Source organism: Triturus cristatus, chromosome 7 (genome assembly GCF_964204655.1).
Source record: "Triturus cristatus chromosome 7, aTriCri1.1, whole genome shotgun sequence".
NCBI lineage: Eukaryota > Metazoa > Chordata > Amphibia > Caudata > Salamandridae > Triturus > Triturus cristatus.
The window spans coordinates 1,750,092,391-1,750,164,479 of record NC_140590.1 but is presented as its reverse complement, the minus strand read 5'-3'; positions in this window follow the sequence as shown (position 1 = coordinate 1,750,164,479).

Here is a 72,089-nt window from a genome sequence, read left to right as displayed (position 1 = left end):
CCCGGAGGCACCCCTTTCTGCCAATATGAATGTCTCTGTGGGTTTTGCAGGAACACCTGTGACCAGCTCTGTCTCTGAACCCCTCCCTCTCGATATTGGCCCTGCAGATGTTGACGCTCCCTTGGTCCTTACTACAGGTTGCAGTGAAAACTTGTTAGGCATGGATTTACTGAAAGCTCTGTATGCGACCATATCATGTAGTCCCCAAGGTGTATCCCTAACAATTTCTCCCACCGCAGCTTCCTATATGTACCTGTCCGGTCCCCTCCCACCAGAGTTGCAGTCTTTACCTTCCTCCCTCTGGGCATCATCAGACACTGATGTAGGGTGTCTCAACATATCCCCTCATGTGGTACGTATCCAGCCAGGTACACTTCTCCCCCGCCACCGGCAGTATCGACTACCCGCGGAAGGAGAAATGGCCCTTTTGACAAAAATATCTGAATTGATGGACAAGGGCGTAGGGAGGACAAGGGAGGAAACACGTGGCAATATCTGTAACAGTCCCATTATTCCTGTTCTTAAAAAGACCAATGGAGATGCTCTCTCCCCTAAAATATACAGATTCGTAATTGACCTAAGAGCCCTTAACAAAATAACAATCTCCCAATATCCTGTTGTCCCCGATATTACAGCCCTCTTAACGATGGTCAACTTCTGACGCCACGCACTTTTCTGTCATAGACCTTGTTGGAAACAGCCCACTCCCACTCCGCAGGGTGGTGGTGGACCTTCCCGACACAATGGGGTAGCTTGGCTCGAGTGGTCAGGACACAGGCGCAGTGCTAAGCATACAATATACCCATACAATAACCATGCGTGCATCCGTTCCAAAAACGACTCTACACCGTAAAAATTATGAAAATATGCTTTCTTTATCTTTCTTCTCTTAGTTGCTGATTGGGAAAATAAATAACAATCACAATATACAAATTCTTAAATAGAGCAGGTCAAATAAATATTGGCTGTTTGATGAAATAAATAGGGGTTATCATAAATAACAGGGCATAAATACAAGTGCAATATATACAGACAATTAAATACTTTGAGGCAATAAATACTGTACCAATAAATATTGTACACCATCCAGTCCTGTGGACCTATAAATATAGTGCAGCAATAAATAGATAAAAATTCAATAAATACAGTATCCCCAATAAATAATTAAAAGTATACAGCAACACTCATATAATCAGATGACTTTTCAATTCTTAAGGGCTGATTTGGCCCAGGCACAGCTTGTAGGGTGTGGAAGGCTTGAGGGGTACTACTCCCTGGCTGAGGCAAAGGCTGAGGCCTAAACTGAGGTAGATCAAAGGGGGGAAATTCCAATGCCCTGGCTTCCCTCTCCACACAACCTCTCTAGGTTAGTCCCAGTTCACCCCAGGCACAGTCAGGTGGGTTTCAGCACCTCCCTAGCCCCTTAGAGTAGTCTCTCAGGTCTCCACAGGGCCTAAGGCGCCCTCTACTCCACTTACTGCCCTTTTTCTGATGTTCCGACGCCGCTGGAGTCGTGTCGACGCCGTGAGGCGGTTCCGGTTCGGTCTCGGCGGCCTCGGCACAATGTCAGTTCTTTGACGACGCCGGTAGGCGGTTCCGGTCCGATGTCGGCGGCCTCGGTTCGACCTCTACCTTCGATTCGACGGCGTCGGGCAGTCTCCACACGATGTCGACTTCGGGCGGCTCCGGTCCGATGGCGCTCTCGGCTCCGATGACCTCGGCCGGCCTGGCCTCGATGTCGACTTCCGGCGACTCCGGGGTGCGATCCTCACCCCCGACCTCCGGTGCTCCTCCTCACAGGTTCCGGGCGACTCCGGAGTGCGATCCTCACTCCCGACCTCCGGTGCTCCTCTACCTCGGTCTCCGACGACTCCGGAGGGCGGACTTCACCCTTCCGATGACGCCGCTCACTCGACCTCGGTTCACTTCCTTCTCGACCCTTGGTATTCCTCTCGACCTCCGTCGGCGCCCTCTTACGACCTCAGGCAGCTCCGGGTACGACGTCTGCTACTTCAGTCAGCGCCGCTTCTCCACCTCGGGCTCCAGGTCTTCAGGCTACTCGACGCCGGACTCCAGGGAAACCAGTTCTCAGGTCAGAATCTTGCTGTTTTCTTGGTTCTAAGGCCTGTTCCTGCTGTCCAGGTCCTTAGGATGGTTTTCTTCTGTCTTCTTCCCACACAGGGCTATAGGCTGGGATCCATCAGTAGGGACAAGTATCAAGGGTGGGTTTATGGACCCCACTCCAGGCACAAGTTTCCACCCCTGCTGCTTCACTCCTTCCTCCTTCACTGTTGTGCTCCTCTCTCTTCACCAGTCAGGTGCCAACTGCCAGCTCCAACTGCCAACTCACTCTCTTATCCTCCCAACATTCTAAACGGTTTCCAACTGTCACACAGTTCTGGAATCTCCTGGAAGGTTCTGGAAGGTGCTGGTAGGTTTCAGTGGATGCTGGTGATGTCACAGGAGGCCACCATTTTGTGCTTCAGGCCCTCAGACAGAAGTTTCAGGGGTAGCTAAAATGGCTCCCTGAATCTGTAGCAACACTACAAAAAGTCTGGTGGTTCCCAAAAAGGAAAAATTCAAACAGGGTTTGAGGCAAAAGTGGGACAAAATAAATAATGATGAGGAGGGACCACCCAAAGGGCTGACAGGTCTAACACGCGTCCCCCCCAGCTGAAAGTGGGGAGAGCTACCCAACCCCTTGGGAGTTCTCATCACTAAGGCGGAAATACCTTGAGAGACCGTCTGCATTGGCGTGGTCCACTCCAGGCCGATGTTCCACCTGAAAGTCCATCCCCTGTAGGGAAATAGACCACCTCAACAACTTGGGATTCTCCCCCTTCATTTGCATCAGCCAGCGAAGGGGTCTGTGGTCGGTCTGAACTAGGAAGTGCGAGCCAAACAGGTATGGCCGCAACTTCTTCAGAGCCCATACCACTGCAAAGGCTTCACGCTCTATTGCACTCCACTTCTGTTCCCTGGGAAGTAGTCTCCTGGATAGGAAGACCACGGGTTGATCCAGACCCTCTTCGTTGAGTTGCGATAACACTGCCCCAATGCCATGTTCTGATGCATCTGTCTGGACAATGAACTTCTTGGAAAAGTCTGGGGCCCTTAAGACCGGGGCCTCGCACATGGCTTTCTTCAATTTCTCAAAGGCTTGCTGACAAGCCTCCGTCCAGACTACCCGTCGAGGTTGTTTCTTGGACGTGAGTTCCGTGAGGGGGGCTACGATGGTACCGTACCCCTTCACGAAGCGGCGGTAGTATCCCGTGAGGCCCAAAAATGCTCGGACCTCAGTCTGCGTCTTGGGGGGTTCCCAGGCCATGATGGCCTCGATCTTCGCCTGGAGGGGCTGCACCGTTCCCCTACCCACCAAGTGTCCAAGGTACACTACCGACCCCTGCCCGATCTGGCACTTGCTGGCCTTGATCGTCAATCCAGCTTGTCTCAGGGCCTGGAGAACAGCTTGCAGGTGACGCAAGTGATCCTCCCAGCTGTTACTGAAGACGGCTATGTCATCCAGATAAGCAGCAGAGAAACTCTCCATTCCGGTGAGGATCTGGTTTACCAGGCGCTGAAACGTGGCAGGTGCGTTCTTGAGCCCAAAGGGCATCACACAGAACTGGTAGTGGCCATTGGGCGTGGAGAAGGCTGACCTTTCCCTTGCTCCATCTGTCAAAGAGATCTGCCAGTACCCTGAAGTAAGGTCAAAGGTACTTAGATATTGGGCAGCTCCCAGCCGGTCAATCAATTCATCCGCCCTAGGGATCGGATGAGCATCAGTCTTTGTCACTGAATTCAGTCCCCGGTAGTCCACACAGAACCTCAGTTCTGGTTGGGCACCCGGTGGTGCAGCTTTTGGTACTAACACCACCGGACTGGACCAGGGGCTGCTAGAAGGTTCAATCACTCCTAGCTCCAGCATCTTAGTGACTTCACTATGAATGCTGGCCTTCACCTTGTCTGACATCCGGTAGATCTTGGACTTCACAGGTGGGCTGTCTCCTGTGTCCACGTCATGGACGCACAGGTGAGTCCTACCCGGGACAAGGGAGAACAACGAAGAGTACTGCCCCAGGACCTGGCGACAGTCCTCCTGCTGTTCAGGAGTTAGAGATGGGGAGAGAATCACTCCCTCCACCGACCCATCCTTTTCCTGAGACGCAAACAGATCAGGGAGAGGCTCGCTTTCCACGTCCTCTCCTCCGTCAGTCACCATCATCAAGATGACTTCGGGCCTCTCATGGTGGGGTTTGAGGCGGTTGGCATGCAGCACCCGCAGGGGCTGACGAGGGGTCTTCAGGTCCACCAAGTAGGTAGCCTTACCCTTCTTCTCCAACACCTCAAAGGGTCCTGACCAGCGATCCTGGAGGGCACTAAGCTCTCCTGGTTCGATCACCCACACCTTCTGGCCAGGCTCCAACTCCACCGGGTGAGCATTGTGGTCATACCACGCCTTCATCACTGCTTGGCTGGCTTCCAAGTTGTCAGAAGCTTGCTTCCACAACTTAGCCATTTGGCTCCGGAAGGCCAGCATGTAGCTCACCACATCCTGGGGAAGCTTTCTGGGAGTTCTTTCCCATCCGTCTCTCACCAGGTTGAGAGGTCCACGTACAGGGTGCCCATACAGAAGCTCGAAGGGGCTGAAGCCCACTCCCTTCTGTGGCACTTCCCTGTAAGAAAAGAGCAAACAGGGTAGGAGGACGTCCCATTTCCTCCGCAGGCTTTCAGGCAGACTTCTGATCATGCCCTTCAAGGTTTTGTTAAACCTTTCCACCAGACCATTGGTCTGGGGGTGGTAAGGAGTTGTGAACCGGTAGGTCACTCCACACTCCTTCCACATTGCCCGCATATATGCTGACATGAAGTTGGTCCCCCTGTCGGACACAACTTCCTTGGGAAAACCCACTCGGGTAAAGATTCCCATCAGGGCCCTAGCCACAACAGGTGCTGTTATGGTCCTCAGAGGTATGGCCTCTGGGTACCGTGTGGCATGATCCACCAGAACCAGGATAAACCTGTGACCAGCTGATGTTGGCGGATCTAACGGACCCACAATGTCGATGCCCACCCTTTCAAAGGGGGTGCTAACGACAGGAAGTGGTTCCAGGGGAGCTTTCAGCTTCACCCCTGTTTTCCCACTGGCTTGGCAAGACACACATGTCCGGCAGTAGGTATCGGACGACACTTTCATCTGAGGCCAATAAAAGTGTGGGACAAGACGGGCGAAGGTCTTGTCTTGCCCCAGGTGTCCTGCCAATGGTATCTCGTGAGCCAACTCCAGAAGGAAGGCTCGATAACGTTGAGGGACTACCAAGGCTCGTGACGATCCGTGTAGGGGTGCCTTGGGTTCACTGTAGAGGAGGCCATCCTCCCAGTAAACACTGTAGTTCCCTTCAACGTTCCCTGCTGCCTGGGCTTCGGCCTGTCGCCTTAGCCCCTCAAGGGTAGGGCACTCCCTCTGGCCCTGGCAGAATTCCTCCCTGGACGGGCCTCCCTCCACGTGCCACTCGGCCGGGATGGGTAGGTCCTCCAGGTTGGTAACGTCCCCCTCCGCAGACTCCTGGTCCACCACCTCCGGTGGCCTATCCGTCCTACGGGGTGGAGACGCCGAGGCAGGCTCCTCCTGTCCTCGGTTCTTCCCTTGACTGGCAGCTGGCTGGGCCTTTGTTCCAGGCTCCAGCCGGAATGAACTCCCTCTTCGGGTAGTCTCGGACCTTGTGCTAACACAGGCCCAGTCAGGTGTACCCAGCATCTCGGTATGAGTCCGGTATTCCACCTCCTTCCAAGCGTTGTGCTCCATATCATTGCCCAGCAGACAATCGACTGGCACGGCAGGGCTTACGGCAACTCGAAGTGAACCTGCAACCCCCCCCCATTCAAAGGGAACCTCGGCCACGGGATAGTGGCCTGTTCTGCCGTCAGCCATCGCGGCTGGGTGGAGTACATCGGGAATTACCTGCTCTGGAGACACCAGCTGGCTACGTACCATAGTCATACTGGCTCCTGTGTCTCTCAGAGCCTCCCCTCTTTGGCCGTTGATGGTGATCCACTGCCCATACTTTGCGGTATTTGCGGGCACCTGGATCTTAGGAACCATCTCCCGTTCTCCCAGGGACACTAAAGTGACACCCGCCCACTCCCTTCCCTTAGTTAAGGGCATCTCCTCCCCGAGCACTGCACTAGCTACTCCGGGGGTCTTTCCTCCAGTGGGAGGGGGTGAGCGTTTCTGACACTTCGGATCTCCTTTATAGTGTCCAACGCCACCGCACTCGTAGCAATGGACAACCCTTGGCTGCTGACTCTGGCCAGGATTAGGGTTTCTGGGTGGGTTAGCCTTAGAGGTGAATCCTGTTCCCTTCCCTTGGAAGTTATTTTGGGGGCCTTTGGAGAACTCCTTTTTCTTTTCCCCTCCCTCTTTCTTCTGGGGGGCGCCCTGTCCGGCCTTTTGAGTATCCCCTCCAGTCCCCCTTGTGGACACCCGGGTACTAGCCCAAATGTCCGCCTCCTCAGCAAGCTTCCGGGGACTGGTCAGCTTGCTATCCACCAGGTGTTGCCGCAGTTCAGGGAAACATTTCTCGAGTAGGTGTTCCTTCAATACTAGGTCAAACAGCTCCTCGTAGTTCCTCACTTCACTGCCCTGAATCCAACCTTCCAGTGCCTTCTTTGCATAGTCCAGGAAGTCCACCCAATTCTGTGTGCCCAGTTTGTGACTACCCCTGAACTTCTGTCTGTACTTTTCCGGAGTTAGTCCAAACTTTCTGATGAGCGCCAGTTTCATGGTGGGGTAGTGGGTTTGCTCATCCTCTTCGAGGGCCAATAAAGCATCCCTACCAGCTGGAGGCATGTACTTATACAATCCCCCTCCCCAATACTTCGCTGGAACCCCATGGGCCCTCAATGAGACCTCATAGGCTGCTAGCCACTTGGCGATGTCGTCACCCGCCCCATAGCTCGCTACAATGTCCTTTGGCAGGTAAGGTTTGGATTCCCTGGTGGACTCTTGGTTTTGGCTGCCACCATTAGGAACAGGTTGTGCCCCGATTCTCAAAATCTGAAGATCTATTTCTTTCAGTCGCAATTCATGGGCCATCCTCTGCTCCTCTTTCTCCTTTTCCAGCCTTGCTAAGTCCCATGTGAGCTGTCTCTTCTCTCTCCGGTCTGCTAACTCCACTTCGGATAAGCCCCCACTAGAGACAGTGCTGCCCTTCCTAGAAAGTGTCCTGGGCCCTGCGGACAGGTTCCCCACCTCAGGTTGGTACATCTCAGCCCCCTCGGGGTCAGGCTCTCCATCCCTGTCTTCCTCCTCAGCCTTGCTTTCCCTGCGTGCCTCCCCCCAAGCCCTTAAGCTGGTTTGAAGTGCACCCTTCTTTGCTCCTGGGGGACAGTACACCCCCTCTCGCTGGCAAAACTCCCTGAGTTGGGCCACGGTGTACGTGTCTAGATTTTCAAGAACAAACTCCATCTTGCCCACTCAGGTTAGAGGACAGGTTTTGTGCAGTAACAATGCAGGGGGGTACCTTTAATAATACCTCCTCCCACCACCAGAGTAAATTTGGAAAAAACAAAAACCCACAATTAGGAAGGCCGCTGTGAGAAAACTCCCGGTGTAGGCCTATGGACTACCCACAGTTATTGTTGAGTATATGTAGGCACAGCTCTATCCCACCACTGAACACCAATTTATGTTGGAAACAGCCCACTCCCACTCCGCAGGGTGGTGGTGGACCTTCCCGACACAATGGGGTAGCTTGGCTCGAGTGGTCAGGACACAGGCGCAGTGCTAAGCATACAATATACCCATACAATAACCATGCGTGCATCCGTTCCAAAAACGACTCTACACCGTAAAAATTATGAAAATATGCTTTCTTTATCTTTCTTCTCTTAGTTGCTGATTGGGAAAATAAATAACAATCACAATATACAAATTCTTAAATAGAGCAGGTCAAATAAATATTGGCTGTTTGATGAAATAAATAGGGGTGATCATAAATAACAGGGCATAAATACAAGTGCAATATATACAGACAATTAAATACTTTGAGGCAATAAATACTGTACCAATAAATATTGTACACCATCCAGTCCTGTGGACCTATAAATATAGTGCAGCAATAAATAGATAAAAATTCAATAAATACAGTATCCCCAATAAATAATTAAAAGTATACAGCAACACTCATATAATCAGATGACTTTTCAATTCTTAAGGGCTGATTTGGCCCAGGCACAGCTTGTAGGGTGTGGAAGGCTTGAGGGGTACTACTCCCTGGCTGAGGCAAAGGCTGAGGCCTAAACTGAGGTAGATCAAAGGGGGGAAATTCCAATGCCCTGGCTTCCCTCTCCACACAACCTCTCTAGGTTAGTCCCAGTTCACCCCAGGCACAGTCAGGTGGGTTTCAGCACCTCCCTAGCCCCTTAGAGTAGTCTCTCAGTCTCCACAGGGCCTAAGGCGCCCTCTACTCCACTTACTGCCCTTTTTCTGATGTTCCGACGCCGCTGGAGTCGTGTCGACGCCGTGAGGCGGTTCCGGTTCGGTCTCGGCGGCCTCGGCACAATGTCAGTTCTTTGACGACGCCGGTAGGCGGTTCCGGTCCGATGTCGGCGGCCTCGGTTCGACCTCTACCTTCGATTCGACGGCGTCGGGCAGTCTCCACACGATGTCGACTTCGGGCGGCTCCGGTCCGATGGCGCTCTCGGCTCCGATGACGTCGGCCGGCCTGGCCTCGATGTCGACTTCCGGCGACTCCGGGGTGCGATCCTCACCCCCGACCTCCGGTGCTCCTCCTCACAGGTTCCGGGCGACTCCGGAGTGCGATCCTCACTCCCGACCTCCGGTGCTCCTCTACCTCGGTCTCCGACGACTCCGGAGGGCGGACTTCACCCTTCCGATGACGCCGCTCACTCGACCTCGGTTCACTTCCTTCTCGACCCTTGGTATTCCTCTCGACCTCCGTCGGCGCCCTCTTACGACCTCAGGCAGCTCCGGGTACGACGTCTGCTACTTCAGTCAGCGCCGCTTCTCCACCTCGGGCTCCAGGTCTTCAGGCTACTCGACGCCGGACTCCAGGGAAACCAGTTCTCAGGTCAGAATCTTGCTGTTTTCTTGGTTCTAAGGCCTGTTCCTGCTGTCCAGGTCCTTAGGATGGTTTTCTTCTGTCTTCTTCCCACACAGGGCTATAGGCTGGGATCCATCAGTAGGGACAAGTATCAAGGGTGGGTTTATGGACCCCACTCCAGGCACAAGTTTCCACCCCTGCTGCTTCACTCCTTCCTCCTTCACTGTTGTGCTCCTCTCTCTTCACCAGTCAGGTGCCAACTGCCAGCTCCAACTGCCAACTCACTCTCTTATCCTCCCAACATTCTAAACGGTTTCCAACTGTCACACAGTTCTGGAATCTCCTGGAAGGTTCTGGAAGGTGCTGGTAGGTTTCAGTGGATGCTGGTGATGTCACAGGAGGCCACCATTTTGTGCTTCAGGCCCTCAGACAGAAGTTTCAGGGGTAGCTAAAATGGCTCCCTGAATCTGTAGCAACACTACAAAAAGTCTGGTGGTTCCCAAAAAGGAAAAATTCAAACAGGGTTTGAGGCAAAAGTGGGACAAAATAAATAATGATGAGGAGGGACCACCCAAAGGGCTGACAGGTCTAACACGCGTCCCCCCCAGCTGAAAGTGGGGAGAGCTACCCAACCCCTTGGGAGTTCTCATCACTAAGGCGGAAATACCTTGAGAGACCGTCTGCATTGGCGTGGTCCACTCCAGGCCGATGTTCCACCTGAAAGTCCATCCCCTGTAGGGAAATAGACCACCTCAACAACTTGGGATTCTCCCCCTTCATTTGCATCAGCCAGCGAAGGGGTCTGTGGTCGGTCTGAACTAGGAAGTGCGAGCCAAACAGGTATGGCCGCAACTTCTTCAGAGCCCATACCACTGCAAAGGCTTCACGCTCTATTGCACTCCACTTCTGTTCCCTGGGAAGTAGTCTCCTGGATAGGAAGACCACGGGTTGATCCAGACCCTCTTCGTTGAGTTGCGATAACACTGCCCCAATGCCATGTTCTGATGCATCTGTCTGGACAATGAACTTCTTGGAAAAGTCTGGGGCCCTTAAGACCGGGGCCTCGCACATGGCTTTCTTCAATTTCTCAAAGGCTTGCTGACAAGCCTCCGTCCAGACTACCCGTCGAGGTTGTTTGTTGGACGTGAGTTCCGTGAGGGGGGCTACGATGGTACCGTACCCCTTCACGAAGCGGCGGTAGTATCCCGTGAGGCCCAAAAATGCTCGGACCTCAGTCTGCGTCTTGGGGGGTTCCCAGGCCATGATGGCCTCGATCTTCGCCTGGAGGGGCTGCACCGTTCCCCTACCCACCAAGTGTCCAAGGTACACTACCGACCCCTGCCCGATCTGGCACTTGCTGGCCTTGATCGTCAATCCAGCTTGTCTCAGGGCCTGGAGAACAGCTTGCAGGTGACGCAAGTGATCCTCCCAGCTGTTACTGAAGACGGCTATGTCATCCAGATAAGCAGCAGAGAAACTCTCCATTCCGGTGAGGATCTGGTTTACCAGGCGCTGAAACGTGGCAGGTGCGTTCTTGAGCCCAAAGGGCATCACACAGAACTGGTAGTGGCCATTGGGCGTGGAGAAGGCTGACCTTTCCCTTGCTCCATCTGTCAAAGAGATCTGCCAGTACCCTGAAGTAAGGTCAAAGGTACTTAGATATTGGGCAGCTCCCAGCCGGTCAATCAATTCATCCGCCCTAGGGATCGGATGAGCATCAGTCTTTGTCACTGAATTCAGTCCCCGGTAGTCCACACAGAACCTCAGTTCTGGTTGGGCACCCGGTGGTGCAGCTTTTGGTACTAACACCACCGGACTGGACCAGGGGCTGCTAGAAGGTTCAATCACTCCTAGCTCCAGCATCTTAGTGACTTCACTATGAATGCTGGCCTTCACCTTGTCTGACATCCGGTAGATCTTGGACTTCACAGGTGGGCTGTCTCCTGTGTCCACGTCATGGACGCACAGGTGAGTCCTACCCGGGACAAGGGAGAACAACGAAGAGTACTGCCCCAGGACCTGGCGACAGTCCTCCTGCTGTTCAGGAGTTAGAGATGGGGAGAGAATCACTCCCTCCACCGACCCATCCTTTTCCTGAGACGCAAACAGATCAGGGAGAGGCTCGCTTTCCACGTCCTCTCCTCCGTCAGTCACCATCATCAAGATGACTTCGGGCCTCTCATGGTGGGGTTTGAGGCGGTTGGCATGCAGCACCCGCAGGGGCTGACGAGGGGTCTTCAGGTCCACCAAGTAGGTAGCCTTACCCTTCTTCTCCAACACCTCAAAGGGTCCTGACCAGCGATCCTGGAGGGCACTAAGCTCTCCTGGTTCGATCACCCACACCTTCTGGCCAGGCTCCAACTCCACCGGGTGAGCATTGTGGTCATACCACGCCTTCATCACTGCTTGGCTGGCTTCCAAGTTGTCAGAAGCTTGCTTCCACAACTTAGCCATTTGGCTCCGGAAGGCCAGCATGTAGCTCACCACATCCTGGGGAAGCTTTCTGGGAGTTCTTTCCCATCCGTCTCTCACCAGGTTGAGAGGTCCACGTACAGGGTGCCCATACAGAAGCTCGAAGGGGCTGAAGCCCACTCCCTTCTGTGGCACTTCCCTGTAAGAAAAGAGCAAACAGGGTAGGAGGACGTCCCATTTCCTCCGCAGGCTTTCAGGCAGACTTCTGATCATGCCCTTCAAGGTTTTGTTAAACCTTTCCACCAGACCATTGGTCTGGGGGTGGTAAGGAGTTGTGAACCGGTAGGTCACTCCACACTCCTTCCACATTGCCCGCATATATGCTGACATGAAGTTGGTCCCCCTGTCGGACACAACTTCCTTGGGAAAACCCACTCGGGTAAAGATTCCCATCAGGGCCCTAGCCACAACAGGTGCTGTTATGGTCCTCAGAGGTATGGCCTCTGGGTACCGTGTGGCATGATCCACCAGAACCAGGATAAACCTGTGACCAGCTGATGTTGGCGGATCTAACGGACCCACAATGTCGATGCCCACCCTTTCAAAGGGGGTGCTAACGACAGGAAGTGGTTCCAGGGGAGCTTTCAGCTTCACCCCTGTTTTCCCACTGGCTTGGCAAGACACACATGTCCGGCAGTAGGTATCGGACGACACTTTCATCTGAGGCCAATAAAAGTGTGGGACAAGACGGGCGAAGGTCTTGTCTTGCCCCAGGTGTCCTGTCAATGGTATCTCGTGAGCCAACTCCAGAAGGAAGGCTCGATAACGTTGAGGGACTACCAAGGCTCGTGACGATCCGTGTAGGGGTGCCTTGGGTTCACTGTAGAGGAGGCCATCCTCCCAGTAAACACTGTAGTTCCCTTCAACGTTCCCTGCTGCCTGGGCTTCGGCCTGTCGCCTTAGCCCCTCAAGGGTAGGGCACTCCCTCTGGCCCTGGCAGAATTCCTCCCTGGACGGGCCTCCCTCCACGTGCCACTCGGCCGGGATGGGTAGGTCCTCCAGGTTGGTAACGTCCCCCTCCGCAGACTCCTGGTCCACCACCTCCGGTGGCCTATCCGTCCTACGGGGTGGAGACGCCGAGGCAGGCTCCTCCTGTCCTCGGTTCTTCCCTTGACTGGCAGCTGGCTGGGCCTTTGTTCCAGGCTCCAGCCGGAATGAACTCCCTCTTCGGGTAGTCTCGGACCTTGTGCTAACACAGGCCCAGTCAGGTGTACCCAGCATCTCGGTATGAGTCCGGTATTCCACCTCCTTCCAAGCGTTGTGCTCCATATCATTGCCCAGCAGACAATCGACTGGCACGGCAGGGCTTACGGCAACTCGAAGTGAACCTGCAACCCCCCCCCATTCAAAGGGAACCTCGGCCACGGGATAGTGGCCTGTTCTGCCGTCAGCCATCGCGGCTGGGTGGAGTACATCGGGAATTACCTGCTCTGGAGACACCAGCTGGCTACGTACCATAGTCATACTGGCTCCTGTGTCTCTCAGAGCCTCCCCTCTTTGGCCGTTGATGGTGATCCACTGCCCATACTTTGCGGTATTTGCGGGCACCTGGATCTTAGGAACCATCTCCCGTTCTCCCAGGGACACTAAAGTGACACCCGCCCACTCCCTTCCCTTAGTTAAGGGCATCTCCTCCCCGAGCACTGCACTAGCTACTCCGGGGGTCTTTCCTCCAGTGGGAGGGGGTGAGCGTTTCTGACACTTCGGATCTCCTTTATAGTGTCCAACGCCACCGCACTCGTAGCAATGGACAACCCTTGGCTGCTGACTCTGGCCAGGATTAGGGTTTCTGGGTGGGTTAGCCTTAGAGGTGAATCCTGTTCCCTTCCCTTGGAAGTTATTTTGGGGGCCTTTGGAGAACTCCTTTTTCTTTTCCCCTCCCTCTTTCTTCTGGGGGGCGCCCTGTCCGGCCTTTTGAGTATCCCCTCCAGTCCCCCTTGTGGACACCCGGGTACTAGCCCAAATGTCCGCCTCCTCAGCAAGCTTCCGGGGACTGGTCAGCTTGCTATCCACCAGGTGTTGCCGCAGTTCAGGGAAACATTTCTCGAGTAGGTGTTCCTTCAATACTAGGTCAAACAGCTCCTCGTAGTTCCTCACTTCACTGCCCTGAATCCAACCTTCCAGTGCCTTCTTTGCATAGTCCAGGAAGTCCACCCAATTCTGTGTGCCCAGTTTGTGACTACCCCTGAACTTCTGTCTGTACTTTTCCGGAGTTAGTCCAAACTTTCTGATGAGCGCCAGTTTCATGGTGGGGTAGTGGGTTTGCTCATCCTCTTCGAGGGCCAATAAAGCATCCCTACCAGCTGGAGGCATGTACTTATACAATCCCCCTCCCCAATACTTCGCTGGAACCCCATGGGCCCTCAATGAGACCTCATAGGCTGCTAGCCACTTGGCGATGTCGTCACCCGCCCCATAGCTCGCTACAATGTCCTTTGGCAGGTAAGGTTTGGATTCCCTGGTGGACTCTTGGTTTTGGCTGCCACCATTAGGAACAGGTTGTGCCCCGATTCTCAAAATCTGAAGATCTATTTCTTTCAGTCGCAATTCATGGGCCATCCTCTGCTCCTCTTTCTCCTTTTCCAGCCTTGCTAAGTCCCATGTGAGCTGTCTCTTCTCTCTCCGGTCTGCTAACTCCACTTCGGATAAGCCCCCACTAGAGACAGTGCTGCCCTTCCTAGAAAGTGTCCTGGGCCCTGCGGACAGGTTCCCCACCTCAGGTTGGTACATCTCAGCCCCCTCGGGGTCAGGCTCTCCATCCCTGTCTTCCTCCTCAGCCTTGCTTTCCCTGCGTGCCTCCCCCCAAGCCCTTAAGCTGGTTTGAAGTGCACCCTTCTTTGCTCCTGGGGGACAGTACACCCCCTCTCGCTGGCAAAACTCCCTGAGTTGGGCCACGGTGTACGTGTCTAGATTTTCAAGAACAAACTCCATCTTGCCCACTCAGGTTAGAGGACAGGTTTTGTGCAGTAACAATGCAGGGGGGTACCTTTAATAATACCTCCTCCCACCACCAGAGTAAATTTGGAAAAAACAAAAACCCACAATTAGGAAGGCCGCTGTGAGAAAACTCCCGGTGTAGGCCTATGGACTACCCACAGTTATTGTTGAGTATATGTAGGCACAGCTCTATCCCACCACTGAACACCAATTTATGTTGGAAACAGCCCACTCCCACTCCGCAGGGTGGTGGTGGACCTTCCCGACACAATGGGGTAGCTTGGCTCGAGTGGTCAGGACACAGGCGCAGTGCTAAGCATACAATATACCCATACAATAACCATGCGTGCATCCGTTCCAAAAACGACTCTACACCGTAAAAATTATGAAAATATGCTTTCTTTATCTTTCTTCTCTTAGTTGCTGATTGGGAAAATAAATAACAATCACAATATACAAATTCTTAAATAGAGCAGGTCAAATAAATATTGGCTGTTTGATGAAATAAATAGGGGTGATCATAAATAACAGGGCATAAATACAAGTGCAATATATACAGACAATTAAATACTTTGAGGCAATAAATACTGTACCAATAAATATTGTACACCATCCAGTCCTGTGGACCTATAAATATAGTGCAGCAATAAATAGATAAAAATTCAATAAATACAGTATCCCCAATAAATAATTAAAAGTATACAGCAACACTCATATAATCAGATGACTTTTCAATTCTTAAGGGCTGATTTGGCCCAGGCACAGCTTGTAGGGTGTGGAAGGCTTGAGGGGTACTACTCCCTGGCTGAGGCAAAGGCTGAGGCCTAAACTGAGGTAGATCAAAGGGGGGAAATTCCAATGCCCTGGCTTCCCTCTCCACACAACCTCTCTAGGTTAGTCCCAGTTCACCCCAGGCACAGTCAGGTGGGTTTCAGCACCTCCCTAGCCCCTTAGAGTAGTCTCTCAGGTCTCCACAGGGCCTAAGGCGCCCTCTACTCCACTTACTGCCCTTTTTCTGATGTTCCGACGCCGCTGGAGTCGTGTCGACGCCGTGAGGCGGTTCCGGTTCGGTCTCGGCGGCCTCGGCACAATGTCAGTTCTTTGACGACGCCGGTAGGCGGTTCCGGTCCGATGTCGGCGGCCTCGGTTCGACCTCTACCTTCGATTCGACGGCGTCGGGCAGTCTCCACACGATGTCGACTTCGGGCGGCTCCGGTCCGATGGCGCTCTCGGCTCCGATGACGTCGGCCGGCCTGGCCTCGATGTCGACTTCCGGCGACTCCGGGGTGCGATCCTCACCCCCGACCTCCGGTGCTCCTCCTCACAGGTTCCGGGCGACTCCGGAGTGCGATCCTCACTCCCGACCTCCGGTGCTCCTCTACCTCGGTCTCCGACGACTCCGGAGGGCGGACTTCACCCTTCCGATGACGCCGCTCACTCGACCTCGGTTCACTTCCTTCTCGACCCTTGGTATTCCTCTCGACCTCCGTCGGCGCCCTCTTACGACCTCAGGCAGCTCCGGGTACGACATCTGCTACTTCAGTCAGCGCCGCTTCTCCACCTCGGGCTCCAGGTCTTCAGGCTACTCGACGCCGGACTCCAGGGAAACCAGTTCTCAGGTCAGAATCTTGCTGTTTTCTTGGTTCTAAGGCCTGTTCCTGCTGTCCAGGTCCTTAGGATGGTTTTCTTCTGTCTTCTTCCCACACAGGGCTATAGGCTGGGATCCATCAGTAGGGACAAGTATCAAGGGTGGGTTTATGGACCCCACTCCAGGCACAAGTTTCCACCCCTGCTGCTTCACTCCTTCCTCCTTCACTGTTGTGCTCCTCTCTCTTCACCAGTCAGGTGCCAACTGCCAGCTCCAACTGCCAACTCACTCTCTTATCCTCCCAACATTCTAAACGGTTTCCAACTGTCACACAGTTCTGGAATCTCCTGGAAGGTTCTGGAAGGTGCTGGTAGGTTTCAGTGGATGCTGGTGATGTCACAGGAGGCCACCATTTTGTGCTTCAGGCCCTCAGACAGAAGTTTCAGGGGTAGCTAAAATGGCTCCCTGAATCTGTAGCAACACTACAAAAAGTCTGGTGGTTCCCAAAAAGGAAAAATTCAAACAGGGTTTGAGGCAAAAGTGGGACAAAATAAATAATGATGAGGAGGGACCACCCAAAGGGCTGACAGGTCTAACACGCGTCCCCCCCAGCTGAAAGTGGGGAGAGCTACCCAACCCCTTGGGAGTTCTCATCACTAAGGCGGAAATACCTTGAGAGACCGTCTGCATTGGCGTGGTCCACTCCAGGCCGATGTTCCACCTGAAAGTCCATCCCCTGTAGGGAAATAGACCACCTCAACAACTTGGGATTCTCCCCCTTCATTTGCATCAGCCAGCGAAGGGGTCTGTGGTCGGTCTGAACTAGGAAGTGCGAGCCAAACAGGTATGGCCGCAACTTCTTCAGAGCCCATACCACTGCAAAGGCTTCACGCTCTATTGCACTCCACTTCTGTTCCCTGGGAAGTAGTCTCCTGGATAGGAAGACCACGGGTTGATCCAGACCCTCTTCGTTGAGTTGCGATAACACTGCCCCAATGCCATGTTCTGATGCATCTGTCTGGACAATGAACTTCTTGGAAAAGTCTGGGGCCCTTAAGACCGGGGCCTCGCACATGGCTTTCTTCAATTTCTCAAAGGCTTGCTGACAAGCCTCCGTCCAGACTACCCGTCGAGGTTGTTTCTTGGACGTGAGTTCCGTGAGGGGGGCTACGATGGTACCGTACCCCTTCACGAAGCGGCGGTAGTATCCCGTGAGGCCCAAAAATGCTCGGACCTCAGTCTGCGTCTTGGGGGGTTCCCAGGCCATGATGGCCTCGATCTTCGCCTGGAGGGGCTGCACCGTTCCCCTACCCACCAAGTGTCCAAGGTACACTACCGACCCCTGCCCGATCTGGCACTTGCTGGCCTTGATCGTCAATCCAGCTTGTCTCAGGGCCTGGAGAACAGCTTGCAGGTGACGCAAGTGATCCTCCCAGCTGTTACTGAAGACGGCTATGTCATCCAGATAAGCAGCAGAGAAACTCTCCATTCCGGTGAGGATCTGGTTTACCAGGCGCTGAAACGTGGCAGGTGCGTTCTTGAGCCCAAAGGGCATCACACAGAACTGGTAGTGGCCATTGGGCGTGGAGAAGGCTGACCTTTCCCTTGCTCCATCTGTCAAAGAGATCTGCCAGTACCCTGAAGTAAGGTCAAAGGTACTTAGATATTGGGCAGCTCCCAGCCGGTCAATCAATTCATCCGCCCTAGGGATCGGATGAGCATCAGTCTTTGTCACTGAATTCAGTCCCCGGTAGTCCACACAGAACCTCAGTTCTGGTTGGGCACCCGGTGGTGCAGCTTTTGGTACTAACACCACCGGACTGGACCAGGGGCTGCTAGAAGGTTCAATCACTCCTAGCTCCAGCATCTTAGTGACTTCACTATGAATGCTGGCCTTCACCTTGTCTGACATCCGGTAGATCTTGGACTTCACAGGTGGGCTGTCTCCTGTGTCCACGTCATGGACGCACAGGTGAGTCCTACCCGGGACAAGGGAGAACAACGAAGAGTACTGCCCCAGGACCTGGCGACAGTCCTCCTGCTGTTCAGGAGTTAGAGATGGGGAGAGAATCACTCCCTCCACCGACCCATCCTTTTCCTGAGACGCAAACAGATCAGGGAGAGGCTCGCTTTCCACGTCCTCTCCTCCGTCAGTCACCATCATCAAGATGACTTCGGGCCTCTCATGGTGGGGTTTGAGGCGGTTGGCATGCAGCACCCGCAGGGGCTGACGAGGGGTCTTCAGGTCCACCAAGTAGGTAGCCTTACCCTTCTTCTCCAACACCTCAAAGGGTCCTGACCAGCGATCCTGGAGGGCACTAAGCTCTCCTGGTTCGATCACCCACACCTTCTGGCCAGGCTCCAACTCCACCGGGTGAGCATTGTGGTCATACCACGCCTTCATCACTGCTTGGCTGGCTTCCAAGTTGTCAGAAGCTTGCTTCCACAACTTAGCCATTTGGCTCCGGAAGGCCAGCATGTAGCTCACCACATCCTGGGGAAGCTTTCTGGGAGTTCTTTCCCATCCGTCTCTCACCAGGTTGAGAGGTCCACGTACAGGGTGCCCATACAGAAGCTCGAAGGGGCTGAAGCCCACTCCCTTCTGTGGCACTTCCCTGTAAGAAAAGAGCAAACAGGGTAGGAGGACGTCCCATTTCCTCCGCAGGCTTTCAGGCAGACTTCTGATCATGCCCTTCAAGGTTTTGTTAAACCTTTCCACCAGACCATTGGTCTGGGGGTGGTAAGGAGTTGTGAACCGGTAGGTCACTCCACACTCCTTCCACATTGCCCGCATATATGCTGACATGAAGTTGGTCCCCCTGTCGGACACAACTTCCTTGGGAAAACCCACTCGGGTAAAGATTCCCATCAGGGCCCTAGCCACAACAGGTGCTGTTATGGTCCTCAGAGGTATGGCCTCTGGGTACCGTGTGGCATGATCCACCAGAACCAGGATAAACCTGTGACCAGCTGATGTTGGCGGATCTAACGGACCCACAATGTCGATGCCCACCCTTTCAAAGGGGGTGCTAACGACAGGAAGTGGTTCCAGGGGAGCTTTCAGCTTCACCCCTGTTTTCCCACTGGCTTGGCAAGACACACATGTCCGGCAGTAGGTATCGGACGACACTTTCATCTGAGGCCAATAAAAGTGTGGGACAAGACGGGCGAAGGTCTTGTCTTGCCCCAGGTGTCCTGCCAATGGTATCTCGTGAGCCAACTCCAGAAGGAAGGCTCGATAACGTTGAGGGACTACCAAGGCTCGTGACGATCCGTGTAGGGGTGCCTTGGGTTCACTGTAGAGGAGGCCATCCTCCCAGTAAACACTGTAGTTCCCTTCAACGTTCCCTGCTGCCTGGGCTTCGGCCTGTCGCCTTAGCCCCTCAAGGGTAGGGCACTCCCTCTGGCCCTGGCAGAATTCCTCCCTGGACGGGCCTCCCTCCACGTGCCACTCGGCCGGGATGGGTAGGTCCTCCAGGTTGGTAACGTCCCCCTCCGCAGACTCCTGGTCCACCACCTCCGGTGGCCTATCCGTCCTACGGGGTGGAGACGCCGAGGCAGGCTCCTCCTGTCCTCGGTTCTTCCCTTGACTGGCAGCTGGCTGGGCCTTTGTTCCAGGCTCCAGCCGGAATGAACTCCCTCTTCGGGTAGTCTCGGACCTTGTGCTAACACAGGCCCAGTCAGGTGTACCCAGCATCTCGGTATGAGTCCGGTATTCCACCTCCTTCCAAGCGTTGTGCTCCATATCATTGCCCAGCAGACAATCGACTGGCACGGCAGGGCTTACGGCAACTCGAAGTGAACCTGCAACCCCCCCCCATTCAAAGGGAACCTCGGCCACGGGATAGTGGCCTGTTCTGCCGTCAGCCATCGCGGCTGGGTGGAGTACATCGGGAATTACCTGCTCTGGAGACACCAGCTGGCTACGTACCATAGTCATACTGGCTCCTGTGTCTCTCAGAGCCTCCCCTCTTTGGCCGTTGATGGTGATCCACTGCCCATACTTTGCGGTATTTGCGGGCACCTGGATCTTAGGAACCATCTCCCGTTCTCCCAGGGACACTAAAGTGACACCCGCCCACTCCCTTCCCTTAGTTAAGGGCATCTCCTCCCCGAGCACTGCACTAGCTACTCCGGGGGTCTTTCCTCCAGTGGGAGGGGGTGAGCGTTTCTGACACTTCGGATCTCCTTTATAGTGTCCAACGCCACCGCACTCGTAGCAATGGACAACCCTTGGCTGCTGACTCTGGCCAGGATTAGGGTTTCTGGGTGGGTTAGCCTTAGAGGTGAATCCTGTTCCCTTCCCTTGGAAGTTATTTTGGGGGCCTTTGGAGAACTCCTTTTTCTTTTCCCCTCCCTCTTTCTTCTGGGGGGCGCCCTGTCCGGCCTTTTGAGTATCCCCTCCAGTCCCCCTTGTGGACACCCGGGTACTAGCCCAAATGTCCGCCTCCTCAGCAAGCTTCCGGGGACTGGTCAGCTTGCTATCCACCAGGTGTTGCCGCAGTTCAGGGAAACATTTCTCGAGTAGGTGTTCCTTCAATACTAGGTCAAACAGCTCCTCGTAGTTCCTCACTTCACTGCCCTGAATCCAACCTTCCAGTGCCTTCTTTGCATAGTCCAGGAAGTCCACCCAATTCTGTGTGCCCAGTTTGTGACTACCCCTGAACTTCTGTCTGTACTTTTCCGGAGTTAGTCCAAACTTTCTGATGAGCGCCAGTTTCATGGTGGGGTAGTGGGTTTGCTCATCCTCTTCGAGGGCCAATAAAGCATCCCTACCAGCTGGAGGCATGTACTTATACAATCCCCCTCCCCAAAACTTCGCTGGAACCCCATGGGCCCTCAATGAGACCTCATAGGCTGCTAGCCACTTGGCGATGTCGTCACCCGCCCCATAGCTCGCTACAATGTCCTTTGGCAGGTAAGGTTTGGATTCCCTGGTGGACTCTTGGTTTTGGCTGCCACCATTAGGAACAGGTTGTGCCCCGATTCTCAAAATCTGAAGATCTATTTCTTTCAGTCGCAATTCATGGGCCATCCTCTGCTCCTCTTTCTCCTTTTCCAGCCTTGCTAAGTCCCATGTGAGCTGTCTCTTCTCTCTCCGGTCTGCTAACTCCACTTCGGATAAGCCCCCACTAGAGACAGTGCTGCCCTTCCTAGAAAGTGTCCTGGGCCCTGCGGACAGGTTCCCCACCTCAGGTTGGTACATCTCAGCCCCCTCGGGGTCAGGCTCTCCATCCCTGTCTTCCTCCTCAGCCTTGCTTTCCCTGCGTGCCTCCCCCCAAGCCCTTAAGCTGGTTTGAAGTGCACCCTTCTTTGCTCCTGGGGGACAGTACACCCCCTCTCGCTGGCAAAACTCCCTGAGTTGGGCCACGGTGTACGTGTCTAGATTTTCAAGAACAAACTCCATCTTGCCCACTCAGGTTAGAGGACAGGTTTTGTGCAGTAACAATGCAGGGGGGTACCTTTAATAATACCTCCTCCCACCACCAGAGTAAATTTGGAAAAAACAAAAACCCACAATTAGGAAGGCCGCTGTGAGAAAACTCCCGGTGTAGGCCTATGGACTACCCACAGTTATTGTTGAGTATATGTAGGCACAGCTCTATCCCACCACTGAACACCAATTTATGTTGGAAACAGCCCACTCCCACTCCGCAGGGTGGTGGTGGACCTTCCCGACACAATGGGGTAGCTTGGCTCGAGTGGTCAGGACACAGGCGCAGTGCTAAGCATACAATATACCCATACAATAACCATGCGTGCATCCGTTCCAAAAACGACTCTACACCGTAAAAATTATGAAAATATGCTTTCTTTATCTTTCTTCTCTTAGTTGCTGATTGGGAAAATAAATAACAATCACAATATACAAATTCTTAAATAGAGCAGGTCAAATAAATATTGGCTGTTTGATGAAATAAATAGGGGTGATCATAAATAACAGGGCATAAATACAAGTGCAATATATACAGACAATTAAATACTTTGAGGCAATAAATACTGTACCAATAAATATTGTACACCATCCAGTCCTGTGGACCTATAAATATAGTGCAGCAATAAATAGATAAAAATTCAATAAATACAGTATCCCCAATAAATAATTAAAAGTATACAGCAACACTCATATAATCAGATGACTTTTCAATTCTTAAGGGCTGATTTGGCCCAGGCACAGCTTGTAGGGTGTGGAAGGCTTGAGGGGTACTACTCCCTGGCTGAGGCAAAGGCTGAGGCCTAAACTGAGGTAGATCAAAGGGGGGAAATTCCAATGCCCTGGCTTCCCTCTCCACACAACCTCTCTAGGTTAGTCCCAGTTCACCCCAGGCACAGTCAGGTGGGTTTCAGCACCTCCCTAGCCCCTTAGAGTAGTCTCTCAGTCTCCACAGGGCCTAAGGCGCCCTCTACTCCACTTACTGCCCTTTTTCTGATGTTCCGACGCCGCTGGAGTCGTGTCGACGCCGTGAGGCGGTTCCGGTTCGGTCTCGGCGGCCTCGGCACAATGTCAGTTCTTTGACAACGCCGGTAGGCGGTTCCGGTCCGATGTCGGCGGCCTCGGTTCGACCTCTACCTTCGATTCGACGGCGTCGGGCAGTCTCCACACGATGTCGACTTCGGGCGGCTCCGGTCCGATGGCGCTCTCGGCTCCGATGACGTCGGCCGGCCTGGCCTCGATGTCGACTTCCGGCGACTCCGGGGTGCGATCCTCACCCCCGACCTCCGGTGCTCCTCCTCACAGGTTCCGGGCGACTCCGGAGTGCGATCCTCACTCCCGACCTCCGGTGCTCCTCTACCTCGGTCTCCGACGACTCCGGAGGGCGGACTTCACCCTTCCGATGACGCCGCTCACTCGACCTCGGTTCACTTCCTTCTCGACCCTTGGTATTCCTCTCGACCTCCGTCGGCGCCCTCTTACGACCTCAGGCAGCTCCGGGTACGACGTCTGCTACTTCAGTCAGCGCCGCTTCTCCACCTCGGGCTCCAGGTCTTCAGGCTACTCGACGCCGGACTCCAGGGAAACCAGTTCTCAGGTCAGAATCTTGCTGTTTTCTTGGTTCTAAGGCCTGTTCCTGCTGTCCAGGTCCTTAGGATGGTTTTCTTCTGTCTTCTTCCCACACAGGGCTATAGGCTGGGATCCATCAGTAGGGACAAGTATCAAGGGTGGGTTTATGGACCCCACTCCAGGCACAAGTTTCCACCCCTGCTGCTTCACTCCTTCCTCCTTCACTGTTGTGCTCCTCTCTCTTCACCAGTCAGGTGCCAACTGCCAGCTCCAACTGCCAACTCACTCTCTTATCCTCCCAACATTCTAAACGGTTTCCAACTGTCACACAGTTCTGGAATCTCCTGGAAGGTTCTGGAAGGTGCTGGTAGGTTTCAGTGGATGCTGGTGATGTCACAGGAGGCCACCATTTTGTGCTTCAGGCCCTCAGACAGAAGTTTCAGGGGTAGCTAAAATGGCTCCCTGAATCTGTAGCAACACTACAAAAAGTCTGGTGGTTCCCAAAAAGGAAAAATTCAAACAGGGTTTGAGGCAAAAGTGGGACAAAATAAATAATGATGAGGAGGGACCACCCAAAGGGCTGACAGGTCTAACACGCGTCCCCCCCAGCTGAAAGTGGGGAGAGCTACCCAACCCCTTGGGAGTTCTCATCACTAAGGCGGAAATACCTTGAGAGACCGTCTGCATTGGCGTGGTCCACTCCAGGCCGATGTTCCACCTGAAAGTCCATCCCCTGTAGGGAAATAGACCACCTCAACAACTTGGGATTCTCCCCCTTCATTTGCATCAGCCAGCGAAGGGGTCTGTGGTCGGTCTGAACTAGGAAGTGCGAGCCAAACAGGTATGGCCGCAACTTCTTCAGAGCCCATACCACTGCAAAGGCTTCACGCTCTATTGCACTCCACTTCTGTTCCCTGGGAAGTAGTCTCCTGGATAGGAAGACCACGGGTTGATCCAGACCCTCTTCGTTGAGTTGCGATAACACTGCCCCAATGCCATGTTCTGATGCATCTGTCTGGACAATGAACTTCTTGGAAAAGTCTGGGGCCCTTAAGACCGGGGCCTCGCACATGGCTTTCTTCAATTTCTCAAAGGCTTGCTGACAAGCCTCCGTCCAGACTACCCGTCGAGGTTGTTTGTTGGACGTGAGTTCCGTGAGGGGGGCTACGATGGTACCGTACCCCTTCACGAAGCGGCGGTAGTATCCCGTGAGGCCCAAAAATGCTCGGACCTCAGTCTGCGTCTTGGGGGGTTCCCAGGCCATGATGGCCTCGATCTTTGCCTGGAGGGGCTGCACCGTTCCCCTACCCACCAAGTGTCCAAGGTACACTACCGACCCCTGCCCGATCTGGCACTTGCTGGCCTTGATCGTCAATCCAGCTTGTCTCAGGGCCTGGAGAACAGCTTGCAGGTGACGCAAGTGATCCTCCCAGCTGTTACTGAAGACGGCTATGTCATCCAGATAAGCAGCAGAGAAACTCTCCATTCCGGTGAGGATCTGGTTTACCAGGCGCTGAAACGTGGCAGGTGCGTTCTTGAGCCCAAAGGGCATCACACAGAACTGGTAGTGGCCATTGGGCGTGGAGAAGGCTGACCTTTCCCTTGCTCCATCTGTCAAAGAGATCTGCCAGTACCCTGAAGTAAGGTCAAAGGTACTTAGATATTGGGCAGCTCCCAGCCGGTCAATCAATTCATCCGCCCTAGGGATCGGATGAGCATCAGTCTTTGTCACTGAATTCAGTCCCCGGTAGTCCACACAGAACCTCAGTTCTGGTTGGGCACCCGGTGGTGCAGCTTTTGGTACTAACACCACCGGACTGGACCAGGGGCTGCTAGAAGGTTCAATCACTCCTAGCTCCAGCATCTTAGTGACTTCACTATGAATGCTGGCCTTCACCTTGTCTGACATCCGGTAGATCTTGGACTTCACAGGTGGGCTGTCTCCTGTGTCCACGTCATGGACGCACAGGTGAGTCCTACCCGGGACAAGGGAGAACAACGAAGAGTACTGCCCCAGGACCTGGCGACAGTCCTCCTGCTGTTCAGGAGTTAGAGATGGGGAGAGAATCACTCCCTCCACCGACCCATCCTTTTCCTGAGACGCAAACAGATCAGGGAGAGGCTCGCTTTCCACGTCCTCTCCTCCGTCAGTCACCATCATCAAGATGACTTCGGGCCTCTCATGGTGGGGTTTGAGGCGGTTGGCATGCAGCACCCGCAGGGGCTGACGAGGGGTCTTCAGGTCCACCAAGTAGGTAGCCTTACCCTTCTTCTCCAACACCTCAAAGGGTCCTGACCAGCGATCCTGGAGGGCACTAAGCTCTCCTGGTTCGATCACCCACACCTTCTGGCCAGGCTCCAACTCCACCGGGTGAGCATTGTGGTCATACCACGCCTTCATCACTGCTTGGCTGGCTTCCAAGTTGTCAGAAGCTTGCTTCCACAACTTAGCCATTTGGCTCCGGAAGGCCAGCATGTAGCTCACCACATCCTGGGGAAGCTTTCTGGGAGTTCTTTCCCATCCGTCTCTCACCAGGTTGAGAGGTCCACGTACAGGGTGCCCATACAGAAGCTCGAAGGGGCTGAAGCCCACTCCCTTCTGTGGCACTTCCCTGTAAGAAAAGAGCAAACAGGGTAGGAGGACGTCCCATTTCCTCCGCAGGCTTTCAGGCAGACTTCTGATCATGCCCTTCAAGGTTTTGTTAAACCTTTCCACCAGACCATTGGTCTGGGGGTGGTAAGGAGTTGTGAACCGGTAGGTCACTCCACACTCCTTCCACATTGCCCGCATATATGCTGACATGAAGTTGGTCCCCCTGTCGGACACAACTTCCTTGGGAAAACCCACTCGGGTAAAGATTCCCATCAGGGCCCTAGCCACAACAGGTGCTGTTATGGTCCTCAGAGGTATGGCCTCTGGGTACCGTGTGGCATGATCCACCAGAACCAGGATAAACCTGTGACCAGCTGATGTTGGCGGATCTAACGGACCCACAATGTCGATGCCCACCCTTTCAAAGGGGGTGCTAACGACAGGAAGTGGTTCCAGGGGAGCTTTCAGCTTCACCCCTGTTTTCCCACTGGCTTGGCAAGACACACATGTCCGGCAGTAGGTATCGGACGACACTTTCATCTGAGGCCAATAAAAGTGTGGGACAAGACGGGCGAAGGTCTTGTCTTGCCCCAGGTGTCCTGTCAATGGTATCTCGTGAGCCAACTCCAGAAGGAAGGCTCGATAACGTTGAGGGACTACCAAGGCTCGTGACGATCCGTGTAGGGGTGCCTTGGGTTCACTGTAGAGGAGGCCATCCTCCCAGTAAACACTGTAGTTCCCTTCAACGTTCCCTGCTGCCTGGGCTTCGGCCTGTCGCCTTAGCCCCTCAAGGGTAGGGCACTCCCTCTGGCCCTGGCAGAATTCCTCCCTGGACGGGCCTCCCTCCACGTGCCACTCGGCCGGGATGGGTAGGTCCTCCAGGTTGGTAACGTCCCCCTCCGCAGACTCCTGGTCCACCACCTCCGGTGGCCTATCCGTCCTACGGGGTGGAGACGCCGAGGCAGGCTCCTCCTGTCCTCGGTTCTTCCCTTGACTGGCAGCTGGCTGGGCCTTTGTTCCAGGCTCCAGCCGGAATGAACTCCCTCTTCGGGTAGTCTCGGACCTTGTGCTAACACAGGCCCAGTCAGGTGTACCCAGCATCTCGGTATGAGTCCGGTATTCCACCTCCTTCCAAGCGTTGTGCTCCATATCATTGCCCAGCAGACAATCGACTGGCACGGCAGGGCTTACGGCAACTCGAAGTGAACCTGCAACCCCCCCCCATTCAAAGGGAACCTCGGCCACGGGATAGTGGCCTGTTCTGCCGTCAGCCATCGCGGCTGGGTGGAGTACATCGGGAATTACCTGCTCTGGAGACACCAGCTGGCTACGTACCATAGTCATACTGGCTCCTGTGTCTCTCAGAGCCTCCCCTCTTTGGCCGTTGATGGTGATCCACTGCCCATACTTTGCGGTATTTGCGGGCACCTGGATCTTAGGAACCATCTCCCGTTCTCCCAGGGACACTAAAGTGACACCCGCCCACTCCCTTCCCTTAGTTAAGGGCATCTCCTCCCCGAGCACTGCACTAGCTACTCCGGGGGTCTTTCCTCCAGTGGGAGGGGGTGAGCGTTTCTGACACTTCGGATCTCCTTTATAGTGTCCAACGCCACCGCACTCGTAGCAATGGACAACCCTTGGCTGCTGACTCTGGCCAGGATTAGGGTTTCTGGGTGGGTTAGCCTTAGAGGTGAATCCTGTTCCCTTCCCTTGGAAGTTATTTTGGGGGCCTTTGGAGAACTCCTTTTTCTTTTCCCCTCCCTCTTTCTTCTGGGGGGCGCCCTGTCCGGCCTTTTGAGTATCCCCTCCAGTCCCCCTTGTGGACACCCGGGTACTAGCCCAAATGTCCGCCTCCTCAGCAAGCTTCCGGGGACTGGTCAGCTTGCTATCCACCAGGTGTTGCCGCAGTTCAGGGAAACATTTCTCGAGTAGGTGTTCCTTCAATACTAGGTCAAACAGCTCCTCGTAGTTCCTCACTTCACTGCCCTGAATCCAACCTTCCAGTGCCTTCTTTGCATAGTCCAGGAAGTCCACCCAATTCTGTGTGCCCAGTTTGTGACTACCCCTGAACTTCTGTCTGTACTTTTCCGGAGTTAGTCCAAACTTTCTGATGAGCGCCAGTTTCATGGTGGGGTAGTGGGTTTGCTCATCCTCTTCGAGGGCCAATAAAGCATCCCTACCAGCTGGAGGCATGTACTTATACAATCCCCCTCCCCAATACTTCGCTGGAACCCCATGGGCCCTCAATGAGACCTCATAGGCTGCTAGCCACTTGGCGATGTCGTCACCCGCCCCATAGCTCGCTACAATGTCCTTTGGCAGGTAAGGTTTGGATTCCCTGGTGGACTCTTGGTTTTGGCTGCCACCATTAGGAACAGGTTGTGCCCCGATTCTCAAAATCTGAAGATCTATTTCTTTCAGTCGCAATTCATGGGCCATCCTCTGCTCCTCTTTCTCCTTTTCCAGCCTTGCTAAGTCCCATGTGAGCTGTCTCTTCTCTCTCCGGTCTGCTAACTCCACTTCGGATAAGCCCCCACTAGAGACAGTGCTGCCCTTCCTAGAAAGTGTCCTGGGCCCTGCGGACAGGTTCCCCACCTCAGGTTGGTACATCTCAGCCCCCTCGGGGTCAGGCTCTCCATCCCTGTCTTCCTCCTCAGCCTTGCTTTCCCTGCGTGCCTCCCCCCAAGCCCTTAAGCTGGTTTGAAGTGCACCCTTCTTTGCTCCTGGGGGACAGTACACCCCCTCTCGCTGGCAAAACTCCCTGAGTTGGGCCACGGTGTACGTGTCTAGATTTTCAAGAACAAACTCCATCTTGCCCACTCAGGTTAGAGGACAGGTTTTGTGCAGTAACAATGCAGGGGGGTACCTTTAATAATACCTCCTCCCACCACCAGAGTAAATTTGGAAAAAACAAAAACCCACAATTAGGAAGGCCGCTGTGAGAAAACTCCCGGTGTAGGCCTATGGACTACCCACAGTTATTGTTGAGTATATGTAGGCACAGCTCTATCCCACCACTGAACACCAATTTATGTTGGAAACAGCCCACTCCCACTCCGCAGGGTGGTGGTGGACCTTCCCGACACAATGGGGTAGCTTGGCTCGAGTGGTCAGGACACAGGCGCAGTGCTAAGCATACAATATACCCATACAATAACCATGCGTGCATCCGTTCCAAAAACGACTCTACACCGTAAAAATTATGAAAATATGCTTTCTTTATCTTTCTTCTCTTAGTTGCTGATTGGGAAAATAAATAACAATCACAATATACAAATTCTTAAATAGAGCAGGTCAAATAAATATTGGCTGTTTGATGAAATAAATAGGGGTGATCATAAATAACAGGGCATAAATACAAGTGCAATATATACAGACAATTAAATACTTTGAGGCAATAAATACTGTACCAATAAATATTGTACACCATCCAGTCCTGTGGACCTATAAATATAGTGCAGCAATAAATAGATAAAAATTCAATAAATACAGTATCCCCAATAAATAATTAAAAGTATACAGCAACACTCATATAATCAGATGACTTTTCAATTCTTAAGGGCTGATTTGGCCCAGGCACAGCTTGTAGGGTGTGGAAGGCTTGAGGGGTACTACTCCCTGGCTGAGGCAAAGGCTGAGGCCTAAACTGAGGTAGATCAAAGGGGGGAAATTCCAATGCCCTGGCTTCCCTCTCCACACAACCTCTCTAGGTTAGTCCCAGTTCACCCCAGGCACAGTCAGGTGGGTTTCAGCACCTCCCTAGCCCCTTAGAGTAGTCTCTCAGGTCTCCACAGGGCCTAAGGCGCCCTCTACTCCACTTACTGCCCTTTTTCTGATGTTCCGACGCCGCTGGAGTCGTGTCGACGCCGTGAGGCGGTTCCGGTTCGGTCTCGGCGGCCTCGGCACAATGTCAGTTCTTTGACGACGCCGGTAGGCGGTTCCGGTCCGATGTCGGCGGCCTCGGTTCGACCTCTACCTTCGATTCGACGGCGTCGGGCAGTCTCCACACGATGTCGACTTCGGGCGGCTCCGGTCCGATGGCGCTCTCGGCTCCGATGACGTCGGCCGGCCTGGCCTCGATGTCGACTTCCGGCGACTCCGGGGTGCGATCCTCACCCCCGACCTCCGGTGCTCCTCCTCACAGGTTCCGGGCGACTCCGGAGTGCGATCCTCACTCCCGACCTCCGGTGCTCCTCTACCTCGGTCTCCGACGACTCCGGAGGGCGGACTTCACCCTTCCGATGACGCCGCTCACTCGACCTCGGTTCACTTCCTTCTCGACCCTTGGTATTCCTCTCGACCTCCGTCGGCGCCCTCTTACGACCTCAGGCAGCTCCGGGTACGACATCTGCTACTTCAGTCAGCGCCGCTTCTCCACCTCGGGCTCCAGGTCTTCAGGCTACTCGACGCCGGACTCCAGGGAAACCAGTTCTCAGGTCAGAATCTTGCTGTTTTCTTGGTTCTAAGGCCTGTTCCTGCTGTCCAGGTCCTTAGGATGGTTTTCTTCTGTCTTCTTCCCACACAGGGCTATAGGCTGGGATCCATCAGTAGGGACAAGTATCAAGGGTGGGTTTATGGACCCCACTCCAGGCACAAGTTTCCACCCCTGCTGCTTCACTCCTTCCTCCTTCACTGTTGTGCTCCTCTCTCTTCACCAGTCAGGTGCCAACTGCCAGCTCCAACTGCCAACTCACTCTCTTATCCTCCCAACATTCTAAACGGTTTCCAACTGTCACACAGTTCTGGAATCTCCTGGAAGGTTCTGGAAGGTGCTGGTAGGTTTCAGTGGATGCTGGTGATGTCACAGGAGGCCACCATTTTGTGCTTCAGGCCCTCAGACAGAAGTTTCAGGGGTAGCTAAAATGGCTCCCTGAATCTGTAGCAACACTACAAAAAGTCTGGTGGTTCCCAAAAAGGAAAAATTCAAACAGGGTTTGAGGCAAAAGTGGGACAAAATAAATAATGATGAGGAGGGACCACCCAAAGGGCTGACAGGTCTAACACGCGTCCCCCCCAGCTGAAAGTGGGGAGAGCTACCCAACCCCTTGGGAGTTCTCATCACTAAGGCGGAAATACCTTGAGAGACCGTCTGCATTGGCGTGGTCCACTCCAGGCCGATGTTCCACCTGAAAGTCCATCCCCTGTAGGGAAATAGACCACCTCAACAACTTGGGATTCTCCCCCTTCATTTGCATCAGCCAGCGAAGGGGTCTGTGGTCGGTCTGAACTAGGAAGTGCGAGCCAAACAGGTATGGCCGCAACTTCTTCAGAGCCCATACCACTGCAAAGGCTTCACGCTCTATTGCACTCCACTTCTGTTCCCTGGGAAGTAGTCTCCTGGATAGGAAGACCACGGGTTGATCCAGACCCTCTTCGTTGAGTTGCGATAACACTGCCCCAATGCCATGTTCTGATGCATCTGTCTGGACAATGAACTTCTTGGAAAAGTCTGGGGCCCTTAAGACCGGGGCCTCGCACATGGCTTTCTTCAATTTCTCAAAGGCTTGCTGACAAGCCTCCGTCCAGACTACCCGTCGAGGTTGTTTCTTGGACGTGAGTTCCGTGAGGGGGGCTACGATGGTACCGTACCCCTTCACGAAGCGGCGGTAGTATCCCGTGAGGCCCAAAAATGCTCGGACCTCAGTCTGCGTCTTGGGGGGTTCCCAGGCCATGATGGCCTCGATCTTCGCCTGGAGGGGCTGCACCGTTCCCCTACCCACCAAGTGTCCAAGGTACACTACCGACCCCTGCCCGATCTGGCACTTGCTGGCCTTGATCGTCAATCCAGCTTGTCTCAGGGCCTGGAGAACAGCTTGCAGGTGACGCAAGTGATCCTCCCAGCTGTTACTGAAGACGGCTATGTCATCCAGATAAGCAGCAGAGAAACTCTCCATTCCGGTGAGGATCTGGTTTACCAGGCGCTGAAACGTGGCAGGTGCGTTCTTGAGCCCAAAGGGCATCACACAGAACTGGTAGTGGCCATTGGGCGTGGAGAAGGCTGACCTTTCCCTTGCTCCATCTGTCAAAGAGATCTGCCAGTACCCTGAAGTAAGGTCAAAGGTACTTAGATATTGGGCAGCTCCCAGCCGGTCAATCAATTCATCCGCCCTAGGGATCGGATGAGCATCAGTCTTTGTCACTGAATTCAGTCCCCGGTAGTCCACACAGAACCTCAGTTCTGGTTGGGCACCCGGTGGTGCAGCTTTTGGTACTAACACCACCGGACTGGACCAGGGGCTGCTAGAAGGTTCAATCACTCCTAGCTCCAGCATCTTAGTGACTTCACTATGAATGCTGGCCTTCACCTTGTCTGACATCCGGTAGATCTTGGACTTCACAGGTGGGCTGTCTCCTGTGTCCACGTCATGGACGCACAGGTGAGTCCTACCCGGGACAAGGGAGAACAACGAAGAGTACTGCCCCAGGACCTGGCGACAGTCCTCCTGCTGTTCAGGAGTTAGAGATGGGGAGAGAATCACTCCCTCCACCGACCCATCCTTTTCCTGAGACGCAAACAGATCAGGGAGAGGCTCGCTTTCCACGTCCTCTCCTCCGTCAGTCACCATCATCAAGATGACTTCGGGCCTCTCATGGTGGGGTTTGAGGCGGTTGGCATGCAGCACCCGCAGGGGCTGACGAGGGGTCTTCAGGTCCACCAAGTAGGTAGCCTTACCCTTCTTCTCCAACACCTCAAAGGGTCCTGACCAGCGATCCTGGAGGGCACTAAGCTCTCCTGGTTCGATCACCCACACCTTCTGGCCAGGCTCCAACTCCACCGGGTGAGCATTGTGGTCATACCACGCCTTCATCACTGCTTGGCTGGCTTCCAAGTTGTCAGAAGCTTGCTTCCACAACTTAGCCATTTGGCTCCGGAAGGCCAGCATGTAGCTCACCACATCCTGGGGAAGCTTTCTGGGAGTTCTTTCCCATCCGTCTCTCACCAGGTTGAGAGGTCCACGTACAGGGTGCCCATACAGAAGCTCGAAGGGGCTGAAGCCCACTCCCTTCTGTGGCACTTCCCTGTAAGAAAAGAGCAAACAGGGTAGGAGGACGTCCCATTTCCTCCGCAGGCTTTCAGGCAGACTTCTGATCATGCCCTTCAAGGTTTTGTTAAACCTTTCCACCAGACCATTGGTCTGGGGGTGGTAAGGAGTTGTGAACCGGTAGGTCACTCCACACTCCTTCCACATTGCCCGCATATATGCTGACATGAAGTTGGTCCCCCTGTCGGACACAACTTCCTTGGGAAAACCCACTCGGGTAAAGATTCCCATCAGGGCCCTAGCCACAACAGGTGCTGTTATGGTCCTCAGAGGTATGGCCTCTGGGTACCGTGTGGCATGATCCACCAGAACCAGGATAAACCTGTGACCAGCTGATGTTGGCGGATCTAACGGACCCACAATGTCGATGCCCACCCTTTCAAAGGGGGTGCTAACGACAGGAAGTGGTTCCAGGGGAGCTTTCAGCTTCACCCCTGTTTTCCCACTGGCTTGGCAAGACACACATGTCCGGCAGTAGGTATCGGACGACACTTTCATCTGAGGCCAATAAAAGTGTGGGACAAGACGGGCGAAGGTCTTGTCTTGCCCCAGGTGTCCTGCCAATGGTATCTCGTGAGCCAACTCCAGAAGGAAGGCTCGATAACGTTGAGGGACTACCAAGGCTCGTGACGATCCGTGTAGGGGTGCCTTGGGTTCACTGTAGAGGAGGCCATCCTCCCAGTAAACACTGTAGTTCCCTTCAACGTTCCCTGCTGCCTGGGCTTCGGCCTGTCGCCTTAGCCCCTCAAGGGTAGGGCACTCCCTCTGGCCCTGGCAGAATTCCTCCCTGGACGGGCCTCCCTCCACGTGCCACTCGGCCGGGATGGGTAGGTCCTCCAGGTTGGTAACGTCCCCCTCCGCAGACTCCTGGTCCACCACCTCCGGTGGCCTATCCGTCCTACGGGGTGGAGACGCCGAGGCAGGCTCCTCCTGTCCTCGGTTCTTCCCTTGACTGGCAGCTGGCTGGGCCTTTGTTCCAGGCTCCAGCCGGAATGAACTCCCTCTTCGGGTAGTCTCGGACCTTGTGCTAACACAGGCCCAGTCAGGTGTACCCAGCATCTCGGTATGAGTCCGGTATTCCACCTCCTTCCAAGCGTTGTGCTCCATATCATTGCCCAGCAGACAATCGACTGGCACGGCAGGGCTTACGGCAACTCGAAGTGAACCTGCAACCCCCCCCCATTCAAAGGGAACCTCGGCCACGGGATAGTGGCCTGTTCTGCCGTCAGCCATCGCGGCTGGGTGGAGTACATCGGGAATTACCTGCTCTGGAGACACCAGCTGGCTACGTACCATAGTCATACTGGCTCCTGTGTCTCTCAGAGCCTCCCCTCTTTGGCCGTTGATGGTGATCCACTGCCCATACTTTGCGGTATTTGCGGGCACCTGGATCTTAGGAACCATCTCCCGTTCTCCCAGGGACACTAAAGTGACACCCGCCCACTCCCTTCCCTTAGTTAAGGGCATCTCCTCCCCGAGCACTGCACTAGCTACTCCGGGGGTCTTTCCTCCAGTGGGAGGGGGTGAGCGTTTCTGACACTTCGGATCTCCTTTATAGTGTCCAACGCCACCGCACTCGTAGCAATGGACAACCCTTGGCTGCTGACTCTGGCCAGGATTAGGGTTTCTGGGTGGGTTAGCCTTAGAGGTGAATCCTGTTCCCTTCCCTTGGAAGTTATTTTGGGGGCCTTTGGAGAACTCCTTTTTCTTTTCCCCTCCCTCTTTCTTCTGGGGGGCGCCCTGTCCGGCCTTTTGAGTATCCCCTCCAGTCCCCCTTGTGGACACCCGGGTACTAGCCCAAATGTCCGCCTCCTCAGCAAGCTTCCGGGGACTGGTCAGCTTGCTATCCACCAGGTGTTGCCGCAGTTCAGGGAAACATTTCTCGAGTAGGTGTTCCTTCAATACTAGGTCAAACAGCTCCTCGTAGTTCCTCACTTCACTGCCCTGAATCCAACCTTCCAGTGCCTTCTTTGCATAGTCCAGGAAGTCCACCCAATTCTGTGTGCCCAGTTTGTGACTACCCCTGAACTTCTGTCTGTACTTTTCCGGAGTTAGTCCAAACTTTCTGATGAGCGCCAGTTTCATGGTGGGGTAGTGGGTTTGCTCATCCTCTTCGAGGGCCAATAAAGCATCCCTACCAGCTGGAGGCATGTACTTATACAATCCCCCTCCCCAATACTTCGCTGGAACCCCATGGGCCCTCAATGAGACCTCATAGGCTGCTAGCCACTTGGCGATGTCGTCACCCGCCCCATAGCTCGCTACAATGTCCTTTGGCAGGTAAGGTTTGGATTCCCTGGTGGACTCTTGGTTTTGGCTGCCACCATTAGGAACAGGTTGTGCCCCGATTCTCAAAATCTGAAGATCTATTTCTTTCAGTCGCAATTCATGGGCCATCCTCTGCTCCTCTTTCTCCTTTTCCAGCCTTGCTAAGTCCCATGTGAGCTGTCTCTTCTCTCTCCGGTCTGCTAACTCCACTTCGGATAAGCCCCCACTAGAGACAGTGCTGCCCTTCCTAGAAAGTGTCCTGGGCCCTGCGGACAGGTTCCCCACCTCAGGTTGGTACATCTCAGCCCCCTCGGGGTCAGGCTCTCCATCCCTGTCTTCCTCCTCAGCCTTGCTTTCCCTGCGTGCCTCCCCCCAAGCCCTTAAGCTGGTTTGAAGTGCACCCTTCTTTGCTCCTGGGGGACAGTACACCCCCTCTCGCTGGCAAAACTCCCTGAGTTGGGCCACGGTGTACGTGTCTAGATTTTCAAGAACAAACTCCATCTTGCCCACTCAGGTTAGAGGACAGGTTTTGTGCAGTAACAATGCAGGGGGGTACCTTTAATAATACCTCCTCCCACCACCAGAGTAAATTTGGAAAAAACAAAAACCCACAATTAGGAAGGCCGCTGTGAGAAAACTCCCGGTGTAGGCCTATGGACTACCCACAGTTATTGTTGAGTATATGTAGGCACAGCTCTATCCCACCACTGAACACCAATTTATGTTGGAAACAGCCCACTCCCACTCCGCAGGGTGGTGGTGGACCTTCCCGACACAATGGGGTAGCTTGGCTCGAGTGGTCAGGACACAGGCGCAGTGCTAAGCATACAATATACCCATACAATAACCATGCGTGCATCCGTTCCAAAAACGACTCTACACCGTAAAAATTATGAAAATATGCTTTCTTTATCTTTCTTCTCTTAGTTGCTGATTGGGAAAATAAATAACAATCACAATATACAAATTCTTAAATAGAGCAGGTCAAATAAATATTGGCTGTTTGATGAAATAAATAGGGGTGATCATAAATAACAGGGCATAAATACAAGTGCAATATATACAGACAATTAAATACTTTGAGGCAATAAATACTGTACCAATAAATATTGTACACCATCCAGTCCTGTGGACCTATAAATATAGTGCAGCAATAAATAGATAAAAATTCAATAAATACAGTATCCCCAATAAATAATTAAAAGTATACAGCAACACTCATATAATCAGATGACTTTTCAATTCTTAAGGGCTGATTTGGCCCAGGCACAGCTTGTAGGGTGTGGAAGGCTTGAGGGGTACTACTCCCTGGCTGAGGCAAAGGCTGAGGCCTAAACTGAGGTAGATCAAAGGGGGGAAATTCCAATGCCCTGGCTTCCCTCTCCACACAACCTCTCTAGGTTAGTCCCAGTTCACCCCAGGCACAGTCAGGTGGGTTTCAGCACCTCCCTAGCCCCTTAGAGTAGTCTCTCAGGTCTCCACAGGGCCTAAGGCGCCCTCTACTCCACTTACTGCCCTTTTTCTGATGTTCCGACGCCGCTGGAGTCGTGTCGACGCCGTGAGGCGGTTCCGGTTCGGTCTCGGCGGCCTCGGCACAATGTCAGTTCTTTGACGACGCCGGTAGGCGGTTCCGGTCCGATGTCGGCGGCCTCGGTTCGACCTCTACCTTCGATTCGACGGCGTCGGGCAGTCTCCACACGATGTCGACTTCGGGCGGCTCCGGTCCGATGGCGCTCTCGGCTCCGATGACGTCGGCCGGCCTGGCCTCGATGTCGACTTCCGGCGACTCCGGGGTGCGATCCTCACCCCCGACCTCCGGTGCTCCTCCTCACAGGTTCCGGGCGACTCCGGAGTGCGATCCTCACTCCCGACCTCCGGTGCTCCTCTACCTCGGTCTCCGACGACTCCGGAGGGCGGACTTCACCCTTCCGATGACGCCGCTCACTCGACCTCGGTTCACTTCCTTCTCGACCCTTGGTATTCCTCTCGACCTCCGTCGGCGCCCTCTTACGACCTCAGGCAGCTCCGGGTACGACGTCTGCTACTTCAGTCAGCGCCGCTTCTCCACCTCGGGCTCCAGGTCTTCAGGCTACTCGACGCCGGACTCCAGGGAAACCAGTTCTCAGGTCAGAATCTTGCTGTTTTCTTGGTTCTAAGGCCTGTTCCTGCTGTCCAGGTCCTTAGGATGGTTTTCTTCTGTCTTCTTCCCACACAGGGCTATAGGCTGGGATCCATCAGTAGGGACAAGTATCAAGGGTGGGTTTATGGACCCCACTCCAGGCACAAGTTTCCACCCCTGCTGCTTCACTCCTTCCTCCTTCACTGTTGTGCTCCTCTCTCTTCACCAGTCAGGTGCCAACTGCCAGCTCCAACTGCCAACTCACTCTCTTATCCTCCCAACATTCTAAACGGTTTCCAACTGTCACACAGTTCTGGAATCTCCTGGAAGGTTCTGGAAGGTGCTGGTAGGTTTCAGTGGATGCTGGTGATGTCACAGGAGGCCACCATTTTGTGCTTCAGGCCCTCAGACAGAAGTTTCAGGGGTAGCTAAAATGGCTCCCTGAATCTGTAGCAACACTACAAAAAGTCTGGTGGTTCCCAAAAAGGAAAAATTCAAACAGGGTTTGAGGCAAAAGTGGGACAAAATAAATAATGATGAGGAGGGACCACCCAAAGGGCTGACAGGTCTAACAGACCTGAAGAATGCTTTTTTCAGCATTCCTATACATCCTGACAGCAGACATTTTTTTGGTTTCTCCCTTGGTGGGCGGAGCTTTAAATTCTGCAGCGCCCCTCAAGGTTTTACCGAGAGCCCCAGTATCTATAGTCAAGCCCTAAAAAGTCAACTAGATTCCTTGGAACTCCCTGATAATTCCACACTATTACAATATGTAGATGACCTCCTCATTGCTGCAAATTCTGCCCCAGCATGTAAAGAAGCTACTCTCTGTTTGTTACGCCACCTTGCCCTCCATAATCACAAAGTCTCTTTGAAAAAGCTTCAGTTTTGTCAAGAGAAGGTGACCTATTTATGTCATCTCCTCTCGAAGGAGGGAAGGCAGCTCACCGCTGATCGTATAGCCATTATCAATGCTATGACGGCCCCACGAACACAAAAGCAGGTGCGAGCCTTCATAGGCCTAACCTCATACTGTAGACAGTGGATTTCCAACTTTTCGGCCATGGTCAAACCTCTTCTTGCCCTCACCACTAAAGACATATCAGACAGTTCCTTTCCATGGACTAGAGAGCATGCGCAGGCCTTCCAAGATTTAAAGAGGGCTCTGTGTACTGCTCCAGTCCTCGGTACTCCTGATTATAGCAAACAATTTTTTCTTTTTGTACATGAGACAGACGGCTGTGCATGCGCTGTCTTGACCCAGATGTTCGGTGGTCACCATCGGCCATGTGCCTATTTTTCAACCACCTTAGATCCTGTTGCAAGGGCTCTCCCAGGATGCCTACGGGCGACCGCTGCGGCCGCCCTCATGATCCGTCAGAGTACGGGGATCGTCATGAACTCCCCCCTGACTCTGATGGTCCCCCATTCTTTAGATACCCTCCTTAATAACACCAAAACACAGTACCTCACTAGCGCACGTCTCACAGGATATGAACTGACACTCTTTGCCAGCCACATTAACATCAAACGATGCACTGTACTAAACCCCGCCACATTACTCCCACTGGATACTCAGGATGCCCACTTAGACCCACATGACTGCATATTAAGGACAGAGAAGGAGACGAAGGGACAGGTTGACTTACAGGATACCCCGATAGCAGAAGGTACACTGTATGTGGACAGATCGGGGCCGATTCACAGAACTAACTTAAGACAAAATCCTAAACTTACTACTTTTGGTATTCACAGAAGGCATTTAATAGTAGTAAAGTTAGGATTTAGTCTTAAGTTTGACTTAAGACAAACTTAAGACAGACTTAAGACAGACTGAAGACAGACTTAAGACAAACTTAAGATAAACTTAAGACAGACTTAAGACTGACTTAAGCCAAACTTAAGACAAAATCCTAACTATCCTACTACTAAATGCCTTCTGTGAATACCAACAGTAGTAAGTTTAGGATTTTGTCTTAAGTTAGTTCTGTGAATCGGGCCCATCATGTCTCAGAGGGCCAGATGGTAACACCTCAGCCGCCTACGCCCTCACAACATTAGGGCAAGTAGTAGAAACAGCTCAGATTCCGTAGTGCTCTGCTCAAGCAGCAGAATTAGTGGCCCTCACTAGAGCCTGTGAGTTAAGCAAAGGGATGACGGTGAATATTTATACTGACAGCCAATATTCCTTCGGGGTGGCCCACAACTTCGGGAGGTTATGGAAAGAAAGGAATTTCCTTACTTCCCATGGGGCCAAGATTCAACATGGCCCCCTAATTCACCGATTGTTAGACTCCCGGACACTCCCCAGAAAGGTAGCCTTTATAAAATGTAAAGCCCATAAGAAAGTGACAGATGATGTTGGGAAAGGCAATGCCCTGGCTGACCAGACGGCCAGACAAACAGCTCTTAGAAAAAGGGAAGGAATGTATGTAGGAGGTCCCGCTAGGTGGGTGACAGACGAGGGCATGGTTAAAAACACAGTACAGAGTGTGATTGATAATCAGTCCCATACTACTACTGAGGAACTAAGGGTGTGGAAGGAGCAATTAGCAAAGGAGGGAATTGATGGTTGCTGGGTCCGTACGACTATGGAAAGACAATGGATGTTACCTGACAGTCATGTGCTACCAGTAGTTACGATGGCCCATGGTCCTGCTCACATTAGTGCAAAAGGGATATGTAAACTGTTGGAACCTACATGGTACAACTCTAAGATACCAGCATATGCTGAAAAGCTGGTTAAAACATGCATGATTTGCCTAATGTATAACCCAGGAAAAGGCACAGTTACCCCTAAGGGAGGATTCTCTCCTCCTACCTTCCCTTGTGAAGTCCTCCAAATGGATTACATCCAGATGGACAGATGTAACAATTTGAAATATGTCCTGGTGGTGGTCTGTACCTTCAGCCGATGGGTGGAGGCCTACCCCGTCAAAGACTGCACCGCTATCACTACCGCCAAAGTGCTATTAAAAGAGTACCTCCCACGATTCGGTTTGCCCCGCTTGGTCTGGAGTGACAACGGGACACACTTTACGGCTCAGATTATGGAATATATCTGTACAGCATTGGGTATAAAACAAAAATTTCACGCAGCTAACCACCCCCAGTCAGCAGGTCTAGTGGAGGTGTACAATGGCATCCTAAAAACTAAAATGGCCAAAATAGTAGCCGAGACTCTTGGGTTGATGCTCTTCCCTTGGCCCTCTGTCTACCAGAACAACGGCCCACACCAGGATAGGGCTATCCTCCCATGAGATTGTGTTTGGGAGGCCTGCCAATGTATGGGGTATCCCACGGCCTAAGAAACTGTCTGATGTTGAATACCCTGTATTAACTGATTATCTGTACAGTCTAACTAATACCTTTCGTGTCTTTATCACCAGGTGCATGAGGCCATACCTGACAAAAGCGAGGGCCCAGGACACGTCATCCAACCTGGTGATTGGGTCTTAGTGAGAAATTTTCAACGGACCAAGAGCCTCGAGCCCCGCTGGACACAGCCCCGTCAGGTGTTGCTTGCCACCCGCACCGCCGTGAAAGTAGAAGGTCGGAAGAATTGGGTGCATTCGTCTCACTGTAGGCGTGTGCCTCTGCCCCTCCCCTATGATCAGTGGGTGAGGGAAGGACAAGGAGACTCAGAAACAGAAACAGTCCCGACGTTTGTCCCATTCAGCGATGCCAGACTGCATTCTACATCTACGGAAGCAGAGAGTGACAGCATACTGAAAGGAAGGGTGGAACCCTCCCTTAACTTTGCTCAACACCAAGAACAATTGTTTCCCGACCAAACTGTCCCTACTTCCGACCGCTATAACTTGCGCCCCTGAGGGAAGGCTTGCCCTTGACTTCGCCAAGTGCCTGTAGGCTGTAGGGCTGTGATCTTCCCCGGCTGAGAGTAGTGCTGGTGTGTCAGACTAAGGTATGCCATAGGGCCCTTGGCACCTGCACCCAGTGAAGCAACCACCAATCACAGACAGTCACTAGAGGTCCTTGGCTTAGCACAATGGCTGCCGTCCAAAACACCCGAATCCAGAAACAATATGTCAGTCTCCGACATAGTATATGCTTCATGGCCACCGTGGTGACACTGTTTGTCTCCCTCATCCTGTCTATCCTCTATCCTTGGTTGGCTGTTACTAATCTACCATTCTGTTACCTCACCAACTCCTACACCGACTCCTGCAGAGCACCAGTATTATACGCTACCAGCCCACGAATTACCTCGCCGTGCAGAATTCTTCAATAACACCTTCATCCAAATGTTGCATCACCATCAGCTGATCATGAACACTTCCAACTGCTGGGTTTGTGGACTGATGCCGCATTCCATGATACACCCTGTACCATTCTTTCCCTACCCCTTTTCCATCTATGGGTCTTGTCTTGCATGATGGATGTTGATGCAGGAGGCCTACACTGTCAATGGTGCTGCCAATTCTGTCCTTGGGACATTTAGGGATGACATCTGGCGGAACAGATCTGGCAATGCCAATGCTCCTTTTTGCCCGACCAGCTCATCCACATTGCTACTACCACCAGATGAACTCGGTGAGATGGTATTATTCAACTCAACCACTCGACAAACATTTTCTAGATTCCGCACCAGAAGGATATTGCCTGATGAACGAAACACTCTGAATGTCATAAAAGTGCAGGGCCGTGTCTGTATCCATGGCCTAGGAACTAAGAAAGTTGGTACTAGTACTTGTGATATCACTAAAACTTTAAACTCTACATCTCCTCCAAAGCTGGTGGCATCCCCCAACACCTATTTCATCTGTGGCACAGCCGCCTACACTTGGCTCCCCCCTAACTGGTCTGGTACCTGCTATTTGGCCTTCCTCCTTCCACCAACATATTCTACCCATGGAGGTTACCACCTGTTGATGAAGGGCGCTCTGCGCCGCTCACATAGGGGCGTCATATCAGCCGAGGATACAGCAAGCCAGGAAGCCGGGGACTTCTTTAAAGGTTTCCTTCCATTCTGGGGCCCCATGGCGAACAGTCGGTCTATACGAGGACTGACCAGGGTCCTTGAGGCCACCATCACAGTAACAGCTGGTGCCCTTGATGCAGCGTGGAATACTAAATCCCTCTTTACGTCACAGACCATAGATCTCTACAACAACATTCATACACTCATTCACTGGTGGGGCCCATAACACCATTCATTCATTCCCTAGAGACCTACGGTTACTTTGAGAGGTGATTCCTTTACTCCATACGCTGCAATGAGAGGAAATGCACAAATTCCTAATGAGTACTAGATTTACCTAACTTTCCCTACCTCACCAGGAACTAATCATAAATACAGTAAATCCTCCCATGGATAGGCCATGGACCAGCCAGTTGCTGGGTAGAGTAACGTTTACCTATCTAGACAATAAACCATCAATACATTTCACAAATAATAATAACCCGACACAATTCTGTAATTAATATCAATGTTTATCTAAAATAAAGCATGAAGGAAAATCATAAACATTCAGCAATTCGGTTAGCATATTTACCTAGTCTGGCTAAGTGTTGTCCTCTAAGTCAGGTTCAAGTCTTTGTCTTTATGCCCATAAGAAATCAAATAGTTCGTAAAGCAATAGGGCATCAATCAGTCCATCAGAGTCTCGGGCAGACCACTGTCCAGCAGAGTCACCGTCCTCTCCGTCAGCATAACGTCAGGAAGTCAAGAAGATGTCAAATGATGGCGTTTTTTACCCTCTCTAGTCTAGGATTTATATAGTAAAATACAGCAATGAAACTGCAACATTATATGTCTTAAGCATTTCTGATTGGACAATTTACTGTCGTCTCTTGGTTCTCAGACGGAAAATGTTTCTAATAAGGACAGTTCATAAATGTAATAAATGTTGAAACAGTTTCAGATCCGCTTAGGTCAACTTTGGTTCTCACACGAGTTGGTGTCCATAGTGTCATTGAATGTTGTATTTCAGAGTTCATAATATCCTTTGTTAAAAGGTTGGCACACATCCCGGATGTACTAGCTGCAAGGCCAGTCTGCCCGGGGTCAGGATAGGGTGATTGCATCTCTTTTCTTTGCGCAGGCGCACTTCACCCAGGTTCCTTCTAGTTGTCAGTCGTCCGTCAAGTACGAGTGGCAGCCATTTTGTGGCCACTCCAGAAAGGTCAACTTAAGCAAGAAAACACAAAACGTAATTAATACATGGAAATGGCTATTAAAATGTTTTCCCCTTGCTAAACCCTTTATGTGTGTGTATTTATCTAGCAATTAGCAACACGCATTGCAAATTATATTCACATTTAAAGCACAAATCACAATTTACATCACGTAAGTAACATGTAACATGCAAATTCTAAATATCCATCATTAGTATGCGTACGGAAATTAGTTTACGTATTAATTAGGCCATGCAAATACAGTTCCCACGTGTATTTTATATTAGTAATGTTAATTAATGTCGAATACAGCAAACCGTTAATACCATTATTATTAATTATTAATTATTTTAATTCAAACCAGACAAATGGAGGGGGTATATTAAAAAAAAACGCTCCCGCAATCCCCCCTTTGGTGATTTTATCACCACACAACACCCAAGTTTTAGACCCTTTTACAGAGATCTCAAAATGACTTCTTATTCATAGCTTAAAGATCAGTTTCTCCATTATCTTCTCTTTATGTTTTCTTATACAGGTTCTCTTTAAATTCATCTAATTTTATCTCTTCCATTTCTATATCTTCACTTCTTTCTTTTCTTTTTACATTTTCTCTTTTTATTTTATTATTTCTTTTCTTGTTTCTACAACACATACACCCTCATCTTAAAATTAAAAAGGCAACTAACACACATGTTAAAGGAAACAATATTTTACCTACAAATGTACTACCTATTTTAGCTAAGAAATTTTTAATAGCAGCTATTTTCTTTCCCATTCTCGTCCATACATCTTCAACCTCCAGTGGTACAATTTCGTCATGCAATTCAGTAATATTTTTGATGTAAACTTTTAGATCTTTGCTTTCGTCATGAATGTAAGTGCAACAATGTTGAACTTTCAGCATTCCACAGACTCCACCCTCTTTTGTCAATAAGAAATCAAGGGCAAGTCGATTTTGCATCACCATAGCACGCATGGCAACCATTTCAGTATTGACCAATAAGAATCCATTAGCGGTGCTTGTTGACAAGCGATCCACTACTGTTGACAATTTTCTAATTTTTGCCTGCATTCAGAGATATTCCCACTGCTGGTATCAATGCACTAAAAATGTCACCTACTATTTCTGCCCAAGATTCTCGCTTCCTGCGCACTAAATGACTACTTAAACTATTTACACCTTCTTCTCTGTCCATGTGAAAGATCTTTGGAAATACCAAGCCAACATAGCATGTGCCATACCAATGGTCTGGCAAACGATAATATGCCCTGTTCCCGCAGATAAAATACAGTCCAGGAAAGACTCTTCCACCTTTAAATCCCCATCCACCCATGATTCGGTATGTATCATGGCACTCACTATTACCTAAAAAGAGATTATCATATGCAGTTTGATTCCTTCTTATACAAAATTTTCCTTTCTGAGGCCTATCTAGAGCTATTGTTGGTGTAGTCTCTCCTTTTGCCAAATGTTTTTCCATCTCTACATCCCAAGCTGTTTCCTCAACTTTGCCTTCTGATGCCTTTCTGTGCATCTTGTGCCTTCTTTCTTCAACCATATTCAAAAATACCTTTTCTTCTTTCTGTAAACTGCATGTCAAATTATATTTAAACACAGCTTCTAATGTTAGTTTACTAGTTTCTAAGAAAAATTCACCTAAAACATTAGCAGGTTTCACCTTATTCAACTTATTGTTAGCAGGTATTAATGCAAAAATGTTATCTATATCTGAAAAATAATACTCTAATTTTCCTGTCTGATAAAACAAACTAGCTATTACACTACATGTTATTCCATAAGTAGCTGGAAGGTGATGATAAGTCACTCCCTCTGCCACAGAAGCAGGTAACTGCATGCAGACGTAGCAGTCCCTTACATCCATAGTTTTTACATATTCATACAACAATTTTGAAAATACATTATTAGAGAAATCGTTAATAGACCTATCCTTATGCAAGTGAATATTTGTTTTTACAGTCGGTACTACCTTTGAAATTTTACCTATGTTAGTTGTGTTCTGACCGTGTCCTTCTATTGTATCTATTGTAACTTTGAAAGAAATTACTAGAGCAAGGATGCTCCTTAGAAGCATTAATAATCCTGTACAACAGCAACATGTTTTACACCATCTTTTAAAGAATGTACATCTACTTTTTCTACCATCTATGTTAGCCATCTTTACAAATTGGACCGTGTCTTTTGACTTAGCCTCTTTTATGTTATGACCAGTTTTCTAGTTTTCAAGCACCTACAAGGTTCTACCACTTTCTACTTTCACTCAATTTATTGTTTTCCACATCAACAGCTTCTTTGTTTTTATTCAGTTTGGCATCTCATCATCTTTTGCCTCCTTCTCCAAATCAGGGTACAAAATCTCCTGAATCTCCGCTTCTTCTCCAATGTCGGACAAGATAACTCTCAGGATTTCTGATTCTTCTTCTTCTTTAACCACTTCCAGCAAAGTCTCCTCTGGATTTCCTTGACTGTCTGCCTCTTCAGGTTCTTCAGGCAGGGCCACGTACGTCCATTCCGGCAACTTATACTTCTGGTTAGGTTTCCTTATTCTTCCAGACTCTTTTGTTACAATTGTCTCTCCTTCCTTTGAATTTTCCTGACTCGTGACCTCATTCACCTGTTCAGCTCTTGGAGGTTTCACTCGAGTCATTCGATATCTCAATCTCTTTATTTTGTTCGGCCACACTACAGGTTTTACAGTTCTTTTCACTTTATTTTCTTTGACACTCTTTTCATTCTTTTCTTCTCTCCAAGCTCTCTTTCTCAGAACTCGACCTTCAGGTACTTCGTTCTCACTCTCTCCTGACTCTGTCCCAACTTGCTTTTCTTTTTCACCAGTCTCTTTGTTCACCACCTGTTCTGGTTTCCCTACTTCTGTCCCTCCTCGGGTCTCCGACACGCAATCTTCCTGCTGGCTACTTGTCCCTTCACCTAGCTGGATGTTGCAATTCCCTACACCTCCTCGGGGGTCTTCCGCAATCTGTCCCTCTCTCTCTGTACCTGTCCCTTCTTCACTTAAATCTATTATTTCAGGTGGAATTTCTCTCAGTTGTTCATCTGGGACTTGCTTTTTCTGAATTTCTTTTACTGCTTCTTCTTTGTCTGTACCTGTTTTCTTTTTAGGTTCTTTTCCAGGACCTTTCTTTCTTTGCTCATCTTCAGAGTCTGAGCTGTCAGAAATCTGCAATCTTCTTCTCAGAGAAACACTTCTGGGGACCAAAATCTGATTTGGCACGTTTTCCCCCCTTTCAGGATTTGCTTGTGTTTTTGGTTCTTCGTTGTCTGATTCAGTACTTGACTCAGATTCGTCAAAGTACTCTTTCTCCTTGCAATCCACTGGATTCGGTATCCTCAAAGTATGGCTGGCATGGATCCAGTTTTTCAGTCCAGCAACTTTCACAGCTGTTGTCGTGGTTAGAATAACTTGTCTTGGTTTTCCCCACCTGGGAACCAAGCAGTTTCTTCTTCTGTGGACCTTTATCCTCACCCAATCTCCTGGGCTTAGATCGTGGGCTGGCTTCCTTTCAAGGGTGGTGGCATCCGCTCCAACCTGATGAAACACAGAATGAACTGCGTCAGCCAGGCCTTTACAGTACTCCAACACCACGTCATCAGTTATTGTCATCAATTTGTTGGCTGGAATAAAAGCATGCCTCATGGCTCGTCCCATGATTATTTCATGAGGACTTAACCCTGTAGTTCTATCTGGGGTTGCACGTATGGTCATCAAGACTAGAGGCAAGACATCAGGCCATTTCATTCCTGTGGATAAACACATCTTTCCAATTCTGTTTTTAATTGTACCATTCATTTGCTCAACCACACCAGAAGCCTTTGGTCGGTAGGCACAGTGCAGTTTCTGTTGTACATTCAACGCTTCACTGACCAATTTTACAATTTCATTATAGAAATGCCCTCCTCTGTCTGATTCAAGGGTCACTGGGAACCCGAACCTGGGGATAAATTCCCTCAAAAGCAGCTTTGCCACTGTCAATCCATAATTTCTCCTTGTCGGGTATGCTTCTACCCACCTGGAGAATAGGCAGACTATGACCAACACATATCTCAATCCATTACATCTGGGCATCTCAATGAAATCTACCTGCATTCTGGTAAAAGGTCCTCCCTCTCGGCCTATAAATCCTAGGCTCACCACTGTCTTCCTTCCAGGATTGTATTGCTGACAAATTAGACACCTCTGACATAGACTTTCTGCTATGACTCTGAATTTTGGGTTGTACCAGGTCTGCTTAAATGACCTGATCATGGCATCTCTCCCTATGTGTCCCTGGCCATGATACATCCGTGCCATGGTAGACAACATGCTATCAGGCATCACTGGTCTTCCATCTCGATAGACCCACACTGATCCTTTTCCCTTGGTGCACATCCTGCTTTTACCCACTGCCTTGTTTCCTCCTCTCCTGCTTCTTCCTGCAATTGTCTCACTTCTTCCCATGTCCCACGACGTTAGTAAACATTAAGGAACAAGAAGTCATCTCACGCTCTTTTCCCCTATTGACTGAATATTGATTCCTGGCACAGTACTGTGCCATGTCATTGGCAAATCTATTGCCCACAGTGACATAGTCATCACCTTGATTATGAGCAGCACATTTCACCACAGCCAATTGTCTAGGCAGCTGTATCGCCTTAAGCAACTTCCCAACCACTTCAGCATTCTTTATAGGAGTTCCACCTGAGGTCATGAAACCTCTTTGCAGCCATAATTGGCCAAAGTCGTGGACAACTCCGAAGCCATACTGGCTGTCAGTTATCACAGTCACTTTCACACTCTTTCCAAGTTTGCATGCTCGAGTCAGGGCCATTAATTCTGCTACTTGAGCAGATTTCACCCCTTTTAGATAGGATGCTTCCAACACTGCTGCGACCGTGCACACTGCATATGCTGCACTTAGCACACCTTCTTCCGTTCTCAAGCATGACCGATCAACGAACATCACATAATCATTTTCTGGCAAAGGTACATCTTTTATGTCTGGTCGTGGTTTTGTACAATACTCAAGTATATCCAAAAAATCATGATCTGCTTCATTTCTGACTTCCACATCTACACCAACAGGCAATAGTGTTGCAGGATTCACATTTACACATCTAGCAAGGCTCACATTTGTTGCACCCAAGATAAACTTTTCATACTTAGTCAGCCGACTATGTGTCATATATTGAGTACGACTCCTTGTCAAGAGGATCGCCACATCATGAGGTACATACACTTTCAAAGGATATCCCATCACAATTCCTTCCCTCTCTTCCAAGCTTCGACATGTTGCAGCCACTGCTTTCAGACAACCAGGTAAGCCTACAGCTACCGGATCAAGCATCGATGAGTAATATGCAATCGGTCTCCTCAGTCTTCCATGTTTCTGGATTAACACAGAGAGTGCACATCCATTTCTCTCACTGCAATATAACTCAAATTCTTTCTCGTAATCAGGCATTCCCAACGCTGGGGCTGCACACAGACTATCTTTCAACTGTTTGAATGCTGCCAATTCTTCTTTGTTCAATTCAAGGGGATCCTTTACATCACTCCTTGTTAGCCGTACCAGGGGTTTTGCAATCAGCAAAAAGTTGCTGATCCACTGACGGCAGTATCCTACCATTCCCAGAAACATTCTCACTTCTCTTTGGGTCATGGGGGCTCTCATTCCTTTTATCATTCTTATTCTGTCTATTGTTACTTTCCTCAATCCTTTCTCGATGTTATGTCCCAAATACTGCACTTCTTTTTCACAGTACTGCAGTTTGGCTGGGGACACCTTTAGTCCTCCGTCTGCCAGGTGATTTAATAAGGCTATAGTGTCTACCTCACAAGCTTCACGAGTTTTGGATGCCACAAGAAGGTCATCGATGTACTGGACTAGTACTGAGCTTTCGGGCATTTGCAAACTTTCTAATGACTTTTTCAACAATTGATTAAATATTGAGGGGCTTTCTGTATACCCCTGTGGGATACGGCACCATGCCAAAATATGGTCTCCGAACCGAAATGCAAAAATTTGCTGGCTGTCGTGGTGCAATGGGATGGAAAAGAACGCACGGCACAGATCAATCACTGTATACCATTCTGCATCATGGGGAATCTGATACAAAATCACTGATGGATTTGGTACAATGGGACAACATGGTACAACGATTTTGTTCACTTTTCTCAGGTCTTGCACTATTCTGAACTTCCCATTTGGCTTTTTCAGGCCCATTATGGGTGAGTTACATGGACTGCTCATTATCTCTCTTAGAATTCCTTGCTTGATCATTTTCTCAATTATTGGAGTAACTCCTTCAATTATTCCAGGTGTCAATCTGTACTGAGGAATATTTGGATAACTTACTCCTTCTTTCACAGTAATTTTGACTGGGTCTACATTTCTCATTAGCTCTACATCTTCTCCGGTAAAATCCCAAACCTCTGCTTTCACAGATAATTTCAGTTCTTTTGGCAATTCATCTGGATTGAACACTGCATATGTCCCAACCCTCTCACATTCTCTGTTAGCTAAGGTCATTTTGTACAACACATCCTCATCGGGTGTCTCAAAAGCTATTCCATCCGGAGTACAAAATATGGTGCAATTCATTTTGCACAATAGGTCTCTTCCTAGCAAATTTACAGGACTGGTGTCACACACCACAAAACGGTGCATGTCAGCAAATCTCCCTATACTAACCTTCACAGGTTCTGTAAGGTACGTTTTTAACTGTTGGTTGGATACACCAACTACTTGGATCGTTTCATCCGAGAGAGGAAGATTCTTCACATCAGCTGATCTAACAGTTGATCGAGTAGCGCCAGTGTCCACTAGGAAAGTAATATTCTCATCATTAACCTTCCCATCTACAAATGGTCCTGTCTGGTCTACTTCTAGAGTTGCGCCAAGTACGCATTCCTCTTCCTCCCTTCGGCACCGTCAGTAACCTACTTCTGAATCACTCTCATCGTTCTGCAGCCAGTACTGCGAAACAGCGCGAGCGCGTGATGGCTTATTTACCTGTTCCTCATTGTAGAATCCCGATTCATTACTATACTTCTGTGAGTTGCTGCAGTTGACCACCCACCTCTTTCTGCACCTGTGGATTCAATGATTGATTTTCATTATTAGTATTTGGAGGGTTTTTACACTCGGATTTCCAATGCCCTAACTCACCGCAATTGTGACAAGGGAACTTCTTTTTAGCTTCTTCTATATTACCTTTCCCTTTTCCTGGACCAAATCCAGGTCTCGCTCCTGGATTGTTTGCCTGTTCTACCAACTGAGCTTCCTGTCGTTCAGCTACTTTTACCTGTGCCCACATTGCCTTTTCTTTTAATTTTCGCTGATTCGCCTCAATCTCATCACTGAAGTACTTAGCATGTCTCAAAACTTCATCTATTTACTTGTTTTGCCAGTCAACCGTATGCTGCTTAATCATATCACCTATTTCTGGACGTAAACCATATACAAATCTGTATACGAAATGACTCAAATCTTTGTCACTCAGGTTCTCATCTCCACTGAACTGTTTAAACGCCTGAATTAGCCTCTCATAATATGCGTGTACTGACTCTTTGCTTTCCTGATGGGTTCTGTCAATTTTCACCCAGTCAGTCTCATTAGGGGTACCTTGTTTTTCAAAAAGGCCATAACCTGTTCATATTTCTTCATTACTTCTGGGTCGGGAGCTCCTGTCTTAGGATCCCTAGGATACTCTTGAGTGGGCCAATTTATCATCAGTTTACACTCTGTCCACAAATCTGCTGGTACTATTATATCGAATAGACTATTCAGATCTATCCATAATACCTTGGACAATTTTACAAATCTGTCAACCTGTCGGTACCACTCGACGGGCTTTTCGCGTAGTCGAGGGAAATCATTTGTGAAAGACAAAATGTCCTGTCTTGTCCATGGAACATGTACATACCCTCCTCCTGGAATCTCTCTCATGGGGTATTCTGTCGCTACCTTTTCTTTCTCTCTAACGGGAAAAGCTGAAGCTGCCTTTTCTGTGATATTATCGCGTCTTTTATACCACTTACTTCTCCATTTGTCCACATCTCCCCATTTTCTCAACAAACTGATTATGTCCTTAATCTGACCTATTCGTCCTGTAGTGTTCATATTTTCTATGTCCTTTTCAGTGAAATCGACTCGATAAGATTTTTGTAATCCTTTTACTTTGTCAAAATCAATTCCAATTTCATTTGCAATTTCCTCTAATCTTTCATGCAAGTTTTTCGCTCTCCATGTTGCACTCTTGCAGAGAAACAACAATTCTTCATCCTGATAGTTTTTCAATTTTTCAGTCAGGATAGTTCCTACTATTAATTCTGCTAATGTCATTCGTAATTTGGCCACATCAATTGACTAGGACTCTTGGTCCTTTCTCTGTAGCCCTCTGAGCCATTCACTTAATTCTTCTACAGAGAGCCCTACTGGGTTTTCTACGTTATTTTGTTCTGGGGTTTTTTGTGGTTCTAATATGGTTTCCACTGTCATTCTACTCTTTTCAACGTAATTTTGATTCACAAATGGATTATTTAAAACACTCGGTTCAAACATATTTATTGTCGGTCCCCACGGATTCTCAATTTGAGTCCGTTCTGGGTTTTCAATTTGATTTTGACTTCTGTACGGTACTGTCAAACAATGTTCAGTGTCTTTTTGTTTCTCAAATATGGGCATTACTGGACCTATCGTTACCGGGACTGTTACAGCTTCTAGATTTTTGGTCAATTCTCTTATTTTCTCGGTTAGTTCTAGGGTAGTTTTAGCCAATTCTGCTGTATTTTCACCATTTACTCTATTTTCTGCCTGTTTTTCTACCTCTCTTGCAGGGTTACTTTTCCCTAACTCTGGTGACACAATCTCTGTTTTAATCGTAGGTAATGTTTCTCTCATTGGGGCACTTGGTGTCAATGTTTCTGGTTCTGGTCGATACGGTGGTGGGTTTTTGTAAAACACATCATTCAAAACATCATCATCTGATTCATTCGCTTCATACCCACTCGATTCCACATTATGCCTTTTCTCTGTACATTTTCTCCCTTCATTCTCTCCTGCCATTCTTACAGGATACATTCCATCAGTCATGTTTGCATTTCGCCACCTTTTCATTCGATCATCATGCGTCTCATGTCCGTATGGTCTACCAAACATATATCGGTAGCCCCTACCACTTCTCTGCCTTTCTCGTTCATGCATTTCGTCTTCCCATTCCGTCAATGCCTCGAACTGCGTCGGTCTAGGTCTTGGCTCTAAGTCCTTCATCTTGTCTCTAAGATTTCTTAATATAGCCAAATTAAAGGAACCATGTTCTGGAAACGCCAGGACTCCATCGTCCTTGGTGTATTTTACCCAATTGTCTAACCAAATACAAGTATGATACCCGTATTTCGCAATCATTGTAGATGCGGGTGTTTTCGGAGGGGGAAGTAACTGTCCTTCCCTAGTCTTAACTGGTTTGTCTTTCTTAAACAATTTCTTAATTATTCCAAACCACGTTTTCTTCTTTTCTAGTGGTTGATAATACATTTTTCTCCGCTTTCCGTGTACCGTTTAGTCCTTTACAATTGTACCGCTATTCTATCCAATCACTGCGCGACTCTCACTAACGCACCAGTCAGGAGCGTCTACGTCACTGTCTCAATCCTCCAGTCTCAGCGCGACTCACACTAATGCACCAATCAGGGCGCCTTTGTGTCACTCTGTATTTCTCCACTCCTAGCGCGGCTCTACACTAACTCACCAATCAGGAGCGTTTCACGCCTCCAACCCGCTATCCAATCCCAGCGCGGTCGTTCTGACGTCAGCAGCCGCTGCGGCAGCTCTGCTCTCTGCTCTGCTCACGTCTACCCCTCCTTTATAAAATCCGCACAGTAAGTTCTTTTTGTATAGATTTCTACAATTCTGTTAGTAACAACACTAAAACATCTCCATTGTCTGCTTCGCTAACCCAAGAACAGCAAAAGACCTTTCTCACGAGAATTCCGTCTTTCCCGAGAGCAGCGCTTACCTCTGCCCTACTACGGAATCATTACTTCCATTGATAAAGTAGCACATCCCTCTACCTTACCCTTCTAACGAGCATCAATTAACCGCTTCTCTAATATTAATTAACACTAGAGTTTCGCCATTAATCCAAATGCCTTTTTCATACACACAATGTCATACAGGGAAAATGTAGATCATTCATACAGTTTTCTGTTTTTCTCGAGAGCAGCGCTTACCTCTGCCCTACTACAGAATATCGCATTTGCCAACAAAGCAGCGCTTCCCTCTACTTTGTCCTTCTAGCAAGCTCAGAATATACCTGCTACCTTTTCAGTAGTAAGCGTTATCGGTATGCCATTTGGTTTCCTGGTACTTAAGACCAAAATTTCACATGTAAACCTTTGCTATCATTCACACTTCTCTCACACGAGAATATCACTAATGGCAACACGCGACGATGCTGCCGAATCGAACCCAGACAATGCGCCGTGCAACTTCAATTGTCAAACGTTTTCCCTGTGTACCCACGGGCAACCACGATTCCATCTTTCCCGAGAGCACCGCTTACCTCTGCTCTACTACGGAACTGCTACCAATTCCCGACTTCCTACATCCCAGAAGTCGTGCAAACAACATAAAACTCGACGTAACTCAACATAGAGTGTTAGTACATAAATCAATACCAATCAATAATCAATAAGCTATTTACAAGCCAACGTCACTAAACCCAAGACAATAGCTAACCATCCTACTGCTACCAGAAAACTGATGCAGCACGGAATACTAAATCCCTCTTTACGTCACAGACCATAGATCTCTACAACAACATTCATACACTCATTCACTGGTGGGGCCCATAACACCATTCATTCATTCCCTAGAGACCTACGGTTACTTTGAGAGGTGATTCCTTTACTCCATACGCTGCAATGAGAGGAAATGCACAAATTCCTAATGAGTACTAGATTTACCTAACTTTCCCTACCTCACCAGGAACTAATCTTAAATACAGTAAATCCAGCCAGTTGCTGGGTAGAGTAACGTTTACCTATCTAGACAATAAACCATCAATACATTTCACAAATAATAATAACCCGACACAATTCTAAAATTAATTTCAATGTTTATCTAAAATAAAGCATGAAGAAAAATCATAAACATTCAGCAATTCGGTTAGCATATTTACCTAGTCTGGCTAAATGTCGTCCTCTAAGTCAGGTTCAAGTCTTTCTCTTTATGCCCATAAGAAATCAAATAGTTCGTAAAACAATAGGGCATCAATCAGTCCATCAGAGTCTCGGGCAGACCACTGTCCAGCAGAGTCACCGTCCTCTCCGTCAGCATAACGTCAGGAAGTCAAGAAGATGTCAAATGATGGCATTTTTTACCCTCTCTAGTCTAGGATTTATATAGTAACATACAGCAATGAAACGGCAACATTATGGGCCTCATGTAGGTAGCCAAATACCGGTCGGTAACGGCCGATTTTCGGTAAAAATGCCGTTACCGACCGGTATTCAGACAAGTGAGATGTAGGAGTCCAAAAACCACTTTTCGGTAAATATGAGGCGGTAAATACCGATTCATAGTTACCGAATTCTAAAATACCGATTCATATTTACCGAATACATAATTAACGATTCGGTAAACATGAAGTGGTAAATATGAAGTGGTAAAATTTTAAAATGACATGTAGGAGCAGTCGGTAATTAAGAAATCCAGTAAAATCGGTAAATAAGAGTCGGTAATTAACACGGATTAAAAGCAGGTGGTAACCATCAACAATGGATAAAAGCAAACCCAAAATGCAACAGCGTGGACAACATGGCCGCTATGTACGTCATTGCAAGGCGCCTACGTCTACAGGCAGCAGGACTGAGGGTGTGGCGACGGGAGGAACAAATCTACAGACAGCGCATCACACTATTCCAGCTGACTGATGCAGAGATACATGAGAGGTACAGGCTAGACCCCGAAACCATCATGGACTTAATCAGGGACCTACACCCACTCCTGGACCAGCCAATAAGAAGGGCGCACGCCATACCCCCACATGTGCAGGTGCTCTGCAGCCTACATCTGTTGGCATCCGGCAGTTATCAGGTGGTGATAGCTGCGGTGGGTGGGGTATCCCAGAGTTGCCTGTCACGTTTCTTCAGGAAGTTCCTGGATGCCATGATGCAGAGAATGCACCACTACATAAGCTTCCCGAACACACAGGCTGCACTGCAGAAAACAAAAACTGACTTTTATCACATGGCACAGTTCCCCCATGTCATCGGCTGTATTGATGGTACCCACATCCCAATCTGTCCACCAGCTGATACAGAGCACATCTACAGGAACAGGAAGTCCACCCACTCCATCAATGTGCAGGTGATCTGTGATGCAGGGAACATCATCACAGATATTGTTGCAAAGTTTCCTGGGAGCACCCACGACTCTTACATCTTCCAGAATAGTGGGATATACACACGACTGAGTGCCGGAGAATTCGGAGAGGGATACCTGCTAGGTAAGTAACAGTGACGCCCCTTGAAACCTGCAAATCATAGTGTATAGAGGCATGTTACTGATGGTTCCCTTTTACTCATCCAGGCGACAGTGCATATGCATGCCGGTCATTCATCCTCACTCCCTACCTACACCCAGCAACCCAGAGTGAGAGACGATACAACGTGGCACACAAAACAACACGCAATGTGGTGGAGCGCACGTTTGGACTACTGAAGAGCAGGTTCCGCTGCCTGCACAAGAGCGGAGGCGCACGCCAGTACAAACCCATCACCTGCTGCAAGATTATTGCCACTTGTGCAATGCTGCACAACCTTGCCACGAAAAAAGGGACAGATGTGGAACTAACATATTTTGAGGACAACGAGGATGAGTCAGGCCAGCCAGAGGGCAACGCAGCTAGAGTGCCAACTGCAATCGATGGGAGAGAGAGACGGGCAGAGATCACATCCAACTATTTCTGAGTAAGTAAGGGGACACAGCGAGTTGTGAGCAGTCATGACGTAGTTTTAATGTGGCACCACGCCATGAACACATGATCAGGCCAATCTGGCAATATACCATCTATAGTATGTCCAGGGTTACGTCACCCATTGTGAAGTGGCTAGGCAGGGCTACATCAATGTTTGCGCATACGCGCTGCAGTGGTGGATTGCACGGCCTGTGCATCCTCACTAGAGCCAACCCCAAGCCGCCTGCTGCTCCTGCGTGTTTCTGGGACGGGGGTGTGATGCTGCTGCTGGTGTCGATGCTCTCCGCAGCATCCCCTGCAGCAGTTGTCGACGCCTGACTAGTCAATAGCACCCCTAGTGCACTTGTCACCTGCACCATCCCCCGAGACAGGTCGCTGCAGCACTGTGTTAGGCCCTCCTGCATCGTCACAGAGCGCCGGCACAGTAGAGAAGTGGCAGTTGCCAGACGGTTGAGTGCCCTGCTGGTAGTGTCCCTTCTCTGGCGTTCCCGGCGCCGTGCTTCGATGTCAGCATCTAATTTGCTGCACAACTGCTGGATAGACTGGGACATGTCCCGAATGCCCGCAGCCATGCCGCTAATGTTAGTGTCCATGTTGACTAATGTTGTCTTCATCACCCGCATGTGCCTCTGGACTGACATGACTGCCTTTGATTGCAGGCGCTGTTGCTTTAACATTTGGCCCTCGAGCCCCAAGAAGACACCATGGCCGTCAGTGGGTGCTGGTGGACTCTGGACACGCGACCTGCGGCGCCCTCTTGCTTCCGTCTGTGCTGCCTGTGAGGTGTGGGGCACAGTGGCATGGCTCCCTTCCTGGGGCCCGGTGCGGTCTTCTGGTCCCATGCTGTCGTCGGACGAGGTGTCTAAGGCTCGTAGCCTGGCTGCTGGACGCCTCCTCATTCTCACGCCTGCAAGCGGAGATGTGGCCGGTGAATCGAACATGAGTGGCGATGCTGGCTCTGGTGGTGGTGATGCTGGCTCTCGGTGAGGTGACGCTGGCTCTCGGTGAGGTGATGCTGGCTCTGTGTGCGGCGAGTCTGGCTGTGTTGGTGGTGCGGCTGCCAGTGGGCCTGCTCCCTGGTCCGAACTTGTGCTGGCTAGAGGTGATTTATGTGGCCGGTGTGCCGTCTCTCCTGCAGCATGCCCTGTCCTGCATGATGTCACATCTGTGGACAGAAATACAACATTGGCTCAGTGTCCCCGAAGGGCTGCATTGCAAGCGTCACAATAAATCATTTCACATTCCAATATGTCCCCTGTCTCATTGTGCCTCGAGTGCGTGACATGCCTTGTTGCCCTGTAACATTTACGTCATGGTTAGTGTTGCCCTGACTACATCTCCCGGAATGCATTGCCTGTCTGCACTGACACGTGTGGACTGCAGTGTGATTCTCGTTTCACATTTGGGGGATGTGGGATAGGGGTAGGGGGGGCTACATTGCTGTGCTTTCGTCTCACCTTGGTGTGTTGCGGCTCTGGCAGAGCTGTCGGCGTCCCCAAGTCCCACGACGCTCTCTTGCTCGATTGTGGACGCCACCAGCTCCTCCAGTTCGGTGAGGGCAGGTGCCCTGTTGGTTCCACCTCCGGTCTGGCTGGCCTCCTTCTGGATGTCGCCCATCTTCCTCTTGGTTACAATCCGGAGGTCATACCAGCGCTTTTTGAGGACCTCAATGTCCCTGTGGGTCACTCCCACAGCATTGACCTGCGCCTGGATGGCCAGCCATATGTTGCGCTTTTCCACCTCAGGCACTTGCAGGGATTGCCTCCCAAACAGCTTCTGGTGCTGCTTCACCACCTCCTCCACCAGCACCTGGAGTTCCTTGGGGCTGAATTTCAGCTTCCTCCTCCTTTCCCCTCCGTCTTTCTGTGTTCTCTGGCTGGACATGCTGTTCGTTTCCCGCTCGCACATGCAACTGCTCCCTGCCTCTCCTCTGCACTCCAAGCCTCTCCAGGGTCGGCTAATTATGTACACCTGCCTGGGTGTGGCCACTTCGGCTAATTGTGTACACCTGCCTGGGTGTGGGCAGTTCCTGGTTGGGTGGGCTGTCGTTGCACAGGATTAGCTGTTTCGTCAAGTCATGTGATGTTATTTACCGAATCCGTACATACCGATTCGGTATTTTCCGATTCGGTAGATACCACCTCGGTATTTTCCGATTCGGTAGATACCACCTCGGTATTTTCCGATTCGGTAATTATCACCTCGGTATTTACCGAATCGGTGAATTCCGATTCGTATTTACCGAATGTTACCGAATCGGTAACTGTTACCGAATTTTTACCTACATATAACTTACCGATTCTAATTTACCGATTCGGTACGGCTCGGTATTTAAGAACCGGTAAAATTTATTTACCTACATGAGGCCCTATATGTCTTAAGCATTTCTGATTGGACAATTTACTGTCGTCTCTAGGTTCTCAGACGGAAAATGTTTCTAATAAGGACAGTTCATAAATTTAATAAATGTTGAAACAGTTTCAGATCCGCTTAGGTCAACTTTGGTTCTCACACGACTTGGTGTCCATAGTGTCATTGATGTACTAGCTGCAAGGCCAGTCTGCCCGGGGTCAGGATAGGGTGATTGCAGTTCTTTTCTTTGCGCAGGCGCACGTCACCCAGGTTCCTTCTAGTTGTCAGTCGTCCGTCAAGTACGAGTGGCAGCCATTTTGTGGCCACTCCAGAAAGGTCAACTTAAGCAAGAAAACACAAAACGTAATTAATACATGGAAATGGCTATTAAAATGTTTTCCCCTTGCTAAACCCTTTATGTGTGTGTATTTATCTAGCAATTAGCAACTCGCATTGCAAATTATATTCACATTTAAAGCACAAAACACAATTTACATCACGTAAGCAACATGTAACATGCAAATTCTAAATATCCATCATTAGTATGCGTACGGAAATTAGTTTACGTATTAATTAGGCCATGCAAATGCAGTTCCCACGTGTATTTTATATTAGTAATGTTGATTAATGTCAAATACAGAAAACCATTAATAATACCATTATTATTAATTATTAATTATTTTAATTCAAACCAGACAAATGGAGGGGGTATATAAAAAAAACCCCGCTCCAGCACCCTCTCCAACATCACTGCAGAGCTACAGGCGGACTGCCTTATAACGCTCCAAAACCGCATGGTCCTTGACGTCATCCTTGCTGATCGTGGTGGTGTGTGTAAATTGATCGGCTCCAGCTGCTGTGTGTACATTCCAGACAACGCACCTACAGTATACGATGCCATCCAACGTCTGCATCGCCTTTCTTCTGAAATTCATCTGGATGAAGACAACTGGTCCCTCACAGGCTGGATCCGGGGCCTCCTTTCCCAATGGGGGTGGAGGGTCCTCATCTTCCTTGCCTTGGGAGTAGCTGTCCTGGTCTCCTGCTGTTTGTGCTTTCAGTGCTTGCCAGTGCTCTGTACAATGTGTGTCCAGACCATCAAACCTCCACCCTCTAACATTCACAACACCAATATGATGATGATGCTCCAACAAGAAACAGATGGCCTTATGAACATTGACATTTCTTAAAGTATTTGCCACTCAATGGCCTAAGGAGGGTCTGAGGAAAAGTATTCTTCTTATCGGCATAATTTGTACCGAGACTCCATTGTTTTTTCATTGCCATCTCGTGTTAAAACACTTCCACACGACCCACCTGGTTGTTTCTGCTGATGCCTGGGAAAATTCTAACTGACATGACAAAAACCATCTTGCAGCCTGCATTTCTGCCCAGGAACTGTCGCACACCCAGCCCCCCTGTTCTTTGCAGTTCAACAGAAAGCCATGAGACACTCAAGCCCTGGGTAAATGATTTGTTTTCCATCTCCTGCTCCCAGCCTGGTAAACATCCTTGACACCGTGATCAGGTTATCTGGACAATGGTCTGTCTGCTGGGCCTTGATCAGGGTGATTAAACAATGACCTGAAAGACCGGGCTTTGATCAGGGTGATTAAACAATGACCTGAAAGACCGGGCTTTGATCAAGCTGAGTGAACAATGACCTGCAAGACCAGCTTTGATCACACTGAGTGAACAATGATTTGTGTACCAAGCCTTGACCAGGTCACCACCTACAAACATCGCCTGGATCTGGTTATCAACTGCAAACACTGCCCTGATTGAACAATGGACTAACAGCCAAAATACTGCAATGAAAAAGTATAAAAGGCATGTAAGCTGCGGAGTAAAGCAGCAGCCTCCTGGGTTTTGTCTCTGACTAGCTTGGGACTCTGTTCCATAGCCCGGGCTATTTGAATAAATCTGGGTTCCTCCTGCAGACGAAGGCTCCTGTGTCTCCTTTTACTACGTATGGAGGGTATGGAAGACCTGGACGGTTTCCCCGCCGCCGAGACCCAGTAAGTGGGTTATTCCGATTCTTCAGACCCTCCACAGCTATGTGCCATTTCTGTTTTGTGTTTATATGTACGGACATCGGCGCTTGCGAGACGCAGGTTTCTCTCTCATTGGTACCCCTAGCCCTTTATACCTAGCATTGGGTGGTGTGCAGCAGAATCGCCACATGTTTCTTCCGGCTTAAGTGATAGCATGCTGCATCCAGGGCGGTTCGTCGGTTAACATGTGTGTTGTGTCTTTTTTGTTTCACTGCAGGGAACACGGGGTTAGGCAGCTGGAGATCCCGATCTGAACAGAGGTCCACGCCACGTACCTTCTCCCTGAGTGTGATTTCGCAGCTGCAAGTTTTTGTTTCATTTCATCCCTTTTTTCCCTTTCCCCTGTTATGGTGCAGTCTGTTGAGTGACGCCTATACCTCCTCAAAGGCTGCTCCGTGAAGGGGATAGGGTTACCACGCATCGTCCCTCGCTCCCACTGTATCCGGCTTGAAGAGGTTAGTAGTTTGACAACGTCATCCTTCACTTCCACATTTACAGCATCAGGCAGCAGTGTTGAGGGGTTCACATTGAGACACCTCACAAGGCTAACATTCGTAGCACCCAAAATGACTTTCTCATATCTAGTTAGACGACTATGCGTCATAAATTGAGTGCGGTTCTTTGTTAAAAGGATCACAACGTCATGGGGTAGAAAGACTCTCACAGGGTATCCCATTACAATTCCTTCAGTCTGTTCAAAAAACTTACAGGTAGCAGCCACTGCTTTCAAACAACCAGGCAACGCTACAGCTACAGGATCTAATACAGCGGAGAAGTATGCAATTGGTCGTCTTAATTTCCCATGCTTCTGTACTAACACAGAAAGTGCACATCCATCTCTGTCACTGCAATAGAGCTCAAACTCTTTTTCATAGTCAGGCATTCCAAGATCCGGGGCTTCACACAAGCTGTCTCTCAATTGTTTAAAAGACTTCAATTCTTCTTTGTTCAATTCAAGGGGGTCTTTCACATCACTCTTCATCAAGCGTACCAGGGGTTTCGCAATCAGTGAAAAGTTGTTGATCCACTGACGACAGTATCCAACCATTCCAAGAAACATTCTCACTTCTCTTTGAGTCATTGGGGCTCTCATTCCCTTTATTATTCTGATCCTGTCTGCAGTGACCTTTCTCAATTTTATGGCCTTAATATTGTACTTCTTTTTTGCAAAATTGTAATTTCGATGGGGATACCTTAAGTCCTCCATCCGCCAAATGATTCAGTAAAACAACTGTATCTACCACACAGGCTTCTCGGGTTCTCGATGCCACCAATAGGTCATCGATGTATTGCACCAGTACTGAGCTCTCAGTCATTTTTAAATCTTCCAGGGATTTCTTTAGGATTTGATTAAATATCGATGGACTTTCTCTATACCCCTGTGGGATTCGGCACCATGCCAAGGTACGTTCGCCGAACTGGAACGCAAAAATCTGTTGGCTATCAGGGTGCAATGGGATGGAAAAGAAAGCGTGACACAGGTCAATGCCCGTGTACCATTCTGCGTCATGGGGAATCTGATATAGAATCACGGAAGGGTTTGGTACAATGGGACAACACGGTACAACAATTTTATTTACTTTTCTCAAATCTTGCACTATCCTGAAAGTCCCGTTAGGCTTCTTCAAACCCATAATCGGTGAATTACATGGACTGCTCATTATTTCTCTCAAGATTCCTTGTTCAATCATTTTGTCTATTATAGAAGTGACTCCTGCAATTATTTCTGGTGTCAATTTATATTGGGGAATATTCGGGTAACTTATTCCTTCCTTTACAGTTATCTTCACAGGGTCTACCCTTTTCATCAATCCCATATCTTCTCCTGTGAAATCCCACACTTCAGGTCTCACTGTTTTCTTTAATTCCTGAGGCAATTCTTCTGGGTCAAATTCAACAAATGCCTCAGTGATTTCGGGTTCCAAATTAGCAATTGCCATTCTATAGAGTACATCCTCATCAGGAGTCTAAAAAGCTATGCCATCCGGAGTACAGAAAATCGTGCAGTTCATTTTGCACAACAAATCCCTCCCTAACAAATTTACAGGGCTGGTATCACACACGACAAAACGGTGCATGTCAGAAAATTTCCCTATCGTGATTTTAACAGGCTCGGTAAGATACGTTTTTATGTGTCTATTGGAAACTCCAACTACTTGGATTGTGTCATCCGAGAGAGGAAGATTTTTGACATCAGCTGATCTAACAGTTGAACGAGTAGCACCAGTATCTACTAGGAAAGTAATATTTTCATTATTTACCTTTCCATCAACAAAAGGACCTGTCTGGTCTACCTCTAGAGTTGCGCCAAGTACGCACTCCTCTTCCTCTCCTCGGCACCATCAATAACTCTCTTCTGAATCACTCTCATTGCGCTGCAGCCAATACTGCGAAACAGCACTAGTGCGTGGTAGATTTGTTACCTGTTCCTCGGTGTAGAATCCTGTCTCATTACTGTATCTCTGAGGGTTAACGTTCTGTGGAAAAGGTGGCTTTGGCACCTGACACTGTTGGGCAACAACCTGCTGCTGTCGCGGCAGTTGATAACTCACGTCATTCTGCACCTGTGGATTCAATGATGCATTATCACCATTAGTACTCGGGGGCAATTCACACTCGGATTTCCAATGTCCTAATTTTTCCGCAATTATGACATGGCCACTTCTTTTTGGCTTCGTCTATACTAATCTGTCCCTTTCCTTTTCCAATATTAGGTTTTAGTCTCACATGGCCCATGCCATTTGCGTGTTCGATCAACTGAGCTTCTTGCCTTTCCACTACCTTAACCTGAGCCCACATAGCTTTCTCTTTCAGCTTGCACTGTTTTGCTTCACTTTCGTCGCTAAAATATTTCGCATGTCTCAGTACTTCATCTATCTTCTTATTTTGCCAATCTACCGTATGCTATTTAATCATTTCACTTACTTCAGGTCTCAATCCATAAACAAATCGATATACAAAATGACTTAAATCTTTCTCAATCAATTTCTCATCACCACTATATTGCTTAAAAGCCAACAGCAATCTCTCATAATAGGCATGGACAGATTCTTTGACTTTCTGGTGAGTCCTATCAATTTTTCCCAATCAGTTTCTTTTGGAGTCACTTTATTCTTCAGACAAGTAATTACCTGTTCATACTTTCTCATTACTTCTGGATCAGGGGCACCTGTTTTAGGATCTCTAGGATATTCTTGAGTGGGCCAACCTACTGTAATTTTACATTCTGCCCATAGATCCGCCGGCACAATTATATCGAACAGACCATTCAAATCTATCCACAGTACTTTTGATAATTTTACAAACCTTTCCACTTGTCTATACCATTCCACAGGCTTCTCTCGGAGCCTGAGGAATTCATTTGTGAATGATAAAATGTCCTGCCTAGTCCAGGGAACATGCACATAACCTCCTCCAGGAATCTCCCTCATGGGGCATTCTGTTACCACTGTTTCCTTTTCTCTCACCGGGAACGCTGAAAAGTTCTTATCTGTTGCATCATCTCTTTTTCGAAACCACCTGCTCTTCCATCTATCTACATCACCCCATTTTCTTAACAAGGCAATCAGTTCTTTAATTTGAGTCAACCTTCCTGCAGTATTCAGATTTTCAATATCCTTTTCAGAGAAATCTACTCTATATGGCTTCTGTAATGACTTTATTTTCTCAAAATCAATGCCCATTTCACTCGTCACTTCTTCCAGTTTCTCATGCAAACTCCTCACTCTCCAAGTTATACTTTTACAGAGAAACATTAGCTCTTCATCCTGATATGCTTTTAATTTTTCAGTTGGAATAGTCCCTACTATTAATTCCTCCAACGTTATTTTTAATTTTGCCACATCTAAAGGCTGAGGTTCTGTATCTTTTCGCTGTAGACTCCTTAACCAATCACTTAATTCATCAGAAGTGGGACCTACAGGGATTATTTCTTTTATCATTCGCTCCGTATTTCTTTCTGGGGTCTCTGATGCTGATTCTGTTGTCATCAGCATCTTACTTGCTGGACTTTGATTCATTGTCAGATTTTTAGGAGTACTTAATCCTGAGGTACCTACTAATTTTCCCCATGGATTTTCTCCTGAATCTCTTTTTCCCGTCTCGATTTGTTTATTACAGGCATCACTGGCCCTATGGTTACAGTTACAGCTTCCATGTTTTTAGTTAACTCCCTAATCTTTTCAGTTAGTTCCAGAGTAGTTCTGGCTAGTTCGGCTGAATTTTCATTTACCATCCTGACAGGTTGGGTTATTTCAGAATCTCTAAATGGATTACTTCTCCCTAAATCGGGTGGCGTTTGCCCAAAAGTTTTATTTTGTGGTGTGTCTTTTATTGGCGCACTCGGTGTCAGCACCGTGGAGTTTGGTTGATACGGGGGAAAATTTTCATAAAACATGTCCTCTAGCACATCATCCTCTGATTCATTCATACCATACTTGTAACCTTCTGAGCCTGTATTATTTCTCCTTTCTGTACATTTTCTACCACTAGTCTCTTCAGTATTTCTCAATGGAAACATCCCTTCAGTCATGTTTGCACTCCGCCATCTCCTCATTCGGTCATCATGCCTTTCCTGTCCACACGGTCTACCAAACATGGAATTATACCTTCCGCCACTCCGCTGTCGCTCTCTTTCATACATCTGTTCTTCCCATTCCGTTAAAGCTTCAAATTGAGTAGGTCTAGGTCTTGGTTCTAACCTCATCATCCTTTCTCTTAGGTTCCTCAATACAGCCCAACTCAACGAACCACTTTCTGGGAATGCTAAAACTCCATCTTTTTTTGTATACTTTGCCCAATTATCTAGCCAAATACATGTATGGTACCCATATTTCGCTACAATAAAGGATGCGGGCGACTTCGGTGGAGGAAGCAGTTGTCCTTCCCTAGTTACAATTGGCTTATCCTTTTTAAATAGACTTTTAATCTTTCCAAACCATGACTTTTTCTCCTTCTCTGGTGGATCGTAATACATCATTTTTCTTGTTCTTAAATCCAGAATCACTAGACTTCTTGAATCGCTTCTCTACGATTATTCTTTTCCTTTTTCCTTGCAAGGAAACGCAATTTTTACCGTGGAAGGTGCAAAAACACTTAGCAGTGTCTTTTTGATAGGTTGTGATTTCACTCCTCATCCTCACAACACCCGCGTGTGTGCACAGCACGGGCTTTGTGCATGTGACAAGATAGCCCCAACCTCTTCAATATCAATAATTTATCACACTCGCTGATCAAATAATTAACTTCCAGACAAGGCAGCAGCCTTCTCTCTATTGTTATTACCAGTTGTGTACAAGCATTTGTGGCTAGTCACTGGTGCAGGTTGCGAGAGGCTCTTACTGACTTGGATCTCACAGTACACTTGCATCAGGTTCAGGAAGTGTTTTGTGTTGATCTCTGTGGTCTGGGCCACGTGCCACGGTTGGGGTTACATCACGCGTTGCTATTGTTCTGCTTTGGATGTCAACAAAGACTAATCTTTGAAACACCCTGAATGTCAACATTCTGCGGTGCTAGTGGCGCCGTGGTCTGATCCGGTAAAACTGGATCCTCTTTTCAAGGTAAATAAATCATTGGTTTCGGCTCAGGTAAAAACCAACAACAGTTCTCACGCGTTCCTCAGTGAGTTGCGCTTCTCAAGTGACATTCACCTTGGGCGGCTCCTCCCCTCTTACTGGCGGTGAAAGGTTCGGTGCTTTCCACTGAGGTTCTTCTCTGAGGTCCATCTGTGCTCGTGCTGTCATGGCGGTAGGCCTTACGCCACTCTGTTCTTATTCAGAAGCCAATTAAACCTGCTCCTGCCTGCCTTGGAGCCCCGCCTCACCCCTGGTGAAGTGATGTTATGTTCAGCTTGGCTCAAAAGTGCCCAGGGCAGGGCTTTAAGTGGGCCGGGTCTGTCCGGGTCTGAGCACCGGCAGTTTTTTTTTTGGGGCCCTCGAAACGGGTCTCTATCGGGCTCTATTTTCGTGGCTACTAAAGGTAGTCCGTTCTTTATTTATTTTTTTTCGGACCCGTTTTGAGGGCCCAAAAAAAAAAAACTGCCGGTGCTCAGACTCTTTTTTTCCCACTTAAAGCACTGGTTTATTAGTAAGTTTGTTAATAAAATGAACATGGACACAGCTTCGATCTGAGCTTCGTCCACCCTTTTACAACAGGTTGTTTACTCCTTTTTTCTAGCAAATACCCCCGTTTGCAGTTCAGACACCACTTGCAGATGCGACGCGTGCATGCTTGCACGTCTGTTGTGCACCACAGGACTGGCTTTTCAATGAAGTGGAACTTTAACTGAAACACAAGAATTAGTTGTTTTCTGCTCAGTGCCAAATTGAATGTCTGGGGCCTGTGATTCCACTGTGTTGCAGTCTAGCCTTTCTGTGTGTGGTGTCCGTGTCTGCCGAGAAGAGGGAGCATTCCATCATCGCACACATGCCAGCAGCAAAGATTCAAGCAGAAGACTCACGTTTTTTAAAATCCCAAATGTTTTTTTTGATTCTTTCTCCCGCCTAAAAGTGCCTACCTCCACTTCAATGCAGGAAAATGTGGAAAATACATTCCCAGACTATTTTAATAATTTCCTTCTTTACTGGCATATTTGTAATAATGGGAGCCTGCTTCACCTGATTATTGGTGGGATCAGGGCTTTAAATGGGCTGGGTCCCTGTGGGTCTCAGACCCGGAAGTAATTACAAGCTAACATTGAAACAGCCCTATCAGGCTCTATAATCACGTCCTTACCTTTACAGACAAAACTCATTGCCCGATTTCTGAACAGTGAATGTACAACATGTTAAGGTAATCCAAGTCCATGATTTAAGTTCTGTTTATATTTCATATGCTTAACTTAATCTTCTCTTCCCAAAGGTGTTTGTTCCTTCTTGGATGTTCTATATCTGTAGTATGTGTGACGCACATTACTCTTGTGTGGTGCATACTTTGAACTGAGTGGCTTCCAGGTGCTTATAAAAGGCCACAATATAGAGTTCTGGAGTTGAGGCTGAACGAGGTGCGAGTTTCTCACTTGGCTGTCACTGTGTCCAAAAAGAGTTCACAATACATGCCCATTCTATCCTCGTCCTCTCTGCAGAGATCACGTATGCCAGCTGCAACTGTGATTCTATGCAGATGTGTGTGAAAGAGATAAGCAGTGGTCAAATTATTGACACAGCGTGAGTAACAGAAAATAAATTTCTTGGAGGCGAGTGAACGTGTTGTGTGTGCAAGAGGTGGTGAAGTGAATGAGATGCTAGGGAGTTCATAAAGGGGAGAGGGCCTGTTAGCTGGCCAGACCTGTGTGAGGCTCATGTTTTGCCAGAAAAACTGTTACAGAAAAGCAAGGTGTGAAATAAAATGGTCTTATCTGAAAGGGGTGGTGAAGAGAAGGACATGCCAGGAAGCACATACAGTGGTGAGTGACAAGTCTGTGCTCAAGGGGAAAAGAGTTGAAGTGTGAGAAGCGCAAAAAAAGACAAGAACACAAAGGCTACACGTAGACTGCAGAGAAATGTGGTATGAAGGGAAGAATGAGTGTTTGAGACACAGAAGACCACGATATCTTCCAAAGGCCTGAGTAATGTTTAATTCAGAGTCTCATAATTTCAGAATTGAAACCTTTTCAGTATTATTTACAACAAAATCTTTGTTGTTGCTCTTTTATCTTATGCAGTTAACAGCCATTGACAAAGCCAATTGTCCTGGCTTGTTTTAGGTGTATGTTAGCTGTTGTGCTATATAGCGGGATGCAATATGGGTTAGACTTAATAAATATACCTTTTTGCCTATTTTATTATCCTTTGCTGGATGCGACTTCATGATTTTCTTAAGCACACAGTGCTAGGTATTTTGATTTAGACCACGCCCCTACTCGGATAGGCCACACCCCTTCAAGACATTAACCACGCCCCTTTTAGAGCACCCCCACTTTTTTTTTCCCACTTAAAGCACTGGCCCAGGGGTTTGGTGTCTGGGCTTAGGAAGGAGACAGTGTGGTGGCTGCGGTGTCGCCGTCTATAGACTTTGCCCCGGGGAACACTGCTCTTTTTGCAGAAACGCCGGGACTGCATCTGATGGGGGCCGACAGAGTGTGACCCTCAAAGGACTGTGATGTTCAGTGTTCTCTCTTTCAGGCCTCCTCTTTACTCCCCCAAAGCGGTGTCTGTAGGAACCAATGTGGGCCCCGTATCCACTGGCCCCGTCGTGCACCACGAGGTGGGTGCTCGCAACGAACCGGTTTAAGAGGTGGAGAGGTCAGGAAATATGATATGTGGGTCTGGTTCTGTTTCCTGGGGCTGGCAGGTTGGCTCAGCTTAAGAGGTACAATGTGAGTTTGCTTTGGTAACAAACATAATACAGGTGACCTCTCTACCCCAAGGACTATGACGATCCCCATCATTCCCCCTCTTTAGTAAGAACCTGAAGACCCACCTCTCTTAAACCCATCCATCCGCACCCTCGCCTCCTTCCCCGCTCCTCTTACCGCTTGTGGCAACTCAACTCCTATGATGTGAAGTCTCTCTCAAATGATCAGATCACTCACGCCATGTAAATGATGTTTTAAACAAAAAAATGAAGCGGTAAAGGGTGTCCAGTTGATGTTAGTGTCCGGTTCAAACCTTGACCCCCAGGACTTCTCGCACCTCTGTTGACAACATCTGAGGGGAGACAAGCCACTGGAGCCAGAGGAAGAGAAGGCCCCGTGCTGGGATGGGGTACAGAAGAGGGAGAGAAACACCAAGAGACTCCAATGAAAAGCAAAAAAAGAGAATAAGAAACATCACTCTAAACACAACCAAAGCACTGAAAAGAACTTCTTTGGTTTTGGGAAACCGCCAGAAAAGCTTGGGATTTCGATTCTGAACTAACTAATGAGATCAATATGTGGAAGTAAGCCCTATTCTATTTAAAAGGTGAATCTTAATTTTGAATTACCATCAATTGTATGCATACCTCACTCATGCACGCGATACTGTAGGCCCAAAAGCGCTGTAGAGACATTTGTCATTGAAGAAAATGTGTCCCGGTGACACCTCATGTGAAGAAAGATAGGCATATGATAAGGACAGGCGAGTACAATAAAAACCTATTCTTACTTTTAGGGGTACTCTTTGACACGGCAGCCCGTGCGCCTCATTGGATGAGCTGGAGGCCAATGCCAAGGCTTGGAAGCTCAAAGTAGGGTACTCACTAAAACTCATAGCGATTTAGCCAGGTCAGGGTTTGAATGACATGCCTTGTTGATTTTACATTCACAGAAATGTTTTAATATTTATAGTAAGACACATAAACAACAAAACAAGGCCATATAAAGTAAGGGTGCTGTACCACAAGGGCCCAAATTATGAATCAGGCAGAGAGGCATTAGACATGGAATTCACTCCGCCTGCCTTGAGCGGGCCTGAGCTCCGCAGCCAGTTTCACGGGTGCACAAACACGCGACCTGAACTCCCCAGGGGGTCATTTGAACCGAAGAGTCTGATGGGATTTTGGTTTCGGAAGCTGCAAAGGCTCATTCTGCAGATGTGATCCAACAAAGGGTAGCAGCAATGCCCCCTGCTACAAACAACCCTTGGCCTTACCTCACCTTCTACCCCCACAGCCCCCACCTCCTTATCCACATCAGACTCACAGGCCAGCGGATACATTTAATTAATTAATTAAACAATTCAATTCATGACATTTGTAGAGTGCACAGCTACCTCAAATGAGGCGTCCTGTGGCTAGCAGGTGGTAAATGCAGGGCCGGCTTTAGGGCGGTGCTACCGGTGCCACCGCACCGGGTGCTGGCTTCCTGGGGGCGCCGTGTTTGAAAGTTTATTATGTTTTAAAGCACCTGCTGCAGCGTTTCTTTCCCCTGGCAATTACCAGGCCTCACATAAATGTCAAGATAAATTGTGTGATTAATTATCTTCCTGGAGAGAGATCAGTGTTTTGTATAGTTGAGGTTTTGACTTGGGTGAAGTTAGTGCAGAGGGTTAATATACCTGCTGCAAAGAACGTGTACCAAGTAGATTACAGAGTGGGTATGATGTAAACAGATCAGCAGGTTACTGCTTTCAAAAGAGACTTTTGTTACTTGCAATTTATAACTTAAAGTCCTAATATAGAATAGTGAACTATTAACTTTCATCCTAGAACTGCATACACACTGCAAAGTATATATTATTAGAACATTGATTAATGTTGCAAAAAGGGTTCATTTGGCTAGAAATCGATTCTTATTATTAAAGAAAACTCCCAACTTTGCTGTTTCTTCTTCGACGCCGAGTTTGTGCTTTCCTCACCAAGAACTCTTAAACTATACTGCATACCAGTATGGGTGACATGTGACTCCACTTTTAGTCCTTTGGCTTATGTAACATTTCCTATACACTGATTTACACAGGTATGATTGATTGTCTCTGTGTAATGTGTGTGTGATGCAAAGTGTTCTGACACCCTACACTGGTATGAGTGGCGCTATATAACTAATTCAATGCATCTGAGAGAGTGTGGTTATGGAGACTTGGTCATTGTTAAAGGGTGCTAGTGAGAGAATCTGTGGTGGAGGTGGTCATTGGGGGGGCGCCAACAAACACTGTCGCACAGGGCGCCACCAGCACTAAAGCCGACCCTGGGGAAATGTATGCAGTAAAACCGCTTCCCACCCAGTAATTCCCCATTCCACAGGCTTCAACTCACAATTGCTCTGTACAGCATGGCAATAGTAATATTGTGGGGACTTTTACTCTTACCCCAGTACTGTGCAATTTGTCATCAGTTCCAAGGCGTATTAATGTCGGCCTGCACTACTATTCTCTTCACAATATCGCCTACCTACACATTGTCAGGGTAAGTAGGTGTGGTGTTAAGAATGGTGGATCTCCACTTCTAGATATATGCTGACCTTTATGACATAGTCATAGTAGATATTGTGGAGTTCATATGTGCACAGACCAATATCATTGACCCTGATATTGTGGGATACATCTACAGCAGCAAACATCTACAGGAGACATACCAAATAAGGATAGTATGCCAGTGCAATGCTGACACTCACAGTGGCGCGACTCTGATTATTGCAGGTCAGAACCATGACTGTCAGGACCTGTGCCCGGCATCGAAGGCTGGTTAGTGACTCTACTGCCTGATGGAGAATTGTTGATTTCACGTAACATCTGAACAACCGCTATAGCCAGTTATTGTTCACTTCTGGTCAGTTCTAGCCTTTTTGCTGGGTGATTGTTTGTTTGGTAATCCACAGGATAAGGATGGATCCTGGATGATCTTTCATTTCCGGGACCTCTAACATTTAGAGCTTCTGGATGGTAATTTTCTTCCAGTACCTCTAAACATTCTAGAGGGTTGGGTGAGTTGGTGGGGCACAGTTTAGCTGCTACTACAGCCCAAGCCTAAAGCAATTTTACTGGCTGGTTTTTGTTGTAATGTTGAACTTGCATTGTGCAGTGCTTTACTGTACTTTTC